The 70,102-nt window shown below is 37.5% G+C and overlaps 7 protein-coding genes across 13 annotated transcripts in view; 2 read left to right on the forward strand and 5 right to left on the reverse strand.

Annotated features, from left to right (window-relative positions):
• Window positions 1-17,584: 17,584 nt before the first annotated feature.
• LOC122047679 lies at window positions 17,585-20,467 on the forward strand. Its single transcript, XM_042609108.1, has 5 exons — window positions 17,585-17,848; window positions 18,969-19,125; window positions 19,442-19,650; window positions 19,751-19,924; window positions 20,295-20,467. The coding sequence occupies exons 1-5, from the start codon at window positions 17,660-17,662 to the stop codon at window positions 20,379-20,381; spliced, it is 816 nt and encodes a 271-aa protein (XP_042465042.1). The 5' UTR covers window positions 17,585-17,659; the 3' UTR covers window positions 20,382-20,467.
• Window positions 20,468-20,479: 12 nt separating this feature from the next.
• Window positions 20,480-23,725, reverse strand: LOC122047678 (CBS domain-containing protein CBSX1, chloroplastic-like). 2 transcript variants are annotated; one of them, XM_042609107.1, is made up of 8 exons: window positions 23,187-23,721; window positions 22,005-22,092; window positions 21,845-21,909; window positions 21,637-21,685; window positions 21,330-21,382; window positions 21,017-21,132; window positions 20,758-20,815; window positions 20,480-20,682 (listed from the first exon to the last, which is right to left on the reverse strand). In XM_042609107.1, the coding sequence occupies exons 1-8, from the start codon at window positions 23,385-23,387 to the stop codon at window positions 20,608-20,610; spliced, it is 705 nt and encodes a 234-aa protein (XP_042465041.1). In that variant the 5' UTR covers window positions 23,388-23,721; the 3' UTR covers window positions 20,480-20,607. The 2 variants fall into 2 exon arrangements, with proteins under 2 accessions (XP_042465041.1, XP_042465040.1); XM_042609106.1 differs by having other exon boundaries at window positions 21,637-21,909; window positions 23,187-23,725.
• A 2,465-nt stretch (window positions 23,726-26,190) lies between these two features.
• LOC122047677 (probable E3 ubiquitin ligase SUD1) lies at window positions 26,191-33,124 on the forward strand. 2 transcript variants are annotated; one of them, XR_006130647.1, is made up of 10 exons: window positions 26,191-26,677; window positions 27,885-28,580; window positions 29,796-30,575; window positions 30,669-30,880; window positions 30,965-31,336; window positions 31,426-31,583; window positions 31,666-31,829; window positions 31,901-32,047; window positions 32,151-32,896; window positions 32,997-33,124. XR_006130647.1 is itself a non-coding variant. In XM_042609104.1 (9 exons), the coding sequence occupies exons 1-9, from the start codon at window positions 26,363-26,365 to the stop codon at window positions 32,652-32,654; spliced, it is 3,348 nt and encodes a 1,115-aa protein (XP_042465038.1). In that variant the 5' UTR covers window positions 26,191-26,362; the 3' UTR covers window positions 32,655-33,124. The 2 variants fall into 2 exon arrangements, 1 of the variants encoding a protein (XP_042465038.1); XM_042609104.1 differs by having other exon boundaries at window positions 32,151-33,124.
• A 513-nt stretch (window positions 33,125-33,637) lies between these two features.
• On the reverse strand, window positions 33,638-43,206 carry LOC122047680. 2 transcript variants are annotated; one of them, XM_042609110.1, is made up of 10 exons: window positions 39,228-43,206; window positions 38,867-39,017; window positions 38,570-38,720; window positions 37,649-37,748; window positions 35,612-35,696; window positions 35,231-35,501; window positions 35,103-35,145; window positions 34,912-35,015; window positions 34,043-34,503; window positions 33,638-33,959 (listed from the first exon to the last, which is right to left on the reverse strand). In XM_042609110.1, the coding sequence occupies exons 1-9, from the start codon at window positions 43,150-43,152 to the stop codon at window positions 34,057-34,059; spliced, it is 5,277 nt and encodes a 1,758-aa protein (XP_042465044.1). In that variant the 5' UTR covers window positions 43,153-43,206; the 3' UTR covers window positions 33,638-33,959; window positions 34,043-34,056. The 2 variants fall into 2 exon arrangements, with proteins under 2 accessions (XP_042465044.1, XP_042465043.1); XM_042609109.1 differs by having other exon boundaries at window positions 33,638-34,503.
• Window positions 43,207-52,362: 9,156 nt separating this feature from the next.
• LOC122047681 (ethylene-responsive transcription factor 3-like) lies at window positions 52,363-53,451 on the reverse strand. The gene has a single exon (XM_042609111.1). It carries the CDS (start codon window positions 53,173-53,175, stop codon window positions 52,552-52,554), a length of 624 nt encoding a protein of 207 aa, XP_042465045.1. The 5' UTR covers window positions 53,176-53,451; the 3' UTR covers window positions 52,363-52,551.
• Window positions 53,452-55,422: 1,971 nt separating this feature from the next.
• Window positions 55,423-58,422, reverse strand: LOC122047682 (plant UBX domain-containing protein 4-like). The gene is made up of 4 exons (XM_042609112.1): window positions 57,834-58,422; window positions 56,546-56,846; window positions 56,016-56,111; window positions 55,423-55,931 (listed from the first exon to the last, which is right to left on the reverse strand). Exons 1-4 carry the CDS (start codon window positions 58,376-58,378, stop codon window positions 55,554-55,556), a joined length of 1,320 nt encoding a protein of 439 aa, XP_042465046.1. The 5' UTR covers window positions 58,379-58,422; the 3' UTR covers window positions 55,423-55,553.
• Window positions 58,423-61,604: 3,182 nt separating this feature from the next.
• Window positions 61,605-70,102, reverse strand: part of LOC122047683 (histone-lysine N-methyltransferase TRX1-like) — a 12,499-nt gene continuing 4,001 nt past the window's right edge. Inside the window, exons 9-25 of one of the 4 annotated variants that reach the window (XM_042609114.1) lie at window positions 69,750-69,847; window positions 69,342-69,503; window positions 67,948-68,073; window positions 67,724-67,771; window positions 67,519-67,636; window positions 67,378-67,443; window positions 67,244-67,305; window positions 67,040-67,096; window positions 66,816-66,884; window positions 66,497-66,692; window positions 66,096-66,377; window positions 65,902-65,963; window positions 65,749-65,826; window positions 64,006-64,101; window positions 63,099-63,202; window positions 62,848-63,020; window positions 61,605-61,912 (exon numbers count right to left, since the gene is read on the reverse strand). In XM_042609114.1, the coding sequence (XP_042465048.1) occupies window positions 62,879-63,020; window positions 63,099-63,202; window positions 64,006-64,101; window positions 65,749-65,826; window positions 65,902-65,963; window positions 66,096-66,377; window positions 66,497-66,692; window positions 66,816-66,884; window positions 67,040-67,096; window positions 67,244-67,305; window positions 67,378-67,443; window positions 67,519-67,636; window positions 67,724-67,771; window positions 67,948-68,073; window positions 69,342-69,503; window positions 69,750-69,847 (1,766 nt within the window). In that variant the 3' untranslated portion in view covers window positions 61,605-61,912; window positions 62,848-62,878. Of the gene's footprint in view, window positions 61,913-62,847; window positions 63,021-63,098; window positions 63,203-63,896; window positions 64,102-64,980; window positions 65,069-65,748; window positions 65,827-65,901; window positions 65,964-66,095; window positions 66,378-66,496; window positions 66,693-66,815; window positions 66,885-67,039; window positions 67,097-67,243; window positions 67,306-67,377; window positions 67,444-67,518; window positions 67,637-67,723; window positions 67,772-67,947; window positions 68,074-69,341; window positions 69,504-69,749; window positions 69,848-70,102 lie in introns of those variants that run through there. The other 3 variants (XR_006130648.1, XR_006130649.1, XM_042609115.1) reach the window with 3 other exon arrangements.

Consider the following 70,102-nt stretch of genomic DNA (forward strand, 5'->3'; position numbering starts at 1 on the left):
AAACCCAAAAGATCTTGCCTTGGACCTTGAAGAATTAAGCTCGGTAAAGGGTTTCATTTAGCACTGTAATGATTGGAGCTTCAATTCAAAACAATGCTAATGAGGACATCATCATCAGTTGGCATAATGCATGTGGGTTGGGGCAAATACAGACTTCACTGATTATAAATCTAGTTGCTGGAAATTGGTTCAGAATTCAACAGGAATTTGAAAAGTTACAGTTCCCAGAATATCAAGGTTTCAGACTTCATATTCAGGTTTCAGCTCAAAGAATTAAGGCTACCAACTTCAGAGAATTAGGTTCTGATCTATTGAAAAACTGTTGTTTTTCATAATTCAACTTCCACCTCAGATTCACAGAAATTTTTGTGGAACACTAAATGTCTGAAGGAACAAAATCTTCTCAGCATTAGTAGATTTCACTTTTGGATGGTCATGCCTCATAAATTCAAAGAATAGAGAGTCAGAATTCATACCAAAGAATTCCAAGAATAATACTGGTTTCTGAATTCTTACTTCCAATTTCATATATAGCAAGGATTGAGTTTCAGCATTTAAAATTCCAAATAATCTTATCTTGAACTATGAAGAATTTAATCATAAAATCAATTTCAAATTGAAACTGCAGATCCGTGTCTGATCTGCAATCAGATTACCTCTTTCTTCCAGCCTTCTAATTCTTGTTTCTCAGCATTATGTATTTACTGATTCTGCTCTACAGAGTTGTCATGATGATACCTTTAGCAACCAGAAAGTTTCTAGGATCCAAATAATTTATGCAATACATGGACTCAACTCTGGATAAAAAAAGCAGGCCAAAAGAAAATTTCATAAATGTAACTAATTTCAGAATCCTAGTTTCCCATATTTCAATTATAGTAATTAGAATCGATTCAGCTTAAATAACGAAAAGCTCAACTTCACCAAGACTCCCATATAGCACTGAATTATTAAGAAATCGAATCATAAACAATGTTGATCAGAGGCAACACTAGCAATCGATACACAAGAAACCAGAACATGTATTTCTGAAACTGCATTATGGTTTCTGATCCTTAGTTTCATAATTCAAAATTCAAGAAAAATTTTGCCTGAATCATGAAAGGTTTAGTCTGGAATGAAATCCCATTTACTATTTAATTGACATGATTGGAATTCAATTCGTATTCTAAACAACAACAGCAAGAGCAGTCGACACAAAACAGGGTTGAGACAAGGCTAATGAAACAACCATAGCAGCTCCTGAAACTCTGAAATTCCAACTATTTCTATAGAATTTTCCAACTTTTGTTTATGGAACTTCTGTACAACGTATTTTGAAGTTGTATGCTTTGAAGAACTAATTCACTGAAGTTACTAACATAGAAACACTGGAATTTCAGTAACTGTGATATCCTATCAAACTCTTTGAGTTGCAACTTCCATACATTTCATCATCTTCTAACATATGCCTAGTTTCATCTTGAAATTCCATATCATTCAGAAAATCATAATTAGGATTTAAGCTATGAGTTCAAATATATCTCTTGGCATGCCACTCAACTTCTGCAATTCTTCACACCCTTTTTTTTTTCTTAGTTCACTAGTCAAAATGATCATTGCAAAACCTCTCCATTCTCCTCTTTATCCTTCAGATGCTTAGAATTACATTGTTGTTCAAATGAAGGAATTTCTGACTGAAAACTAGCTGTTGTAAATTCAGTTTAGAATGCAGCATCCAGTGAGCTATTGGTTTTGCCACTAATCAAAAACTATGTAAACACTTGGCATGCAATTGATACATTTAATTCAGAATCTTCTTTGCAATTCTTGACTCCTGCAATGGTTGCTTAAGGGCAATGTTCAATTTCTGAAATCCTTACCATTAGCACTCTATCATTAGCATTCAACATCAAAGTGCAGAATTGTACAACTTCTAAAATTCTGTAGCTTCCATTACTGCTGCTCTGAATTCTACAGAAATGGAAATTGCTACTGTATTTTGATACACAACAGTTTCCAGCTTCCTTGTTTCTGCACTTCCTTGTTTTTCAGATTTCCTATTCCTTATTCAGGCAAACCAATTCCATTAGTATGCATCCCCTCATTCCTGCAGCTGCATATCACTAGTTACAATGTGGAATAAAGTATCAGATTTGAAGTATTGTATCCAGCCGACATTTCCAAAATTCAGTTCACAACAGAACTCTGCCTTTTAACAATTCAAAAATCAAATTTCAATGAATTTCAGATGCCTAAGGTTTCAAAATTACAAAAATCAGTTTCTTTGGATGTTAGTTTCAGAAATCTGATTTTAAAGCAACTTGGCACACAATGTCTTAAGGTTGATACATCAATTCACAGCTTCATCGAATTAGCCCTGGAACTAGAGTTTCATCAGTTCTGATTTCTTTCTCTGTATTATATAAGTCGACTCCTTGAAGGCAATCAATTATCTCAAATAAGCAATAAGAATTGTTAGAAAGCAGCATACTTTCCAGAATCAGCATACCTTACTTTCGAATTCATTCTTGCTGATTTTTTCATTTCTGATGATTCCTGTAAGTTTCTGTGTATCAGACAGCTTATAAATGCATTCATTTTGCATACACCTAGCTTTGCTTGAGCCTTCCATTGATTCAAGAATTGTAAGGAGAACTTGACACACACTAATCAGCAAATTGCAAAGAACTTAATATACTTGGTTAAAAGCTATCCGAATTTCTTAATATACTGATCATGGTTCCCAGAATTCAGAAACCATATTTACCAGAACCTGAAATTAAGTTGCTGGATTTATTGTTCAGCTTCTCCAAGTTCTGAATTTCTTCTTCTTACTACTAACAACTGTCTTTTGTTCCTTGAATATCTCAAAGGTTTGCAATCTCCTTGTATCACTTATGAACCAAAGCAAAGTTCTGGAACATAAACAGCTCCTTAATTTCTCGATAGTTTATAGCACAACAAACTTCTGAATTTTGCACTTCAAAATTCAGATTCTGCGGCTTCGGTTTCTTGCATGAAAATGGCAAACAACAAAATTAGTTCATTTGTCTAGCATTTCAATCCATATCTCATCACAAGTAATCTGATTTCATAAATCAGGTTCATTGATTTCTAGTTTTGACAAGCATCTCTTGAACAACTGAGGAGTGTATTCACCAAAATGGCACATTAGAAGTTAACACATCCATTCACAGCTTGATTGATTTTGTTTTGACTTTAAGTACAATTGGTTCTTGTCTCTTTGTCTGCAGAAAGTATAGAATTGCAGGAGCTATGTCAATGTTGCATATGATTCTAGCATCATATGAATAAACCACACTTATTGCAAATAACTCTCACAAATCCATAATTCAAAATCCCATTCAGAATATTCAGATTTAAGGATCCCATTCAAAATTCAGCTTCAAATTCAAGCTTGAGAAATCCCTGTATGTCTGAACTTAATAAACAAATTCAACAGAACCCAATAAATTAAGTCCACAGCTCAACTTACAACAGCACAACAAATTCATCCATAGATCAGTTCCAGAAATCTTAATGTATCTCTGCAAATTCAAGCTTCACAACTCAGAATTTTCAGTATTAAGATCCAAGTTTCAGCATTGAGATTCTGAGGTGGCTTCATCTTAAATCAAATAGAATCCAGCTAAGATGAAGGTATCATTTGGCTCTGGAATGTTAGAAGCTCAAATTCAGATTGCTGCTGGTTAGCATGCACTTTTGGCACAAAATCTGTTATTGATTAATCTGTAAGCACAGTTTTTTTCTCTAAAAAGCAATTCCTATCTTTCCAATTTCAGATACTTAAATGCTTCACTTAGACTTTTTTACTATTTAGTAACTTGCAACAAATACTTGGCACAAAAAGTTCAATCTAATGCATTTTCAGCAACACTCTTCAGATTTCAATAAAACTGAAGTAAGAAATGAAATTTTTTTCCAAAACTGTTCAGCATCCTTAAACTTCAAATAATGTATCCATCAAATTGGATTCTCAACTTTAGAATTTCCAAACCATTTGAAGTAAGAAAACTCATGAACCTTAAGCATATACAATTCTCCCCCACACTTAAATCTTTGTCCATCTAATCAATCAACTCATCAAGAATTCAACCAAAAATCCCAATGAAATGAAAATGACAAGCAAAGAGATTCAAGAATTAGAATGCTAGATAAAAATGTTTCAAGAAAATTGTGGAGAAAGAAATGGAAAAATATGATGGAACAAAAATGATAAAATATCCTTTATTTTCTTGCATACATATGCCATTGTAACTTTAAAAAGAAACAAAGCAAGTTCTAGAGTTTCAATTGTTGTAAGTGCATGCCACATAAGAGAAAATAATGAAGTGTAGGCTTAAAGTGGTCCTCTCTAGGTAATTTTTATGCAATCATGCTCAATTGATCAAAATGGAATCCACCACCACACTAACCAATATCATGTAAGTAAAGCATCCAATCATGTCTAATGACCTAAAATTAATGGTCAAATTTAAGAAACTTTTACCATATTAAAAATATTACTAAGCAATTCATGAAGACTTTTATTAAAAATGACATGCTATATACTAAACAAAGTGCAAAGTATGGAAGCAAGATGCAAATATAAAATATAAAACTCAAGAAAATTACCCACAAAGAATTTATTAACAAAGCACAAATTAAAATGCATAAGAAAATGAAATTGGAACTAACTCCCCTTTAATTCCCGTGGTTGAAGAAGATTTAGTAAAAGAATCCACGCCGGTAGTGGTGTAATTGTGGTCCCAATCAAATTCTTCTTATTCATCATTTTTCTTTTCAAAATTCTTTTTGGAGGTCGAAGGCGGTTCAGATCAAGTAACCATTTCAAAATCCTATGGCTACCTGCAAGATCAAAGAAAAATACCTCCCGTACACTCACATGATTAGGAGAAAATGAAATGCAATTAGTGTCTAAACCAAATGGATAAAAATGAGTATCACATGTTATAAAGTCAAAAATAGGTACCTTAAAGAAGTTTCCTGGAAAATCACAAGAAATACTAACCTTATCATGTTGAAAGGTACCTAGAGTGGTGTTTGTTACCTCTTTCTCATCAAGTAATGGCTCAGGTTCTGGTTCTTGAGAACGTACAACCAAAGGTAATGATTCTTGGGTACTTGGCTCCATAGCACAAGTCCCTACACTCTCTTCATCATCATCATCAAATCCAGGTGAATCTTGAGGTAATGCTTCCAATAAGCTTTCCCCTACACTTAAATTATCTTCAATATCAATACCTGCATTATTTCCAACATCTAAAGCAACAAAATTAGTAGAATCAGAAATTTGAACAACTACATCATCATCAAAAATTAAACTAGAGAATTTTGCAAAGTAATGGAAGAAGGGTCAGGCCTGACAGAATCGCTACTATCCATCTCTCCACTGCAGTTTTGTGCTTATAACTGATTGATGGATAATGAAATTTGATCTAATTGACTCTGTATATTCTGTATCCTTGAGAATTGCTGCTCTTGATGTTCACTCATTTGTTGCATAATTTCATTGAATTTCCAAATTGACTCTGCAAATTGTCCCTGTACATTCTCATACTGATATTCAGACTGATAAAACTGAGTCTGAGGCTGATAGTAATAATTCTCTCTCCAATCTCCAAAATATAGATAATATGGATCCATGGTCAAATAGATTTCCTGTTCTTACACTAAAAAAAATAGAAAATAAAATCAGAAGACTCAGGAACATATGAAATCAAATACATGGATATATGAACATGAAAGCAATCAAAACAACAAAATTTTTAAGTTTTCCAAAATAATGAACAATCCTAAAATTATCAAACACCGCTACAAGTTTCCCTGGCAACGATGCTAGTTTTTTATAAGCCCATTTTTGTCGTGTTACGAGATCAAAAGAATTTAATACTGAACCCCTTCTAAGCTAATGTAGCATAGAAATGACTCAGGTCGTCTCCAACGAAAGTAACGATAGGATGATAATCTAGGATTGTATGTTATTCTTATTTTTGGGGTTTTAATATATAAATGAGGGTTTAAGCTTTGAATCTAAATCTAACAAATGAAAAACACAACAATTAAGAAACTAATCTAATGCATAAATGAAACCTAACTAAATGTCAACGATTAATCCACAACGCATTGTCACACTACGCCATGAGTTTCATCATCAACACAACTATACTAAAGAATGAAATAACAAGACACAATTAAATCTAATCTTAAGCATAGAATAAAATAACAAGACATAGGATAAATCTTATCTAAAGCCTCAATTTAAACTCTAACTTAAACTTAACAACCTAACAATTAACCAAGCACAAATTAAACACAAATTAAACTTCAACAAAGAAATGAAATACTAGATTACTTGCTAAAACATAACAAACATCAAAAGAAATATGTTCTGGCTATAAAATCAGTAATAAAAAGAACTAAAAGGATAAACCGTTCCAATCTCACAATCAATCTACCAAACTTCACACTCTTGTCGTCACACAAGAGGTCGGAGACGAGAACGCCCAACTCCGGTCATCAGTAGAGAGTCTCAGCAGCGTATCAGTTCCAGGATTGCTCAGCAACACCGGCGAAACGCCCCCAACGAGCTAGAAACAACCCTAAACCCATAAATGGCCGAAAATCTGGAAATCTGCTAATCAGGAACTCTGAATCAGAATGAGAGCTGTGGGTTACGGATGATCGCCGGATGAAGCTTAGGAACACTGGAGGAACGCTGCCAAATGTCTCTGATGGGAGGAGAGTCGCAGATCTGAGGGAACGCCCAAATCTGGTGAAACAGAGTATCGCCGGAAGTAGAATTCCGCCGGAGGGAACACCTGTCGATGGCTTTAGATGAACGGGGTGAAGATGCCTTGAAGCCCTCTGGATTCTTCTCTGACTTCCACTAGAACCACTGCTTCACCCCCGTATACTAGATGGAACGAGGTTATGTCGGTTGCCTCTCTTGGTGTGGTGTGATGAGCCCATAATACGCTGGGGTTTCATCGGCCCAACTGCCTCCACCGTGGTTGAGCTGAGCTCGTAACCCTCTAAGGATTTTCCTGTTGGTGACTTTCGCCTGGCCGTTACTCTAGAGGTATGCCACTAACATGAAAGCCTGTGTAATGTCATATCCCTCACACCACTCCTTGATTCTCCATCATGTGAACTATCTTTTGTTGTCCGAGACGAGCTGGCGAGGGATGCTGAACCGACATAAGATGTTTTGTCATATAAATTTGATAACCATATGCTCAATTATCTTGGCTAGTGGCTCAGCCTCCACCCATTTTAAGAAATAATTTACTACCATAAGTATAAATCTTTGTTGACCAGTCACCATGGGAAATGGTCCAACGATATCCATGCCCCACAAGTCGAATGAGCAGGACACCGTGGATGCTTTCATCTCCTTGGTGAGTTGGCGTGGGATGTTATGATACTTATGATGTGACAAGTAAGTGGCCACCATCCGAGTGACGTCGTCTTGCAATATGGGCCAAAAGTACCCTGCCAACAGGATCTTTTGGGCCAGTGATCTACCGCCCGAATGGCTACTACAGGAGCCTTGGTAAACCTCTTGCAAGATATAATCAATGTCCTTTGATCTGACACACTTGAGCAGCGAACTTGAGAAAACTCTTTTGTATAACTGGTCTCTAATAAGAGTGAACCGTCCGACCATTTTTTTCAACAAACTAGCTCTCTCCTGATCGGCTGGTGTGACTCCTAATCGGAGAAACTCTATCAGTGGTGTCCTCCAGTCACTCGAAAAGATTATTTCGTCCGTCTTATCGATGTGTACCATCAATGAGACTTGTCTGATAGGATTATCAATGACGATCGATGATAATGAACTGGTTAACTTAGCCAGCTCGTCGGCAGCTTGGTTGTCCGTCCGGAGGATCTTTTGTATAACCACTTCTTAGAAACTTGCCTTTAACTTCTCGAAAGCTTCGATGTATTGCTTGAGCCGGGCGTTACTTATCTCAAATGTACACAATAGCTATTAAGCTTTCAACTGAGAATCCGAATGGATGAGAACTCTTGTGGCTCCTACATGCCGAGCTGCCTGTAGGCCCACTATCAGGGTCTCATATTCGACTTAATTATTTGTAGCTCAATTGTCCAACCGTACAAATAATTGCATCCTGTCTTCTCGCTGTGATATCAACATGATGTTGATTTTGCTACCTTGCTAAGTGGACAAACCATCTACATATTGTTGGAATCCCAATGTTATTTTTGGTGTAATCAACTAAGTTAGGTTATGTCCTGTTATTTTCTGATCCCTGTGTCTAATTGTGAAGGAGCTTAGGAGCACAGGAAGTCGAGCGGAAGACGCGACTAGCGAGAAGGAAGACACGGGAGAGAGCCGAAGGGCTCAGTGCATCCGAGGGACGAGATGCTGCAGAAGAGTACATCGGTGGATGAGAAGAATGTGTGCAACGTTCGAGGGACAAGAAGTCAGAGCAGAAGCCTGCTCGAAGAGAAGGTCAAAATTGGATTTGGGCGAGTCTTATTTTAGTTGACCGAAATAACCTAGGCGATCGGAGCAGTGGAAGGGATAGAGTGGAGCTATGGAGCTGTTAGAGGCGCCTTCAATAGGAGTTGAAGGCGCCTCCGCGACCTTCAGGCAGAAGGCACTTTCAATGACTGAAGATGTTGGTGCGGGAAGCATCCAACAGTCGAACCTGCGTTTTGATTATGTAAAAGGGTCTAAAGTTAAGTTGTTTTGTTATCTAACAAGTTAAATGAGCTTGCAGGAAAGTCCTAAGTGTACTTAGGTAAAAGTTCTAACTGCGGTTAGGTAGGTGGAAAATCCTAGGGGGAGGTAACCCTAGTCCTAGGGGATGGTAACCCTAGGCAGAAAGTCTTGGTGGGTCAAGGGCTTCGGGCAAAAGTCTTAGAGTCGAGGACTCTAGGTGAAAAGTCCTGGTGTCGTGAACTAGGTGAAAGACTGGGTGGGTCATGGAGCGGACGTCCAGTGGAAAGTTTTGGAGCCTCGGGCGTTGAGCAAAAGTTTAGTTGGTCTGGAGGATCAACTGGCAACAGGTAAATTCTCCTGAGAGGAGTAGGTGAGGACGCGTTCCCCGGTCAAGGAACAGTAGGCGTCGGTTCGACCTAGAGTTTCTGGTCGGGAATTCGAAATCAGAACCGGACAGTCTGATGACTGTCAAATACTTTGATTTTACATATTTCTATTATCCTAACTTTATTTTGCATGGTATGTTAGACTAACATATTTTGCAGGAAGTGAACCTGGAGAAACAACCTCGCTGCAAGGCGCGAGGGCGCCCTCATGGAGCTTGAGGGTGTCCTGGACCTTGGTGCGAGGGCGCCCTCATGAAGGTTGAGGATGCCCTCAGGCGGATAAGAGGCGACTTATTCAGATCTCATCCACGTTGTGAAATCGGCGGGATTGAGGGTGCCCTCCAAGATGTTGGAGGCGCCCTCAACGGGCTTTATAAAGCTGTCTCGAGCAGGAGTTGGACACAATGAATTCTAAGTGATCTTTCAGCTGCGCACTACCAACGAGACGTTCCGATGAAGCCAGATCTTGACCCCGACAACCAGAAGCTGTGAATTTGAGATTACATTATTGTCGGTATAATTTATTACTGCACTTATTGTACTTGTTGTAATGTTTCCGAAGCTATAGTGTTTACCCATCGAAAGCACTCTTACGTGCGGGCCGAAGCTATAGTGTTTACCCATCGAAAACACTCTTACGTGCAGGCCTTGGAGTAGGAGTTGCCCAGGCTCCGAACCAAATAAAAAATCCTTGGTGTCCTTTCTGTGTGTTTGTGTTATTATTCCGCTGCGTTTATTCGTTAAGTTTTTCGAAACGAAAGTGAAAGCCACGAGCGCTATTCACCCCCCTCTAGCGCTTTCGATCCAACAATTGTTATCAGAGCGGGGTCGCTTCGAATTGGTGCAACCACCATTCAAGCAATATTTTTCATAGTAATTTTCTGATTTTTCGAAGTCGATCAGAATCGGTATAATTGTCACCTTCTGATCCATTTTTTTTCGTAATCGAAGTTTTTTTGCTCGAAGTTGGTGCAACACCACTCGAGTTCGTATTTATTTTTCTTTATTTCGCACTACTGATCCAAGACTAAGTCTTGGAACAAGTTTTTGTTTTTGTTTCTATGTGCGAGATCTCCCTTTGATATAATGGCCCATCAAGAAGGCTATAACACAGCTCGCCCTCCGCTCTTCACTGGTGAGAACTTCAGCTACTGGAAGGGCTGAATGGAGTCATACCTCCAAACTCAGTTCGAGATGTGGATGATCATCAACACTGGGATCACACTTCCACTCGACGGCTCAGGAAAACTGGTAGCATGCGAGAACTGGGATGCAAGCATAATCAAGAAAGTCGAGGCCAACGCTAAGGCAACCTGCACCCTCTAATGTGGACTTACAAAGGAGGAGATGAACCGAGTCGACCCATTCTCAAGCGCAAAAAAATTGTAGGAGAAACCGATCGAGTTGCACGAGGGCACATCCGACACAAAGGTAAGTAAACGTGACTTACTTTTCAATAAATTGTATAACATCAAAATGCAGGAAGGACAGACAGTTAGCCAACTTCACGCATGAATTCAAGATATATTGAACGGACTTCACATGATCGGACAGAAAGTGGAGAACCGCGATGTTATAAGGTACGCGCTTAATGCCTTTCTGAGGAACACTTTGTGGGCGTCCATGGTCGATGCCTACAAAGTTTCTAAGGATTTGTCTTTAATTAAATTAGATGAGTTATTTTCTGAATTCGAATTACATGAATAAACTAATGCTCGGTTGATCGAAAGAAGTGTTGCATTGTTTGCAGGTACAAGCAAGACAAAGGAAGCAAGGAAGAAGCATCAGATCGAACCCGAGTCCGATAAAGAACCAGACTCGGATAATGATGACGAGGAGATAGAAGCCGAACTCGTCAACCTAGTACACAAGCTCTACAGAAAGAAGAAGGAGCTCATGAAGAAGGATATCAAGAAGGTGGTTCAGTCCAAAAAGGTACAGACAAGTGCAAAGGTAAAATTCGAAGTAACTTGCTACGGGTGCAATCAAAAGGGACACGTCAAGGCCAATTGTCCCAACCTAAAAGAAGCAAAGAAAGAAGAAAGCACTACAAGCCACATGAGACGAGTCATCTTCAGAAGATTTCGACGAAGAGCTCGAGCAGACGAGCTTCCTTGCACTGACAACCTGGGAACACATCGACGAATCGGGGACCGAGAGCAAATCGGAAGCTGAGTCCGAGCGAAGCCACAGATCCGTATCCATTTTCGAAGGGCCTAAACCCACTGTAAGTGCTTGTCAATTAGATAAATTATACAATTTAGTTAATTATTTGTTACGTAAGCTAGCTAAATTGAATGTCTGGGTCAAGTCACTTCAAAAGGAAGTAACATTCCTTAAAGAAGTGACTAACCCTATCTCCTTGATGGATCTTAATCAGACCGGAACCTCAACTCAAGTCCAAAAGTTTGAGGAAGAGAATTATAGCCTAAAAAATCAAGTCAAGAAACTAAAGGACATGTTGGAACGGTTTACTCTGGGTTCCAAGAATCTTGATATGATTCTTGGAAAATAACGAGCCGTTTACAATCGATCTGGATTTGGATTCAAAGCTAAAAGAAAATACAAGTCGTATTTATCTCTGGTAAATAGAAATAATAGCAAATTAGTCCAAGCATGAGTCCCCACGTCGAACTTGATTAATCAAGTTGATCTTGGACAATATTGGGTCCCCAAGTCGAACTTGGCTAAAAGGAGACTGGACTTTTCCTCAACGTCTGAAGCTTCCGGTCTTCATGCTAGACGTTCGCTCCACGACCCATCCAGTCTTCCACCCGGTTCGCGACACCATGATTTCAACCTAGGGTTACCACTCCCTAAGATTTTGCCCCAAGCTCTCGACCTGCCAAGACTTTTCGCCTAGGATTACCACCCCCTAAGACCTAGGGTTACCGCCCCCTAGGGTTTTACCTTTGTCTAACCACAGCTAGGAGTTTTTCTCACCTAGGGTTACCATCCCCTAGGGTTTTTCATCTGCCTAACCGCAACTAGGACTTTCCTGTAATCTCATTCAAACTCGTTAGATAACAAAATAATTTAACTTTGGACCCTTTGACATAATCAAAATACAGGTTCGACTATCGGATGCTTCCCGCACCAATAGTATGTTCTTAGAATGAAGAATTGTAGAGCACAATATGCCTATTTATTTTTTCTTTTCAGCAGTTATATTACAATGACTATATTTCAACAGATGCTTTGTAATAGCTATATTAATTGACCAGAAATTGTATATTAAATGAAAGAAATATAATAATAGAAAATTACATTAATTGAAAAGTACAATAATTGAAAATTACATTAATTGAAAAGTATAATAATTAAAAATTACATTAATTAAAAATTATAATAAATGAAAATTACATATTCTATCTTCCCAAAATCTTTTGACATATATGTTCTTGGATGATAAGTTGCTCCTCTGTCATTTACGAAGTGTCCTTCGAAAGGATTGCATATTCCTTTAGTTGAGATTTAGCTAAAGCAACTTTTACTTTCATCTTCTCAAATTTGAGTTGTTTTTGTTTCATTTCAACTTCAGTCATTTTTATGCTTGTATACTAGTAAATTTTGCAAACATAATGTCCAAATTTATTGTCAAACCTTCAATGTCTCATTTCATTTTGCCTTTTCCCTTTGTTTTTGTTGCTTTCTGACCCAGTGGACGAGTTTCTTCTTCGTTTAGGTTTACATGCAGACTTGTATCTTGGTTAGATGAGGTGTTGCTTGCCCTCGACTCTGAGGTCCTTGCCTTCTTTGTGCTAACTGATGGTTGCGTTCAGCCGGTAAGAGTGGGGTGAATTGCTTGCAAGTTAGAATTTGACACTTCTATTGCTTTTTAGCTTAACAATGAACACATGTTAGCTAATTCAAAAATAATAGCACAAAAAGAAGTAAGAGGCTAATAGAATGTTACTTGGTTTACAACCAGGGAGGTTGCTAATCCAAGATAATGGAAGCTAAAATTCTCCTTTCATCATATACGGAGAAACCTCTTATAACTGTTGAAAGCATGGAAATTAAAGACAAAGTTCGTAATTGAAGTACATAATGTGTTGTATTAAAACTAAGTAAACCAAAGATTTATTTATAGTGCTATGGTCAAGTCTATCCATTGCTGATATGGAGGACTTCGGGCGCCTTAAGTGTGGCAAAGTCTATCTCCACGCAACGGCTTCACAACGATTGAAAGATAAAAAATTTCATGTTCGGGCGCTCAAACTATTGCTGACATGAACCCGAAAAGTGATCCATTGCAACGAGGCGCCTATTCGGCACCCTGGTGGTCCAGGCGCCCAAACTAGGTGGTCCAGCTACACGGATCAGTTAGCCCAGTGCTAACTATCTAGCACCTTCTCCAATAGTTGACTTCTTCTTCGGTCATTTGGGTGATGCTCCGGCCTTCCAGAGTTAAGCTCACCGGAATCCAACTTCACCCTTCTCCTCGAGCAGTCTTTCTCTCTAGCTTCTCGTTCCTCAAAAGCACTGCGTGTGCCCTTCTTACTCTACTGGTGTACTCTCCCGCAGCTTCTCATCTTTCGGATGCATCAAGCCTGCCGACTCGATTCCTGTGTCATCATCCCCATCCATTGCGTCTTCCGCTCGATTTCTTCATTCATAAGTCCCTGTACACTTAGACGCAAGATATCAAATATGCAAAGTCTAACCTGACTTAGTTGATCACATCAAAATCTCGGTTACTTACAATCTCCTCTTTTTTACGTGGATCAACCCAAGTTAAGTTAGAGTTAAACTAAAACAGTACAATAAATAAGTATGTAAGTGCAATTAATAAATATGCAACATTAAATGCTATTAATTGGAAAAAAATATTCCTCCCCCTAGACTTAAACTTATTTCTCCTTTTTGATCACATTAAAAATAATGGTAAACATTGAAAATAAATTTGAAAAAAAAATCCTAAAGGTTACATAAATAATGACTAACACTTAGGTTAATTGTGGGAATTATTTTTTGAATTATGAATTTTATTTAAAAACCAGTTTTTGAATAAATAATTTCAAAATTATTTTTAATTTTTAAAAAATTTTAAAATTTTTTTGTCACTAATAAACATACTTATCCAATGTTGTGATAACATTTTCACAAAATAATAAAATTAATATTAGTGAAAATTAATTATTTTACGTAGAAAGATGTATTTACAAAGAAAAATTACTTTAAAAAATAGATTTTGAGCTAAAAAAATCTTATAACTTGTTCTGAGTATATAAAACAGAAAGTATAAAATTAATTTTTCAAAAATTAACCTTTTGAACATTTTTAATATTAAAAATGAATAGTTTAGCAAACAATCTGTAGAAAATTAATTAATAGACAGAAATTTTCAAAATTATTTATTCTAATAGAAAATTTGTTGTCCTATGATTGTAAAAATTTTGAAAAAAAATAGTAACAGTAAGTTTGTACAAACAAATATTTTTTTAAGTAAAATAATTTCAATCTAGTAAATCAATTAAATCTAAAAGAAATTTAAATTATACATGATTTTGGATCCAATATAGATTTCAATATACTGCTTAATGAGATATTTTTTAGGAATAAATTTTGTGATACCTTTACAATTTGATCATTATGATATCGAAAATAACAATTAAGGTTATCTTGATTTCTAAAATTTGAATTTTGAAAAGAACTTTAATTAAAATATGTATCATTCTTTCTCAACAATTCTATTTATTTATTTTTTTTATTTTCAATTTTGACTTTATCCAATTCTTCCACTGATATAATTTTGCTAAAAAAACATTTAATTTTAAAATTTCCCTTTTTAGTCGTGTATTTTTTCTGTTTCTATCTTACACAAATTTCTATAGAGTAGTTTGACAAAGTTATAGAATTGATCAGGAGGTAGAGTGCGTGCTCTATTTACTGTATCGGTTTTGTTAGTTGATGCCTCTATTCATCAATATTTGTTTCTGAAGTAGTTCTCCCTTCGTCGATATTCTTGATATTTATCTCGGATGAATTTATTTCATCGTTTACTTCTTGATGACTTATTATAATTACAAATCTTACATAAATTTTAATTTCTGATTCTGATGAGAACGATTCATCCCACGTTATTTTTAAATTCTCATGATTTATTTGATTTAATTTTTTATTCTTATCTTCCTCTTTTAATTTTGAGCAATTTAAAATTTTAAAATAAACTCGGTACGTGCGTGCATACCCGCACAAACAACATCTTTTATTTTATTTTTTTATTATTTTTTATAAATAAAGCAATTGAGCACGTTCAATTAACACCAAAAACCAATTATAACACTCATTAAAAACAATCAAGACCTTAGTCGTCGTTGGCTTTGACAAAAAAAATAATATTAATATTAATTAGACTCATTGATTATTTTGAAACATGATGTATTTAATTTTATAAAAATTTTCTATCGATAATTAAGATAAATCAGAAAATATAAATGATGACTAGTCCAGAAGCTCAGTATCTTTTAGTTGCGCCCTCTATTTAAAAAATGATAATTTTAGTTAGCCTCATTGACTATTACGGGAGTAATAGGCCCGGTCTCATAGAAGTTTTCTACCAACTACCATGATTTGGTAAATCATGAAGCGCACGCGACGGCTAGCTCAGAAGCCCAGTAACCTTTGGCTGCACTTCCTATTTAGAGAAAAAAATTCTTATAAATACGTCATCGTTGGATATTGAACCGTGGATACCTAGGTGATAACCTAAATATCTTACCCCAACACCATATCTCAGGAGACATGGTGCCACGATAGGATATGTAGATTGTCACCTAGATACCCAAGATTCGATCCTCAATTTTAATATACTTTCATAAGACCAAATCGGTCACTAAGGATAGTCAATAAAGTTAACTTTGATTATTTATTTTAAATCGTATTGGCTAAAAATTATGAAAAATAGTATCTTCATATATTTTTATTTTAATACTCTACCGTAACTCCCCAGTAAATACTATAATATATTAAAATAAATCAACTTAATTTTTTCAAGTTAACTTATCAAAATTATTATATATATATAATATTATATATTAAAATATATTTTATTATTTTAATCAAAATGATTAAATTTAATTAAAATCATTTAAATTTGATCAAAATTACTTCAATACTAGGGCAAATTTGCATGCAACAATCTCCATTGGTAAACATAACTTTGCATGTACTCCCCATTGAAAAAAATCTTTATTTTCACTCCCTAGTATAATATACTTACCTAATTGCCCCTGATATTTTAAGTATAAAAAATCTAAAAATGAGTATAAATCCTCTTAAATTCAGTACATTAAATTAGAATCTAGTATATTTTCTATCAAATTGAGTACGATTCTTTTTCCATCTCAATTGGATGGAAAATATACTAGATTTTATTTAAATGATAGATAGAAATATATACTAGATTTTCTTTAAATGATACTCAATTGGATGAAAAATATATTAATTTTTTTTTTCAAATTGTACTGAATTTAGGAGAAATTATATTAAATAGGAAAAAAAATCGTACTCAATTTAATAAAAAATATACTCGATTCTAGTTTAAAATAATGAATTTAATATGAATTATACTTATTTTTAAACTATTTATACTTAAAAAATATGACGGATAATTTTAATAGAAAATATACTCGAATATTATTAACTTGTTAAAACTTATTTAAATTTAACTTTTGTCTCAGGCATTATGAGGATGGCGAAAAGAAATATATTTTACACCTCAAAAAAAACTATAATTGAAGATATTATTATTTTTTATACAGAAGTCTAACTATTGATTTACATGAGAAGTAACTAATTAAGTTATTGATAAAATCTAAACATCTATCACTGATCTAATTTGAACATCTCTACTAAATATATTTCAATAGAAAGTGATTGAGTTAAGTAATTTATTATAAAAAATTATTAACTCTAAATATATAGTAATCTAGACAAAGATAAAATTATTTAGTTATGACCATAGCTACTCCAATAGTATTGGAAATAATTTTTTTTAAGAATGAAAAATATAATTAGAGGTTATTTTGATTTTTTTTTAAGTATCTATTTAATTAAAATGATAACGGTGTGCTTTTCACTCTTTTCTCAATTATTGGATGCCTTTAAATATAAAAATTATTTTGTTCAAAATATTTGTTTATTAAAAAATAGTACAAAAATAATTTTAAGTGTTTATACGAAGACAATCTAATTATAAATAAAAGTTAATAATTGTATTTTTTTTCCATTTACTACTAATAATATAGACAATAGACATTTTCAAATTGGAGTCCGAATTCAAATTCTACATTTTATTTGGCTGTTTGTGTAAAAGGAATAAAAAACACATCTCCCGGTTGAACTATACACGAATCAATACCCAGAATTTTAGTGGACAACTCACTGTTTTGGTTGATCAAATCACAAGTTGTTTGGTCTGTCGTCACTCACTTCACTGAATATTTCCCAATTCGCGTTTCTTTACGCCTATAAATACCGATCTCGGCCCGACCATTCCGTGGTGGCGTCTTTACTGCTCAAGAAACCCTTGTTCTCGATCGCCGGCCACCGACGACCTCACTGATCGTTCAAAATGTCTGCGTTCATAGATTGCCGGAAGAGGGGCGCCTCGGTGTTCCTCGATGACGCCTTCTGCGATTCTCCGTCTCTCTCGAAGAGGATCCGCCTCTCCGACACCGCTGCTCTCCTGGCAACGCCGTCTCCGCCGACGCAGAACCCTCTGGATCTTCTTAGGGCTCGGTTTCCCGACCTGGGCATTGAGGCGATTTACTTTCTGCTTTTGCTCTTTTCTTCTTTTTCAAGAAATTAATTTAGTTAGTTTCCTTCTGTCTGTGTGATGCATTCTTAACTTGGTTAAAGGTCGAAAAAATTCTTTTGTGGCTGTTGTCTTTTCTTAGAAATCATAAAGATGTAGAAAGTATGTTTTATGATTAGTGATTCAATGACCAGGGGCATACTCCTCTACTTTACTAATAACAAAGGGGAAAAAAATCAATGAATAAATAAGTTGTAATCAGATTTGTACTTCTTCTTCCACGGTGTAACCGAGTTGGTACTCGGGTGGTAGAGTTGCTTTATTTAGAACGTTCGTATACTGAAATTCCTACATTCTAGTTATTACTTTGGCTTTTATTATATAACCAGTTCCTTTGGCATTCATAGTGTTGATCTACACAAATATATGGTGTCTTACTGGAACTAGTTACAGCAGTGTTAACAATTGTTGTTTCGTACATCCATGATCCACCTTCCTCTCAGTGAAGAAGTGTGTTATCTGTTTTTTTTTTTAATATTAATTCTAACTGCTTCTAACACATGATGGCAAAAAGCGATTCCCTTGTCCCCAGTGCCTCCTTCAGCCTGGCCTAGGTCAACACGGAAGAGGTAAATTATGGGTGACTACTAGACTTGGGCAGTTAAATAACACATGAGGGAGGACAGTCACCTAGTCAGGATTTGATCCTAGATCTCATGGTGGCAACACCACCATGCGCTAGCCAACTGTCCATCCTGAAGGGACTTACTGCTTCTGACGCATGTTTATATGATATGTTTCAACAATGACCTAGTGTGAAATTTTGTTGTTAAAAAAACTCACTTATGCTTCTAAGTTGTTACTTTTAATTGTTAGAAGGAATGCAAATAAAGAGGGGGGAAAGCTTGTGTGTGTGTGTGTGAACTGCATAACCTATAAATCATTTTTCCAGCCGATGTTGTATATTTATGTCTATGCATCAGATTGATTTTTTATTCTCATGTCTTGTTTTTCCCTTGTATTCTCTTGGAAAATCCTTCTTTTACTGATTCCAGAAGGTCTGGAATGGTCAATATTATGGATTACCTTGTAAATTAGAGCTTATAATTTCTTTCCTTCTTTGCAGCTTGTACAAAGAGTATTTGAGACATCTGGTAGTAACTTGGACGCTGCCATCAAGAACTTGATTGAACTTTTATCATCATCACAAGGAAGGAGTCTGGATTCTGCTTTTGTGAACAATTCAGTGCCCATTTCTCCAGATGTTCGTCTACCATCTGAAGGTATTTGACACACATTTCCTGTCATTATGCGGATGTCATTGTACTCTCTGAAGCTGGACAGAAGTGTGTTTTCATTTTTAGTGATTTTTTCTATTGAAAATCAGGTATGGTTTTTTTATCATGCGGCTACAAAGAATGAAGATCGTCATTGCTCCACATTTTTCATTCACAAATGTGCACTTTGTATATTTGAGTTTGCCTAGGAGGGCGTCCAGATAGCAAACTGCTTACCTTTTGTCGGATTTGTTGATTTCACATCTCTTTTTATTGTGTGATCTTGCACGGGTCTCACTCTCATAGATTGGAATCTTGGCAGATAGTATGGCAGGTTCTTCATCAGGAAGGCCAGATGCTACAAGCAATCTCCCAGTCAACCGATCAGGATGCGTGGAACTGCTTTTGAAAGAATTAACATCTGCCGCCGACCTTAATGATGCAAAAACCCATGCATCAAGAATCTTGGAGCTGTTTGAGAAATTTGTCGCTGCCCGAACTAGTCACGAGGCATTCGAGAGTCTCAGCAAGGTAACACAATTTTCACTCTAGTCTCCTGTCTCAGAAACTATTAATTCATGTGTTTGGGGTCTACTACGTATATATCCACTTTTGATATCCTTATTGATAGGAAAACGAAACGTGGAAGCAGCAGGTTGAAGTGCTACTTCACGAGAACAATATCCTGAAGCGAGCTGTCAGCATACAGCACGAATGGCAGAGAACATTCGATGCCCAGAATGAAGAGGTGCAACAGCTGAGGCAGATGCTCTCTCAGTGCAAAGAGCAGATAAGGACACTTGAGGTTAGTACCAAATAGGACGCAGTGCTGTTCTTAAAAATCTCGTGTCTCTCTCTACTATAATCGTGTCTATCTCTACTATAATTTGGATCCTATTCGAATGCATCTCACTTCTTTGTTTGCCAAATGGCCCAGATTTCCTTTACTGCTAAACAGTGTGGTTCATTCTATTAGAAACTCGACAATCTAAGGGAAGGAGCCCCTCTCTCTTTTCATACTTTGATTGAAATTAATTTTTTTAAAAAGGGTTTTGTTCTTTACCTCACTTGCTTCATAATGTGATAAATAAGGTAGTTTCCATGGAGATCTTTGTATTGTATACTATTATATTATCTGTACGACTTATTTTTATTTTATTGGCCTGGCTGTGCAGATGAACAATTATACACTGGGGGTGCACCTCAAAGTGGCTCAGCAGAGCAGCTCGTTTCCTGGACGCCACCACCCAGATGTTTTTTAGCCAATTTATATATTTCACTGTGCAAAACAATGCTATCACGTTCTGCCTTTATTGTTCATCAATTGTGGCAGATAAAGTGTGTTGTATCACGCTCTGACTAGATCATTAATTTTGTGAATAATCAATTATTTAGGAGTTTCTACAACGTATAATCGAATCTCATAAAAAGTGTCAATATATCAAGTCTCATATGAAACTTGGATTGCAGAGTACATATATCCATCCATTAAGTGTTCTTGTTGGTTCTATGCTTGATCCGCAACGCAGCTCTAACTACGGTACCCCTCGTAATAATCCCAACCTTCAATGTTCAAGGCCACCATGATTAAGCAACCAAACTTAGTGCAAAGTAATGGTCGATGGATATTTCACTTACCACTTTGCCATTGCCGTCGACGACTGGAAATCTTCTGTACTTTGTTTCGAGCAATAGCCTGCGATCAGAAAGGATTTCATCTGTTTAGCAATTCGACCAGAAAAAGCGTGTTCCCGATAGGAACTTGAATATGATGAGCATGAGGAAGAAGCGATCTGTTATAATTGATGATCTTTGTTTGTATTTTTATCACTTCTTTGCAGCTTCGTCAATCATCCATTATTTGTTATTTTGATAGATTTTTCTTCACAATGAGAACCTTGCGGCATCTTCGAGGTCGGTTGATTCGCGAACAGCAAGAGGGGTGCGAGTCATCACCTCGCCGACGACTTGACCATTGGTCTTGCTCAATAGTTTCTGGATCTCATTGAATGTCTGCAGCAGTGTGAAAAATGCTTAGTTTAAGCTTACTGAATCAGAATGCTACGAGATGAAGTAGCTGTTTGTTTAGGCATCGAAAATGTATTGCTTGATTCAGGAAACTCTATAAACGAAAAAGATAAAAGGAAAAAAGGGAAAGAATAAATGCAACATGAAATACTATTGCAAGGAAATAAAAGTGAGAAACATACTTTCCATGAACTATCGACCTCAGGAAACATGCTTATCTCGGTCCGTCCACTTCCTGAGAAGGAAAAAGATTTTTACATGTAAATTGCCTTAAGAACTTAAAAGAAATGATATCTTAAGCATTTATTTTAAATTGAAGAAGTCTTTTGTGTTGATTGCATTGAGAGGAAAATTCAGGAGGTCGATTGAACACAAAATATTGCACATATAAAAAATTCTTTGAGAAATTATTTCACGCAAAACACATAGATACCAAGTGAAAAAGAGAGATTGAGAAAGAGGAATAAGCAATGGTTGATGAAGAAGAACCTGAAATGGAGTCCAATGCCAACAAATCATAATCCGAGACCACTCCTACCTGTGACAAAATCAAACAGGCAATATAAGAAGACAAATAATCAAACATATGCCAATAGCAAAGATGAAAAAAAATAGATGCTCTTGCTAGTTTTAAAAACGAACATTTTGTTGGTGAATAAAAAGAGAACAAGAAAAAGGAAGGGACGAATGTATATACCAATTTCCAATCGTCATCGATCACAGGAAAGCCACTGATCCTGTTCTTCACCAACAGTTCCAGTGCTATTGGCATGACAAGATGAATAGGTCAGTTAAGCCTGTACCCACAAGATCTCAACTGAAAACCCACAATGAAGTAAATGATACAGTGACGGAACCTTCATCTACCGAAGTGTAGGGCTTCACTGTGAGAAGATTTTCCTTTCGGGTCATAAAATCGCCAACTGTGTATTCACCATTGCTATTCTGCAAATACTCAGATTGAGCCCAAGTTTAGAAGGAAAAGTGTTCACTTCTATACTGCAGTTAGCTAAATGGACTTCATTCTAATACTTGGAGCATCATTTTCAAATTCAAACCTATCTTCATTAGATTTGTTTCCTATATCTTCACTGATAAATACAAATACAGTTTCACATGAAGAAATATTCCTTCATTGTTGAAGTGAAATGCTTCGTTAACTGGAAGATATATACATCAAGATAGCATGCATTTAAACAGTAATCTTCAGTCAAAAACAACTTGGTGTCAATTCTAAAATTTTGAAATGAGTAAAAGTGTACAAAAAGAGGGGAGAAACATAAGAACAAACCTATGAAATACTTGGGCCTTCTTTATTCTAAATGAATATCAAAGTAGAATCCTAAGTAGATCAATAGATTCATAGAAGAGTTAGAATTGACTAAAGTGGAAGGCATGTAAAGGATAGCGGGAGAGAAAACAACACCTTAGTCAATTAATAAAATAACTCAAATGATTTGCATAAAGCTCAATGGAGGGATTAAATTATCATAGACGACATAATATTGTTAGGACTTTGATGAAGACGATAAAAGAATAAAACTACTGATCTAACACAGCTTTGATTAGACATAGAGTTAGGTTTGGTTAGAAAAATATAGATAGATAAAAATAACCAACAATCTTTGTCATGGAAATCTTAAACACTTAGAAAGTGACCAACTGTTGATGCTACGCTTGGTGAAGAGTTAGACCACTTGAATCGATCTAGATCCATGAGATTCAAAGTTGAGCCTGGTGAAGATTGAAAACGACTTCAACAGTAATCTTAATGGAAAAAAGTGATGAGCTATGTATTTCCAAGGGCGATAAAGCAAACTGAATCCCGCAAACTTAGGGTTCCACCTAGGAATCGGTTATCCAATGGATCGAGGAAGAAACAACAGATATTGGGCGAAGGGAGAAGCTAAAACCCTAATAGGCAAGAAATCATTTTGAAAAGTTCCACTTTTTTTTTTTAAAAATAATAATAAAAAAAAAATCCTCTCCGACAATGAATCGCAAACGAAATTGGGCGACGGGAGAGCAGAGAAACTCACCGGCAAGGATTTCGCTGCCAAGGCCCCGTTCGACGCCACTGTGACCGAGGCGGGCAGACGGAGGAGACGCACCGGCGGCCGCCAACAACGGCCGAGGACACTGCCGTGGTGGTGGCGGTGGCGGGGAGGAACCACAACGAGCGGCTTGAGAACCAGAGAATCCATCGACGGCGAACTTCCCTTTCCAACTCGCACCGCCATCGATCTCTTATAGACTTTTCCGATGTGAATTCGCTGGGGACTTTTTCAAAGAAGCTTAGACAAAGAGTAAGAAGAAAAAGATAATTTTGATTGTTCGATAAAAAAAAGTGAAGAAAAAGAAAATCAATATTTGTCAGGCGCTTTTCTCTGCCGTGATTTGCTCGTCCTTTTTAGAAAGAAAGTTCTTCGAATCTGGTAGTAGATTCCAAATTGAGTACGTTTAACTTGCACGTTTCTTCGAGTAGGAAAAAAAACTGATATAAAAAATTTCTCCCTAGTTGACCAGTTCTGATCTTCCCTTGTTCCTGATTTCCTCCTCATCTCTTAACGTTTTTTTTGGATGTCTTTGATTTATTAATGAAATCATTCGAAAAAATTATCACCTAAATTACCTAATTCTGTTACCTGTGTTCACGGGACATGAACGTATATTAAAAAGTGACTTTTTTACCATGATAAATAAAATAAAATTTAATTTATAAATAACATATATATTAAATATATAAATAAATTTAAAATAAATATATTACATTAATAAAAAAATTAATAAATATTTAAAATAATTATATAAACATTACTCGTCTAGTTATTTTTAAAGATAAAAACATTTATCATATTTACATAATTCAATTGTCGAACTCTTTCTTTCTCAATCGATAATATTGGTAGTCCATTTAGTATATCCTATAATACTGAGACCAATGTGATGATCACAGGCAGTAATAAGGTGACAAGTAGTAATCACCATGCAATTAGGTCGCAGTTCACACAAGCGACTAAGGTAATGTACGACAGCCCCATGCTACACAATTAAGTCACGCAAGCAAAGACCAACCGACAGCTTGCGTCGAGTGAGATAGCCCCTGTGAGAATCGATACGATTATGTCACACAAACGATCCTTGTTGCATGATTAAGTTACAATTAGTGTCATGTGTTGCAAGACGAAAAAGATGGTTAAATAAGAAGATTATGATTACCTCTTGTTCCGTGGATTCGTGCCTTAGTAGAAAGAATGCCGAAGAAGAAATCGCGTACAAAAAAGAGCAACATCGGAGATGAAATTGTATGCAAAGAAGAGTCATGCGTCAGTGTGTACCTCGGAGCCGTGAGAATAGATTTAACGGCCATTTAAGATCCATATCTCTCATTTTTTTAATATAATTAAAAAAATAAGTCTTTCATTGGGCTGGACCTTGAGATGGTTATGTCTCTAGCCTCATGAAAGTTACGGCTCTAAATTCTGTTCATAAACTATAATTTTTATATTTTTTAACTTTATCAAGATATTTAATTGAATTTTTTATCAAATAAAACCAATTAAATACATTAATAAGATAAAAAAATATTTAAAAATTATAATTTATCCACTACATGAAAGACATCTTGACTAAAAATTAATAAAAATAACGGTTATTCATATAATGTCATAGGAATGTCAATTTAGGCAGTTCTGGATTCTAATCTAACTTAAAGGACTTTTTTTATTATTTATTATAAACAAATTTTATAAAATATATATTTTTTTTAAAAAAATCATATTTATTACACATTGATTCTTTTATATAAAAATGGTTTTTTATTCAGTCATCCCTTCCCCACTCAAAGCCTAGCCCATCTCTTTTTTTTTTTTTGGATAAGTTCCTCTCCATTATAATTTCTTTTATAGTTTTAGAGAAGTTTTTTTTACAATGCATATTTGAATGGAGCATACGAGGATTTGTTTATAGTCTAAAATATTACTATCTATCCAAGATTTCAACTTTGCAATGTCATTTCTGTCTAAATTATAGAGTAAATTGTGGTAAAAAGTGAATATGCTCGTCTTCAGCGCCCCCGTCAGTCTGTCCCAGAATAACATGGAGGAGATAAATCACGATGAGTATTTCAATTACTATTCTTTGACGTCTTTGGCTTGTGAGACCGTTGTAGGGAACTTAGTCACGGTGAGTAAAGGCGAAGCGGGAAAAATCTAGCTTCGTCGTAGCGAGGGTCGAAGTCGAGAGAGACTGGAAAATAAAAAATTACAAGGGCTCCCACGAGGAGAATGATGAGAAGAAAAGTTGATTTTATGATAATAAAAAAGAAAAAACGAATATCACGAATGAGAAAAAGTTAAATTAAAAAAAAAAACAAAAAATGTGACACGAACCTGTCACGAGAGACAATATGTAGCGCTCCACAATAAATATATCTTACATGTAATATAATACATGAATATATATAAATTATATAAAATAAATATTTATTGTCAAATAATTAAATAATATTATTAAATGCTAGTTTGATTTTTTCTATAAAAATTTTAATACGAAATTAAAGTAAAAATTAAATTATTAATTATACCTCTAGTTGAAATAGATGGATTGATATAAGTCTTGAAATTATTTATGGTGTGGAAAAGAAAATAACGTATAACTAAATTTTAGATTTAACTAAGTCAATTAAGAGTTTATTATTAAAGGTCCTTACTATTTTTAATTAAATAATAAGATATATAAAGTTAGTTCGAAAAGCAGAGAGTATAATTTGATTAAATTGCTTAATTTTAGGGTAGTTTTGACTAGCTTGCTATTGATATATTATTCCAAAAAGCATGGCAATCTGACCAAAATTGTATATCCAGCCCGGTTAGGCCCAAACCGGCCCATTTAATTTAATCCAACAACAAATCGGCTTAAGCTTAGTATTCTTTGTAAATACGTAAACATAACTGTAGTTGATCGTAAAATAGGCACACTTGTTGCCTTGTCGGTGACATTTATAAAAAGGACACCTCCAAGTTTTATAATATCAATCCACTTCTCATTCTTTTCCTTTGAAGCCCCTCGTATCCTGAACCTTCGCATCTCTTTCGTCGGTCCTTTTTCCTTCGCTGGAGGGGGACGCGAAAGGGAAACCAACCAAATCCAACCATTCCCCGGCGGGCTGTGGTCGGAGGCGATCGCTGGCGAGATATAACTAGAACGGCGGGCCATGGAAGACACCTCCGATCACCCCCTCCTTTCCCTTTCCGGCGACAGGCAGACCGCCGTGGACCGTCCTTCGTCTTCCGCTGCGGATTCGCCGCCGCGGCCACCACCTCCTCCTCCTACTAGTACTACCACGGCCTCAGGAGCCTCCAGGTATGACGACGACGACGACGAGGGGGACGTGTGCCGGATCTGCCGCAACCCGGGGGACTCCGACAACCCCCTTCGGTACCCTTGCGCGTGCAGTGGGAGCATAAAGTTCGTGCACCAGGACTGCCTCCTCCAGTGGCTTAACCACAGCAACGCGCGTCAATGCGAGGTAGGGCGGTTTCCGTGTCCTGATTTTATGGATATCTCGTGTTAGGGTTTCTTTGACTCGTGGGGGCTGTGTCCGCTTCGTGTCCACCATATTTTATGGTCATTTCTCTCTGACCATTCGCAATTTTTCTCGTTGTTTTCAATCAACGATAAAAAAATACTGAATTAGAGAGTAAATGATCAGAAGATATGTTAGGACTTGAAGGGACTCGTCTTTGTGTTTATATTGTGCTTGCCGGTTGGTGATGACGACAAAGCCATACACATGGAATAGTAAATTTAAATCGTAATATAGTTTTAGTTTAGTTAAAGGAAATTTAGTACGTTTTTAGATGTTCTATTTTCTTCTGGTCCACGGAAAACTCTGAGAAAAATATCAAGTTATTAGAGAGAAAAGACCAGAAGATATGGCGGGTCTTGAAAATACTTATCTTGTGATTGTATTGAGTTCTGGATGTTGAGACTTCTTGCTAGAATGTCCATGAAGATAAAGTCATACGTATGATCATGAGGAATAATAAAGTTAATCCATGATATAGTTTTGTTTTAGCTGAAAGAAAATTAGTGGGAATTCTTTTAGCTTTTGGTTGATGGAAAACAGGAGAATACAGCTGGACAAAAATGACTAGGAGATATGGTGGGACTTGAAGAGACTTAATTTGTGACTATATTGAGCTCTGAATGCTATGCAACTTGCTTGCTGGAATCTTGATGGATAATGAAATTAAATTGTGATATAATTCCATTTTAGTTAAAAGGGGGAAAAAAAACTCATTATGATTAGCACCTAAAAGTTGGTATTTTTCTTCTATGTTTTGTTAGTTCATTTATGCTGTTTTACATTTACCAACTTTTGTCTTAGCTTTGGTGTGAATCTTTACCAGTCATGAAAGATGTCCATGTTTTGTGGTGTTTGTCATCTTTTTGAAAATCAATTCCTCCTGGGCCTAGCAATGCATCCCAGCAATAATGAAGAAAATAGTTTAGTGATTTTTCATGTTTGGAATGCATTGATAGAAGGGTCCAACTTTTTTTTTTCCGTTTGCACCTCAATTTATTGCTTACGCAGTGGATGGTTCACTTTTTCGAAGCATATATTACGACAGGTGCTTCAAACATTTTACAAGTGAATCATTCTAATGTGTGGCACTTTTGATGGCTGATGTCTTTCTTTGCCTGCTGATCATATTGATTCATCATGTTTGCAGGTCTGTAAACACACGTTTTCTTTCTCTCCCGTGTATGCTGAGAATGCTCCTGCAAGGCTTCCTCTTCAGGAATTTGTTGTTGGAATGGCAATGAAAGCATGCCATGTTATGCAATTCTTCATGCGGCTTGCTTTTGTTCTTTCTGTTTGGCTCCTTATGATACCATTTATCACATTTTGGATTTGGCGCCTGACCTTTGTGAGGAGTCTTGGTGAAGCTCAAAGGCTATTTTTGAGCCATTTATCTGCACCTGTAATACTCACAGATTGTCTGCATGGTTTTCTACTTTCTGCTAGCATTGTGTTCATTTTTCTCGGGGCAACCTCCTTGAGAGATTATTTTAGACATTTACGTGAACTTGGCGGACATGATGCTGAGAGAGATGATGAAGGTCAGGAAAGGAATGGTGCTCGTGCTGTTAGGAGGCTTCCTGGTCCAGTTAATAGGAATGCTGCTGGTGATAGAAATGCTGAAGATGATGGTGGAGCTCAAGGAATTGCTGGGGCTGGCCAATTAATTAGAAGAAATGCAGAGAATGTTGCTGCTCGACTGGAAATGCAGGCTGCTCGTCTTGAAGCCCAAGTTGAACAGATGTTTGATGGACTAGATGATGCTGATGGTGCTGAAGATGTGCCATTTGATGAGCTTGTAGGAATGCAAGGGCCTGTGTTTCATTTGGTCGAAAATGCTATCACGGTAAGTAGCGCTCTCTTGGATTGTTTATACTTAATACTAAAACATATTTTCATGTTGATTAATTTTTATTGCTTTTTTGTGGTTTTGATAGTGCTCAAAATATCCTTAAGTCATTTGCAATAGTGAAATATACTGTGTTCAACTCTTCTTTTTTTATACTTGCTCAATGCATCTCATGAGTAAAAACTAAATATCACATCTTAGTATTAATTTAATTTGATGAACCAAACTTCAGGTTAGTTGAAGTGGATGTTCATAGACATAGACATGAATAAAGTGTGCAATTTTGCCTAAAATAAAAGGAAGATACAAGTGTCAGTTTGCAATGTTTTCAAATTGGGTAAAGCAAGGAGTAGTCAAACATCTGCCTTTGCTGTCAATCCTGATGGATTAGAGGAAATTTTGCAAGAGCACCTAATATGCTTGTTTTTGTAGGATAGAGGTTTGATGTACAAAAAACATTTGCTCAAATGTAGTTTATAATATAACTTGACATGCAGTTATCTGCAATGCTATCTAGTCAAAGTTATTTGGTCATTCAATGCACTATTGTGGTGGAGGAGGTAAACTTTCTAGAACAGATTAGCACACAGAGCGGTTGTGCTGAGTTCAGTCAATAGCTGATTAGGTTCTTTTAAGCTAGTAGTTTGTTCTATGGTCATGCTGTTGGCAGGTCAAGTGACAGCTAAAATGCTCCAGGTGATAATAACCTTGTAGGTACTAGTTCAGGCTTCAAGATCTGTTCTGACACACAAGCTTATGCCTGACACATGCAACATGGCAATGGGCCTGACGCATGCATCATGGCAATGGGCCTGATGCATGGAACTCCCAGAACATTACCAAAGGACTACTAAGACCTGAGTCTTAGTTAGGCCAATGCTGATGTAGCCATTTGCTCGACAGTCCCTTCATCTCTGTTGAATATTTTGTATATTCAGTGTCATCGTGTATTTTTTCTGAATCATAAGATGATAAGAGTGTACTTTTCAAAAGTTTAATTTGTTGCAGTGGAAGCCAAATGATTCACTTAGCTTCTTATATGTTTCTATGCTGGCAAGTTTTTTTCCCCTTGCTTCTTTGGTTGCCCATTACACTAAATAGTCTTTCTGGAATTTCTGCATGGATTGCAAAAATATTTCTTTTTGATAATAAAGTTTTTTTGTATGGCTTCACTCTTCCAAATCCTTTTTTCTTCTTTTTGACACTTTGTAGGTGCTGGCAAGCAATGCTATCTTCCTGGGTGTTGTCATTTTTGTTCCTTTCTCATTAGGGAGGATCTTTCTCTATTACATCACGTGGTTCTTTTCATCAGTTTCTAGCCCATTGGTGACGAAAAGGTTGCCCATTTCAGAATCAGCTCTCTCAGTAGCCAATAATACATTGAAGAACGGGCTGATTGCTATGAAGAACTTGTCGACCGAGAACCATACTGATGGTATCTTGAACCGGATGGTTGCAGCGGTTAACGGATCCCAAATAATGAATGTCACTGGAACAAATGAGGTCTCTAATACTGTTGCCAGGTCCATTGCCACGGATCTGCTCAAGGGAACAATTGCTGGATCCTCCCATCTTTCTGATGTGACTACGCTTGCAGTCGGCTATATTTTCTTATTCTGCTTTGTTTTCTTTTATCTCGGGCTTGTTGCTTTGATACGATATAGTAGAGGTGACCGCATTATATTTGGGAGGCTATATGGTCTACTTGCAGCAGCAGAAGCAATTCCTTCTCTCCTTAGACAATTTCTTGCAGCAATGAGACATCTAATGACGATGTTTAAGGTTGCATTTTTGTTGATTATCGAATTGGGAGTCTTTCCGTTGCTGTGTGGGTGGTGGCTTGATGTGTGCACCTTGAAGATGCTGGGGACAACAATTACTCAAAGAATTGAATTCTTTTCGGCCTCACCATTAGCTAGCTCCTCAATCCACTGGCTTGTTGGCATAGTTTACATGCTCCAAATCAGCATTTTTGTCAGTCTTCTCAGAGGGGTAAAGTTGCTGATTTTTATTTTCATGCTTAATTATATTATACATAGTACCTTGTTAAACCTAGCGTAACAATTAATGTTTCTGTTTCTGTAGGTACTGAGGAATGGAGTTCTATATTTCCTGCGGGATCCAGCAGATCCAAACTATAATCCATTCCGTGACCTCATTGATGACCCAGTGCATAAACACGCACGGCGTGTTTTACTCTCTGTTGCTGTTTATGGCAGTCTGATAGTGATGCTTGTCTTCTTACCTGTGAAGCTCTCTATGCGCCTTCTGCCTTCCATATTCCCTCTGGACATAACGTTGGTTGACTTCTAGGTTAATTCATTCAACAGTTGAATCCTTGGTTTACCTGCTTAACTAACCTAACATCTCTCATTATGCAGTATTTCTGATCCATTCACGGAAATTCCTACGGATGTTCTACTGTTCCAAATTTGCATACCATTTGCTATCGAGCATTTTAAGTTACGGACAACAATAAAATCTCTTTTGCGCCATTGGTTTACTGCAGTTGGTTGGGCGCTTGGTCTGTCTGATTACTTGTTACCACGGGCGGAGGTTAATGGAACTCAAGATGCTGGCAACATTGAACCAGTTAGACGAGAGAGATTACATGATGCTCATCTAGGTGGACCTCGTCAGAATGATCTACGTATGGTGCCAAGAATTGCTGATGGTGATCAAGGTAGGGGTGATATCATTGGAAACACAGATGTGGCTGAAGAATCTGATGCAGACGATCACGCAGATTCTGAGTAAGACCCCTTAACATTTCAATTCTTTGCACCTACATGATTTATATATCGATACACAATCCAGTATGCTAACTGTTTAACTTTCGCAGGTATGGTTTTGTACTCCGCATTGTCTTCTTGCTGGTATTGGCATGGATGACTCTTTTGATTTTCAACTGCGCAATGATCATCCTTCCTGTCTCCCTCGGTCGTGCACTATTTAATGCCATTCCTAGGCTTCCAATTACTCATGGCTTCAAGTGCAATGGTAATGTTTACAATCCTTTTCCCATTGTAAATTAGTAGTATTTCTTCCAAACTATGGAGATTGACACAGATGCTTCTGTCAGATCTCTTTGCTTTCAGTATTGGCTGTTACATCATCTGTACTGTAGCTGTTGGAGTAAGGTATTCTGTCGATTACATCAAAACCCGCAGAGTACATGTTTTGCTTTTGCAGATATGGAAGTGGTGCGAAATTATAGTGAAGAGCTCTGCCCTTTTGTCGATATGGGTGAGTGACACTATCCTGATAGTGTGAAGTCATTTTAAATATTTCTGTTACTGACTGTTTCTTGTCCACAGATATTTATCATTCCAGTACTAATTGGCCTCTTGTTCGAGCTTCTGGTGATCGTTCCTCTGAGGGTTCCTGTGGATGAAAGCCCAGTATTTCTCCTCTACCAAGACTGGGCTTTAGGGCTCATCTTCCTGAAGATCTGGACTCGCTTGGTATAACCACATTTTTTCTCTTGTGTTTGTATGCTGCTTAGTTGTTTTGTAGTGATAACTGATGTTCATTCCTTGAAATTGACTGATATCAATTTCGTAACAGGTGATCTTAGATCAGATGGCGCCATTAGTTGACGAAAATTGGCGTCGCAAATTCGAAAGAGTAAGAGAGGATGGCTTCTCACGGCTGAGGGGTCTGTGGGTGCTACGTGAGATTATGATTCCGATCATCTCAAAGCTTCTGACGGCGCTCTGCATTCCCTATGTCTTTGCAAAAGGCATCTTCCCCGTCTTTGGTTATCCGCTGATAGTGAATTCTGCCGTGTACCGTTTCGCATGGCTGGGATGCCTCCTGTTCAGTTTGTTCTGCTTTTGTGCGAAGAGGTTCCATATCTGGTTCACCAACCTTCACAATTCCATCAGGGACGACAGGTATCTTATCGGGCGAAGGTTGCATAACTTTGGTGAAGCAATTACAGGCGATCAAGAGTCGAGACCCAATGGTCAGGAGACGAACTCCACAAATGCTGGTTTAATTCTTCATGAACAAGAGGTTGACATGGGGTTGAGGCTTAGACGAGCTAATCAGCGCCAGCATGTGAGGTAGGGTTTTGAGCTGGAAGATACATTAGGCCATCGCCTTTGCTGATAATTTGTGTTTAAGTTGCTAGTTCGTTATACACCACATCCCGTGAACGTTGAAGGTTGTAATACGATGGACTTAATGAAGTAGTTACTTGCCGTGATACATCTCAATCTGGTGGCCCTTCCTCCCTGATATTGATGACTCTCAGTTGGTCCATGGTTTTCACTATCGAATACCAATTTGTGTGAGCGTCTGGTGCGGTTGTAAGTAGAGTTTCATAAGATTTTTTGGTAGAAGTCGTGCAGTTTTCAACACAATATGTAATTCTCATTAAAGGAATTTCAATTGTTTTGTGTTTGCCAGGAGACGAATTCTGTAGATCAACGCATAGCTCCTTAGGAATGTGATCTATCTTAATCCGTTGCCTCCTTCAGTGGGCATCGATTGGATGATGAAATGGAATAATGTTGTGTATATATGTTTTTGGTTTATGCTTTGTAGAGTGGAATAAGATATGCAATATTTTTTTAATATTTGATTTATAGAAATATGATAAATAGTAAAAAAGAATAATTTTAACAATGAGAATTATATGATCTAAAATACTCATTTTATTCATCTTATTTATTTGAATAAGTTGTACATTTCAATGTGACCAAATCTACCTTGGCTTAGATGGTTCACTCAGCTCAGCATTTGGCCTTCCAATTTGATTGTTCCATTGATTTTTTTTTTTTTTTTTGTTTTTGTTTTTGATAATAAGTAGACAGTCTTTTCTTTGATTCCTCTGCTGAGTAAATTTGAAACACAATTCCATTCAAAAATTGACATCTAAAATATTGATCCCTAATGAGATTTAGTTTTACTACTGCACTGCACCGACGCATTGAATCTTTTTTCATCGGACAAGAGCACGCCATCCACCAATCCACCAGAATCAAATTGAGAAGATGGAGATGAACAGCAGTAAGAGGCAAAACCACCAGTAAAATATAAACCAAATGTTTCCACAAGAGTATGATTTTTTCATTGCATTAATAACATCCTTTACATCACTATTTTCCCCTCAAACGGTATATTTCGATACAGATTCTCTGGTTTTAGGTTGCCTATAGAAAAACCAAGGCCATTTGTGTTTGCGACTAGTTTGATGTGCTATTATCAGATCTTCAATACAGTAGGTTTTGAAACCATCTCGCGGCTCGCCGTGATGCTGAGAGCTGATGGATGATATATCAGATCAGATCAATATTTGCTTACCTGGATCTCCAGCCAACTTCAGCCACAGCCAAATGCTACAGAGAAGGAAGCAGGAATCCATCCAACCTGAAAAGGAGTCAGTATAAAAAGGGAAGAAGAATATGATATGGAAGAATGGATTTGGTTAGCTGGGAAAAGAGATGAATCACTAGTGATCATCACTTTACGAGCCATTTGTGAAGGATGGCAGTGGTGGATAATCCTTTCTCATGATCCGAATCGGCTTGATTGAAGCATCAGGGTCATCATTCTGCAAAGCACCGTCACCTGATCCAAAGCGGGATGGATGTGCAGCATCCTCAGAGTCCATGAAATATGCTTCGCGGTCATTTTCATAGGGGGTGAGGGCAATGAACTCGGCAAACCAACCATTCTCGAATAGATCATTGGCCTTCTCGACTCTTGCATCTGATGAAACTAGTAATGACTCGCTGATCTCACTGGCACCAGAACCAAAGTAACGCCCCCAGGTGTTGCCTTGTACCATGATGTCGTTCCTCTCCTTCCGCTTGTTCTTGGTTTTGGGGTGATGGAGCTTGCACTTGGTTCCTTGTAGGCACTTGCCTGATGCTCGATACATCGGGCACATGTAACTGTGTTTCTTACAGCACTGGTAGTTGATAGACACAGAATTAAGATTCTCATTAATTGATAGGGGACTCAAGGAAATATTTACCTCTTGTAAATAAATAGATAAAACACTGAAACAGTTTTAGATTCCATCCAAAGATCACATCTGAAAATCCATCGCCTAGGTCAGAATTTAGTAAGTATTTCCTTGATAGAATGATAATGATTATATTCAATGCTCCACTCCAGATTATTAAAAATATGGTGTTGTTTCTAGTCTCGATGTAATGAACATGTAGTTATTTGTAATGTAACAAAAACATGAGCCAAAGTCAGAGCCAGAGCCAGAGCCAGAGCCAATTGAGAAAAAAATATGACGGCGAAAAGGAACCATAAATCTAGAAATAAAAATGTTTAAAAGAATGACAGAATTGGAGATAGTTTATACCTCATCACCATCGGCGCAGTAGCCCTTGATAAAGCCTTCACAGGCAGCAGCATTAGGGTTGACATTTACGTGCCTGTATGGGCAACTTGTATTGGTGCATAAACCTGCACGCCTAAATAAGTTATCGAACAGAATTTTTGCAAGAAAAAATCAAACAAGATGAACAAAATAAGTTATGGAACAGGGGGCACCTTGTAGAAAATAAGAGCAATCGGGCATTCTTTCTGGAATGATCTGTTGAGTATTGTTTGCGTCAATTAGGAATAGGAGAGATTGCGAACAAGTAAATAACAGAAGTATATATAATGGCATCTTTCACCTTGTGAGTAAGCTTGCAATCTGAATTTGAACATGAATCGTTAAGAAATTTGGTGCAAATGGCTACTTTAGACGGGTCATGAATGTATGGACACTTCCCTCCCTTTCTATTGCACTTGCCGAATCGAGTAAAAAACTGACAGTATTGCTTCTTCTTTGCCAAGCGCGATCTGGCCATGTGCAAACTCCATCTAACCTTTTCACTGGCTAAAATGCGAGTAAGTATCTTGGGGTCTCTCACCAGTTGGTTACCGTTACCTATCCGAACGTATCTGTTGGAAAAGATGAAACCAAAAATCATGAAAGACAAAAATGCAAGAAATCCAAGTGATTTTTCAGATGTATGGAACTTGAAAGGAATAAGCACACGTGATAATCATACTCATTGTTGCCTCCCAATAATTTTACTTTAGCCGAAGATATATTGTCATTTCCAATTCCCGCATTACCAGCACGTGACTGCTCATCTGCACATTGATCCAGAACTATGTATTGCGACAAACAGCATTGTGAACCAGGACTAAATCCATATTACAGAAAATCGTGGTAGGCTTAACCAAGAACCTAGAGTTGAAAATGAAAAGCGATAGAAGAAGAAAGGAAGAGATACTCATGTTCTATCTATTGTATTTTGATAACTTGGAAATTGTCAATCCATAATTAGAATTAATTTAGAAGATAAAGGATATTAATAGTGATGTAACATTGTATGGAATTTAAAAACAGATAAAAATCATACAACCGATCCCAAATAGTTGAGCTTATACATCTTTGTTGATGTTGATGAGTCAATTTATCCTATTTTCCTTTACATGAATCTTCAAAGTGCTTTGTGGCCCAAATAACCATTTCCCTTTGCTATCATATTAGCATATACTACTAATACTACACAAAATGATGGTAATATTCCCTTATGCTTTTGTTCCATATGGAATCACACTTGTATCCATAGTGCAGTAAGAAAGGTGATCCACAAGATTGTTCTCAATTAAATACTAGATAGAAAATAAATGAATTCATAACCTCAACCTGGACAGGGCAAGGAAGTAGAGATTGAACCGTAAAACTTTGCTAGGTCGTCCTATTGTTTATCTAACACCCACCAACAAGAATATTACAGAAGCTATTTCTGTGCTGTAAATTAATAGGATGGACTGCAATGATATGGAGCAGATAAGCGAGTTTGGCAGTAATTTGAGCCACTTCAAGAGAAAAGGTTGGCTTCTCAGCCAGGCCTGTCAATAAAATAAGATTGGACAAGGTTATACTAGCTTCCTAAACTTCTTATATAACCCTAGGTTTCACCCAGGAGAGCAATTTAGAATGTTAAGTTTCATTATGCATGTTACTTGGACTCCGGAAGGGGTATCTATCAAGGGGACCTAAGTACTGGCACAAGTCTGCAACTAGGAGCACTGGGGTCTAACATAATGAGTATCTGAAGAGCAAATAGAGTCATTTCTTTGCTTCTCTCATAGTATAACCCTCGTCTCAATGAACACCCATTTCCTTGGTCCATAAAGACAATTTAGAACTCTCTTCCGAACTTTGAGGAAATTCTCATTGCAGAGATCAATTTAACAGTCACCACTTTGTCCTTTCAGTTCCATAAGCAGACTGCAATCAGCTTTGTCAGCCTCCTTTCTAACCCCAAAACCTTTCAGTTTTGGAGGATGCTCAAAGGAAATATCATGGTTTCATTCTCTCTTTCATTTCCACAAGTACAATCAGTGTAAGTCAATGTAAACATACATCAAAACTAGAAGTCATTGTTAACATGCTGAAGAGTGATTTATTTCTTGAAAGGATAGCTATGCTTGGATTTAAATAATCAAAAAGTAATGTAAATTTGATAGACAAATGCAAATAAGAAACTTGTGCTTTTCTCCATAAATAAACCCACCACAATACTTAAATAGGCAAGCACCAAACAAGTTCCTACTGTTAAGGATCAAGGTATGTTGCAGACCAACACTAGGACAATCAACAGAACAAAGTGCGCCACCAATCAATAACCCTTCAATCCTTTCAATATATCAAAGCTCAGCATAAAAAGCACCCAAATAGACTAATAAGGTTGTAGATGAACCAGTTACACTTGGAGTTAAACAATAGTCCTTTGTTCAGGGGTGTGCTTATCCCTCAGGCTCGTTTATCAAACATGGTAGAGCATTTAAAAAAATTATGCATCATATAATCTTTGATCAGTGATATAGTAGATTAAGAAACATGTGGAACTTGCACACCAAGAATCTAACTACTAAGATAGACAAAAGCCATTGGCTAAGATCATAAAAATGTTCATAACACCATTTTATGATGATGGGAAATTGCTAATTTTTTGTAAATTATATGTAAGAAAAATATCAAAATCTACAAAATCAAATCATTTTGAATGATATAAAAAAAATTAACTTACTGAGCGCAGAATTTATATTATGTTTAAGGCCAGAAACAGAGGGAAGATTGTTTTGTCCTTTATTCTTCCTCTCAACTTCAGCAACTGCCAATTCAGCCTCCTGTAATAAAGATGGATCAATTGAAAACTAAGACTGCGATCATCAGCAGTTTCAGAGTGGTCAAAGAATTTGACTCGGCAGAAACAGAAAGTGAGTTATGAGAATGTAACTAACAATAAGCATAAAATCATCTATTCCCAGCACTTCGTTTCGGGATTTTAGCCAATCTGCTGAAACAGAAGGTCACCAATATCCTGAAGTTAGATTCTACACACCCCATTTATAAAATTAAAGGTCCTCAAAAGTTTGATTAGCCACAAAAGTATCAACCTCCCCTAACCATCCATTAAAATCTACAAGCTCTAGTAGCTTATCTATTGTAAGCCATCATATTTGCAAACACCATAACATTCCTCCATAATTCAACAGTTCCATTATGCAGTTCAGCAAATGTCGTATACAGACAAATAAATAATGAAACTAAGAGACTTTTTTTTAAAAAAAAAAAAAAGCAACTAAGCAAACATTATTTTCTGTGATGAAAGAAAATGAAATAGATTATGACCCATGCAAAGTCTCAAATTGAATATATAATCCTAAATTCTTGTAGAATCACCGTAAGGTGAAAAAACAACTCAAAACTTACAATTCAGAGAATGAAAATTGCATGTACATCTCAGTCATTCTCTAATCTCATATACCACTTCTTTAACGAAAAGGTTTGGTAAAGGATAGTAAAGTTAGATTATAATTTAATTCATGTGTAGGTTTAACATTCACATGAGTCTACACTATCAGTTTTAGAAAATTCACACAAAAAATAGTTAATCCCATACATTCAGAAAACACAAATCCACAAGGAGGTTCTGTTCTCCACCCACCTTATTAACTACTTTTGAACGTCTTTGCATGGACCTTGACCATTTCAAACTAGATTTACTAAGCCGTGACACCCCACGCTTCTTCAGAGAAAACCCATCAGTCGATAATGTGTAGAGTGTATCCTTTTTCCTTGCAAGTTGCAATTTGCGGCTGTATGAACCATGGAAAATAATTCTCCATCAGTTGGTTTCAACACAATATGGTGAAGAAACAAATGGGCAAAATAACTAATGATTATAAGTACATGAAAATGAAATAGTTGAATCAAGGATCTCATTCTTCACATAATAGATTACCTTGGTAGCAATGTAGCTCTCTTCCATGGAAATAAGTAAGGAAGAACTTCCATATGAGATAATGATGAGACACCTTTTTTAGATGGTTGTTTTCCACACAATGTCCAAACATGAGAAAATAAACTGGAGTATTTGTGTTGTTTGTGTTGAGCTGCATAAACAAGCAGGGAAAAGGATAATCTTTATCTCTCATGCTGAGTATGTAACTGTAGGATACTCATCTAACATTTAAGAGTTGCAAAACGACATTCTAAAAACTGATTGATTGGAAATAGCAAGGATAGTAATTGTTAAGGCACAATAACACATCTATATTGGTAACAACATAGGGAGAATAAGTGAAATAATTTGCTGTACAGACCTTTGTTTGATTTTTTCTTGAGTACACTAGAAGCAACACCATTAGCAGTAGATATAGAAACCTTCTGCTCACCCATGCTTCCATTTCCAGGAAGCATGTCACTACTTTGCCCTTCTGAAGAATAGACATTCCTTACAAGTTGATGCTTATTTTTCTTATAGTAAAAGTCAGATGAAGCTGAGGAAGCTAATGCTGGAATCTTATCCAAATAAGGATTAACTGAATCCTTGATTTTGTGGGGTGAAGCAGCAACCAACTGATTGGATCTGTGTTTCACATATATCATTCTCTTACCCAAAGGTTCACATATTTTATCCCTTGTGACATTTTGATTATCAACAGAAGGCAGAACAAGTGGTGTATCCTGAACATCAGTCCTAGCTTCAGGAACAGAATTCTCTGACAAGGCATGAGGAACATCAGATGAAAGATCTACGGTGGAATTTGATAACTTGGCAACAAGAGGCAAAGGAGGTGTCTTCAGTCTCTCAAAATAAGGATTAGAACAGTTGAGAATATTGTTTCCAGAACTGCTTTTCTCTATGATATCTTTGTTGAATTTATTTGTATATCCCAGTGACTGTGATGGCTGAGTAGGCTCTGTAGATAGTTTACTCTCGAAAGGAGGACTAGGACAGGTACGCATATTGTTTGTACTATCACTACTTCCAAAAACAATGCTTTTCTCTGTGATATCTTTACTCAATTTTCTTGAGCTTCCTAGAGAATGTGATGGCTGAAGAGTTCCTGTAGATGGTTTCCTAACAAGACTGTTACCTTTACGAACATAAGAATTTTGAATCTTTCCAAGCTTCCTTGGAGATAGCTTTGATAATGAACCACCTTTATGAGATTGCAAAATCCCCTGAAAAGTTGAAGAGGGAACATCCTTTCGATGCCAAGTCTTGTGTCTCAAACTCTGGCGTGAACGGGCTGCTTCCTTGGATGAATTAACTGAGTTATCTCGAATTGGAGTATCTTTTGGAAGTCCAACAGTTCGCATTGTCTTCTTGCTCAATTGCTTTTGTCCATTCATATCTTTTGATTCCAGGGGTTTTTGCTTCACAGCATCATCTGATAATAAGCTAACTTCTTTATCAAACATAGGCTTACAACCAATGTTCTGAGCTGATGTAACACCTTCAACTTTTGCTGCCAAGGATCCTCTGAAAGCCAATGAATACTTGTCTTCTATGATTACTTTCTGATCTTGGTTACTACCATCTTTAATCAAACCATCTTCACTGCAACCATATCTATCAGGCAGTCCTGAATGAGGCTGTTCAGAATCTATACAAGGTGAAACATCTTGAACTTCAGACACAAAAAAGGATGAAGCTACTAAATCTTCCTTCCTAGGTTTTGAGCTATCAGATTGACGTGATTCAACATTGGCATGTGAGGCAAGGCTGTTGCCTTTCTCATCTATGGTAATCTCTGGAAGGTATCCACCTGAAACTGCATCCATTAACTGTGGAGCCAAGTCGACTGAAAGATTCTGTGTTTCCATGCACAAATAACCCTTACCAGTCATCAAGTTACGCCCATTAATTTCCTTTAGCTCTTTTGCATGAGCATTGATCTCTACATGCTGCTTTCCAACAGTATGTTGTTCCATTTTTAAGTTGTCATCTATAATGCTATAGCTGGTTAAAGAGGAGGTAATATGACCAACTGACATGACTAACTGCTCACTATTTCTCAGTGTTGACGAAGAATACTTGCTGGAAAATGCAGCAAAACCTTTGTCAAGATCTCCAGAATTCTGACCATCATTTGACCCATCAAAATTTTGGTTATTGTGATTCTCATCCATGGCGTTTTGAGCCTGGAGAACTGATGGCAACTGCCCAGTTTCCTCATCTACTTTACCCTCAACATTGACATGATTAATGGGACTTGAACTGCCATTGCTTACAACTCCAATATCCACTATTGCATTGGTGCAGTTTTGATTGACAGTTTGTCCAAGTTCAACAAATTGTTTTCCCTTTTCCTCCTCAGCATACCTAGCAGGATCAGTTGAAACACTTTTCTTTTCTGCAGTCTCTGTGTCTATGAATTCTGAAGAACAAGGATCTAAATTAGCAGAAATAGCAAGTTCGACTTCCTGTTTTTCTATAATACAGTTCGTTCCTTTGATCTTTCCACCACCAACAGAATGGAAAATTTCTTTTTCTTCCCCTATGTTCTCATCTATTGACATGGTGCTAGCAGCCCTCCTTGATGAATTCTGAAGGCTAGCATTATTTACATCTTTCATGGAGGAACTTCCCTGTTTATCTGACACTTCTTGATCATCTATCTTTTTCTGATTGTTCAGCATGAGCATCTTAGAGATTCCATCATTCTCTTCGGGAACCACTGATACAGAAACAACAGGAGTAGCAAATTCCTCCCCCTTCCTCACTAACTTCTTCTTTTTCACTACCTTTTTGGGTGTCGACGTCTCACGACCTTTTCCATCAGAAACCAGTAAGGCTGATCTTGGAGAAGACACTTGACCAACAAGACTACTTGATTTGAGTGAGAGATCAGGTGTGCGTGATTCTGATTGATGCTTAATAAAAGTAGTGGGTTGAGAAACTGATTCAGGAGGTGGAGTGCCAACCAATGTTTTCTCCTGTAGCCTGCTCCAAACAGATACCCCAGATTGTATCCTAGAAAGAGCACTGGGCCTCTTTGCAGGTTGTTTCCCTGGTGAAGATATCATAATTTGGTCATTCCCCTTATTAAAGAGCTTAGCGCTGGGACTCTTTGCAGATTGTTTCCCTGATGATCGAATTATAATTTGATCACTCTCCCTGTTGGAAAGCTTTCTTTTACCTCTATTATCACCCAAGTAATTCTCCTTATAGGAATAAACTGTGCCTGTGGTGGGCTCATTATATACATCTGAACTGGTTCCAAAATCCTCATTTGTATTGGAATAAAGATCGCCTGGAGATCGCATTGTGGGATATGGTGTTCTAATATGCCGCTCCAGAACAGGATCAAGTTCTCTCACATCCTCTCTATCTCTACCTATTTCCCTATTCCTATCTGAAAAAAAAGGCAACTGTGGTGGTCTTTCTCCTCTCCTAACTTCTCTATGTTTATCAGAATAAGACTTCATCGGTGGCAGCAAATACTGCCATTCAGCAACAGAAGCAGCTTCCCTCTTCACATCCATGGCAGCAAAGTGGCGTGGAGCCCTAGGAGACGAAGCATGAACTGGAATTACAGAAGGACCAGGAAGCAAGACATGGTGTGCATGGTCGATCTCTTTGTCCCAAACCCTAAGATGGCTCTTGCTTGCGCCTCCCAAATGCTCCTGCAGCTCAGTGTCTTCCGTCCATCGCAGTCTCTTTCTTCTCGTCAAATCTCCATCAAAATCCTCTCCATAAACATTATCACGGGAATAAGCCAGAGAGCGCCGCTTTTCCTCATCCCCCCACCTCAATCGAAGCAACTCTTGGCTCTCCTCGACAACCCTAAACCTATCGGCGTCAATAGCACGACTTTCCAGAGAATCATGGACGAAACGCTCGCCGGGTCCCATGAGATGCGGCCGGGGCGAAGGGTAGCCGTCGTCGAGAAGGGGCGAGCGGTCGGGGACTCTAAGGGGTGGCTGCGGGAACGGACCTTGCGGGTAAGGGACGCGAAGGCGGCCTCCGTCTTCGACGGGAAGGCGGCGGAGGGATCGGGCAAGGTGGCCCGAAAACAGCGGCGCGGGCGAAGGGAACGAAACATGGTGGTGGCGATGGGATTGGCGAGAGTAATAATCGGAATTTACCAAGTGGTGAGGCGGCGGAGGGTGCGGATCGTACCTGGATCCGGCGGCGAGGCGAGGTGAATCCAGAGGACCCATCGGCGATGCTCGATCGAAGCCCTGCTGCGGAGGAAGACGAGGAGGAGAAGCGGGGCGAGGAATTGGGAAAGGCATTCGACGATTGGATGACGACAGCGACGCCTCGTGGGAGTGATCTAGACGTCGGGCGGCGGCGGCGGCGGCCTAATAATTTAACTAACTTTCAAAGAAATGGAATTTTTTTCATTCTCGCCCCGCCTTTTATTGTTTTCCAAAATTGCTACCGCACTACCACAGATTCAAAACTACAAACACTAGAGCACAATTTTTGCTACGTTTGTTTAATAAATAAAAAATAATATATGAAAATAAAGAAAGTCGATAAAGCTTGTGGCGATCGGAGTTCTGTTCTTCATCGTCGGGAAGATGGTGATTGAATTGTAATACACAAGAACCCTAAACAAGAAAAGAGATCAAGAGATCTCGATAAGATTCCTCGAGCAATATGTTGTTAGTACAGATCAAAATCTCGAATAGAGGGTCTCTCCTCCATTTTACAAACATTTGGATATCATAGTAATCCATCTCGGAAATAAGGCATTATTTTCATGAAGTTGTTGTGATGGTTATACTCCATCAATCAGTCGTATTTTCAATTATGATCTTCGAGTGCTCAAGTCATTTGTGTTTGCAAGAGAGTGACATTATTTGTTTCTAAGCCAGGAGATGAAGATGTCATGTCTCTTTAGATCGAATAGACAATTGTGTTAAAGAAAATTGCCCTCGGGCGTATCTCAGTTGTCATTGATACAATGATTTCCTTTAGTCCCTATGTATCTTGTGGATCGATAGTCATATTAAATTGTCAGTCAAAATCCTATGGATGATATTAACCCGAACACAGATATCTACCCTAGCTTAGCCCTAGGTCTCAACCTCATCTCTCAGTCTCAATTCTCGATCTTAACATCTATCCTAACTTAGCCCTAGATCTTAGCACTATCTCTCAATCTTGACTCCATATCTCGACATCTACCCTAGCTTAGCCTTAGGTATCAGCACCATCTCTGAATCTCAGCTGACATCATCTCTCAGTGTCGATCTCAATCACTGGCGTTATATCTTTCTCTGCCTCAGTCTCCGACACCCTCTCTCAGACATCATCCTCTTATTCTCAAGGTCACTACACCTCGATGTTACTTTTTTTTTTTTGACTCTCAAGACTGTTGGGACACTTCGGAACTAGAGGGGAGGGGTGAATAGTTTGTCGCTTCGCTTCGATGTGTAACGGAATAAACTCGAAGCAAGCCCCTCCAATACTAACAATAGGATTTACTTGGTATCCACCTCAAGAAGAGGTGACTAATCTAATGATCCACACTCGAGCATACTCTCCACTATGTAAACACTTCTTCTCGGAAACAATCCAGAGGTGGAGAAACTTCGTACAAGCTCTCAATACAACAAGAAGAAAAGAGAAGCAAATACAAATGAAATCTTACCAGATTTACAATAATGAAACTCTAACTTTCTCTCTTCTTGTTTAGAGACACCTCTTGATACTTGAAAAATGCAGCAACACTTTTGCTCCAAGAGCTTTCAAGAATCGCCAGTAGTCAGCTTGAGAGGAATCGGGAGAGTTGTGTTGAACAATGTTGCTGAAACCCTTTTAACAGACGCACAACAGCTATATTTTCAACTTTAAGCGATTACTCTAATCGCTTAAGTGTTCTTAATCAATTAGTCGAGTCGATTAAGAACCTTTCTGTTTGCGCAAGAATCAGCCGTAGGCGATTAAGCTTCCCTGTTTAATCGCCTACCGTAGCTACTGTTTCCTCGCAGAAAACCTTAATCGCTTAGGCTAAGCGATTAAGTCATGCTAAATAGTTTAGGCTAAGCAATTCAGCTAGCTTCTGTTTCCTCGTGTCAAACGGCTCTTAAGCAATCACCTTAATCGATTGCAGTCTTGGTAATTGATTATCAACCCTAACTTCTTCCATCCAAGTATAGGATTCACGTCCAACATTTGATCAACCGTGATCTATTGAAACTCCTCAATGCCTAACATCTAGTCAACCTTGACCTGCAAGGATTTCGTCACTAAGTGTCCGATCAATCTTTTGACCTACTTAGACTTTTCTCCTCATGTCAAGTATTCAATCAATCCTTTGACCTACTTAGACTTTTCTCCTCATGTCAAGTATTCAATCAATCCTTTGACCTACTTGGACTTTTAATCACCAAGTGTCCGATCAACTTTGACCCACTTAGACTTACCATCTCGTGTCAAGTGTTACTGTCAGTCTTGACCCACTTGGATTTACGAATCACCAAGTATTCGGTCAACCATTGACCCACCTAGATTTCTACATGTCTGGCTTCACTTACTAGGACTTTTACACTATCTATCTTCACTCACTAGGGCTTTCACCTGACTTCACTTATCAGGATTTTCCTTCTGCCTAATTTCACTCACTAAAGCTTTTCACTTGGCGTCACTCACCAGGATTTTCCAACTGCCTGGCTTGACTCACCAAGACTTCTCATCTGTCTAGCTTCATTCACTAGGGCTTTTCACGGCCTGGCTTCACTCACCAAGATTTCCAACTGTCTAACTTCACTCACTGGGACTTTTCATTTACCTAGATTCACTCACTAGGGGTTTTCACCTGGCTTCATTCACCAGAATTTTCCAACTGCCTAGCTTCAATCACTAGGACTTTTCATCTGTCTACCTTCACTCACTAGAGATTTTCACTTGGTTTCACTCATCAAGACTTTCCACACCAAGTGTCCGGTCAACACTGACCCACTTGGATTATCTTCTTCTGCCAATTTTCTCATTGGACTTGCCCTTGCCTAACTTCCAATTATGACTTCCCAATCAATCATCCGGTCAACCTTGACATACTTGACTCTTCTTCACATCAAACTGATTAAACCTTGATCAATCTTCTCATAACAGGCAATTACACTTGCAATCTCCATATATTATCAAACATCAAAACTCAAACATCAAGACTCAAACTTGAGCCAACTTAAGCTTAGTCAAACTGATCAACTTTGACTTAGGAAAATTGCACCAACAAAGACAGACCTATGCCCTACACGGCCTCACAAACAAGGGCTGCGAATATTCCAGGACACATAATAACCTAAGAACGAAGGAACGATTACAAGATTGTCAAATTTGGTCTCCTAGATGCTCCATACTAACACATGACGCTAAATAAAAGGGGAGACAACCAATGACTGTTGGATCTGGTCTCCTCACCTGCTCCTATTATGATGATATTTTGGTCTACGTGGAGATGCTCTCCTGACAACTATATAGACACTCATACAGGTAACGACAGGGGGATTCTGGATTTCCCCTTCAACACCATCAAATTCGGTCCTTCGCCATCTTCATTCTTCAACATACTACTTCAAGTAAACCCTGACTTGAGTGTAGGGATGGCCCAAGGATAACGTGGTTTTAAAAACTTTTTCTTTTTCTTTTAAAAAGAAAATAAGTATGGGCAACGGAAAAAGGGAAAATAGGAAAGTACAAGAATACAAACGGTTTGACTTAGTTCGGAGCCTTCAACAACTCCTACTCCAAGATCTAGGGCTCGCAGATAAATCGATGGGTAATCCACTAATAATCTCTTTCGAAACTATCAGAAGAAGGGATCGAGTACAAAAGAAAGAATAAGAAAAGTGTAACAAATTACACTTTCCTCTATGTAAATTTAAGTACAGAAATCAAACTTCCTTACCCAATATTCTTGGTAGACAGTCAGCTCGAGTTCGGCATTAAACGACTCGTCAGTAATAGTCAGGTGTAGCAGAGTCATAGTAGAACAACAACACGAAGTTAGAGTAGTTGGAACGTTAAATGAAGGTATAAAAACTTTGTAATTGAAGTGTATATTAGTTGTCCTCAAGCCTGGGTCAACACACCCTTTTAAAGAGGGTTGAAGGCACCTTCCATCGTACCGAAAGCGCCTTCCATAGACAAAAACTTATCCCATAAAGTCAGTACCTTATTATCACCAAGGTCTTCTAAGTTATCCGACTAAAGGCACCTTCCAAAAAAGAGTCACGATTTATTACCTTTTTCTTCAAGATTATTAAACTGAGTGATCAGGTCTTTGATCTTTGCATAGAGTTGAGGTACCTTTTCTCCCTTGTTCATCCGGAGGTTCGTCAATTGGCTTCAGAGGATGCCCCGCTTTACTAATTTGACTTTCGAAGTACCTTCGTGAAGCTCCGGGAATTTTTTTCCTAGAGATCTTTGGCAGAGTCATAGATTCCAATCCGGTTGACCTCATGGAGCAGAAAAAACACTAAGCAGATGAAATTCTACTTTTCCTTTAGTCACAAAGTCAACTTGTTCCTTTTTCGTCCATGTGTAATCTTCTTTCTCGACTCAGTGTTGAGCCTTAGGTGTTTCAAAATCATATTTTATATTAATAAAATTTCAAAATCATATTTTATATTAATAAAATTTCAAAATCAGTCTTGGAGAATACCTCCATACGTTTTTTCCACGTAACGAAATCACCCTCAAATTTTGACAAGTAGATGTTGGATCCGACCATTTCTTTTGATTTGGATAATGGTTAGCCCTTTTGAAGCGAGTCTGACCCTGATACCATTTGTTAGGACTCATGCGGTCGGTAAGAGGAGGGGAGGGTGAATTGCCTGTAAATTAAAAATGGATCTTTCTCGATCTTTCAAATAAAATTAGTAACACAATTAAACTAAAGCAATTTAACAACTAATAAAATAAAGAGACAAAGAAAGTTAGTTGGTTATAACGTAGGTGGTTGCTAATCCAAGGCAAAAATAAGCACTAAAAATCTCCTTCGATGAAGGCGGAGAAGACTCTTACACTCGTTGAACGCTCAAAAAGTTACTAGGAAATGAATACTTGAGTTGTTGAATATTTCGTAGATCTAGTGATCTTTTTATAACCCGTGAAAAATCTTATCCGAGTCTAGAAGGCGCCTCCAGTGAGGCAAGCGAAGATAAAATTTTATTTTCGCTAACGATTAATTTTGCCCAGTTGAAGGCGCCTTCCATGGGTGGTTGAAGGCACTGTCCCACAGAAAGAAGCAGAGGCGCCTCCAACCACATTGAGAGCGCCTCCAGCAATTCCACAACTCCCCGTTGGCTCTTTCGTTGCGTTGATCGCCTAAGTGATTTCGCTCATCCGGAATTGGGCTCGCCCAGACCCATCTTTCGGCCTTCTCCTCGAGGAAGCTTCCACTCCGACTTCTCGTCTTTCGAAAACGTCGCGTACTCTCTTCTTGTCCGGCAGCGTACTCTTCCGCAACACCTCATCCTTCGGACGCACTGAACCCGTCGATTCTCTTCCTTGCCGTCCTTTTAGTTAGTTGCGTCTTTCGCTCGACTTTCTGTGCTCTTAAGTTCCTACGCACTTAGACACAAGGCATCAAATACACACAGAACTTAACTTAACTCAGTTGATCACATCAAAACTACCTCGGTACTAATAATATCCAAATACACCGGTTCTGATTTATAGTCAACCAACAATGGCAGAGCTGATAGATCATCTAGTTAGGGCGTCGACCACATATATAGTTGAGGCGACTTGATGAAGATGAAACGGAACTTCCGCCCTTTATGCAAAGAGGGATACTTTCTAAGAAGTTACACCATGTCTTAGTCGTGAAGTAAAAGACCCCAAGCTCAATCTACCTGAGGTAAAAAAAGATAATGAAAGATGGTCAAAAAGGAATTTGGTACAGCAAAAAAATGATGATGACACTGCTAATCAAATGTTAAAAGTTGACCACTCGTTAGGATAAAGAAAGTTGAAAATAATGGATCAGTTCTTTGAGAAAGGAATGGAGAGGAAACCTAAGTCCACCAGCTAACTAACCAAAGAAGCATGTAATATATCCCATAAGTGATTCGTGGGCAGTGCTTCGACAACAAAATCCTAATCTCATGGTCAGAAGGGATATAGAAGGTTTCCCAGAATTGTTAGGCGACACCTTGGTTATATATGGTCTGCTAAGATTCATACCACTTATACTTGAAGGTCCAAAAGATTTTAAATATCTCCATAATAGTATGATATTGTCTACTTTGGACTTAAGCCTCATGATTTTGCTCTTGGACTTTACCTAAAAAACCTACTAATGGAAATATCATTTTCTTATAAATTCATGATTTTTCTTATGTGTTTTCAATATGAGACTATGTTTATAATCTTGCAACTCCAACAACCCCCTCAAACAAAAGACCACCATATCCCCTTCAATTATCGGGTCACTCTTATCATGCTCAGGGTCTCCCCTCGAACATCGAGTCACTCATAACCTGCTCAGGACCACCCCTACTTCGTTCAAGATTTCACCCACATGGTTCGATCTTGGATCATGACTTTGACTCATGCTTCTTCCAGTGATTAGTCTAGTAAAAACCAACCTCACTCTGATACTAATTGAAAGTCCAAAAGATTTCAAATATCTTCACAATGATATGATATTATCCACTTTGAACCTAAGCTCTCATGATTTTACTTTTGAACTATATCCAAAAGACCTCATATCAATAAAAATATCTTTTTCTTATAAACCAATAATCTTTCATATATGTTTTCAATATGAAACTATGTTTACGATCTTACAACCCTAGTAGTACTATGTTGCTAAATACAGAGGAGACGACGAAAGCAAAGACATTGAAGGCAAAAATGAAGTGGATGAATACATCACTTTCGGGTAACCTAATATACTTTGACGACGACACAATAAAATTGCCGCATCAATTCGTCGAATCATTGGATGGCGAGATCTCTTCCCCACCATTGGATTGCTCGGCTAGATGATCATGATCACAACCTAATTTTCACCATAAAAGCACCATAGTACTAGATTACAAAGCACCATAGTACTAGGTTACAAGGCAACACCTTAATCTTCGAGATAGTCCAAACACGATCATATGCAACAATTAAATAAGCACTAACACACCCCCACCATTAGATCTAGGATTGCATCAACAATAACATCTACACACATCATTGCATTTAATATGATAAGGTGCTCCCGCGGCCTGAGACAAATATCACACGCTACCCAATAATGCAACAAAATAAGATGCCAATCATCAACATGATACATGATCTCGCATATCACAACCATTGAATGCAAAAAAATTTCTCCTCGATGACCAAAGCTTAGCCAGCTATCTTAGTCAAATGCGAACACCTCAATTTGACGTTCTAGAAAGTTTAAAGACGATAAATAGATGACAACTCAACACAATCCAATCAATCGGACTACGCCTCCTTCAATTAAATTTGAAAGAGACGCTTGTGATACAACAATTTCCTTCAACTCCTATGTGTCTCGTGGGTAGATAGTCATACTGAATTGTTAGTCAAAATCAAGATGTGTCAAATATGTGTCAAATATGACCTAAAGATGGGATAGAGCTCATGCGAGACTCAGATCCAATCAGATCTACTCGGACATCTACCCTAGCTTTACCTCAAGTCTCAGGTTCCGACCTCAACATCTATCAAGACACCATCTCTCATCACCATAGCCACCTTGCTCAAGAGAAGAATCATCATCTGACGAGATTGGTGATGAAAATCTTGGCATCGATCGTCTGAATATAAGGAATAGCTAGTTAGTGTACCTTTGAAGTAAACTGTTTAGACGATGAAGTTGAGTTTTACAGTATGAAGAATGCCAGACTACACCAGTAGAGCATGTTAACGATTGCTCTAAACTTGATGAAAGGCTTGGTAATAACAAAACAGAAACGAAATTTAGTTTTGGTGCCTTTCAAGTATTTCTATCCAAGTACGGTAGAAAGAAGACTTCCATCCACTATTTTCCAACCAATCATTTCTCTCCTCATGAGTAAACAAGAAGCTTGAAAGTTTAGCCATGGAGACTCGAAAAGCAAACTGAATGCAACAATGGTTGGAGATTGCTTGCTCTTACTGGAAGTTAAAAAAGAAAGTAAATACACAAAAGTCAAGCTTAGCTTTCGAATCGAAAATACTTAGATTCCACGAGCAAAGTATTGAGAAATCTTAACCAATACATAGCGACCAAATGTTGAGTGAATCGACTACAACAAAGAGTACGACAGAAACTACAACGAAACAGCAAAAACACATTAAAGTAACCAAAATTTGCGGTTGAGTCGATCGTCTTTATCCAAGCTGATATTACAAAAAGAAAAGTTTGCAAGTTCATTTGAGAATCAAAGTCAAAAACTAGAAGGACGATTAGTTGAATGAGTAAATGAAAAGACGCATTTCTGAATCACGAAAAACAGAAACTAAATGAATTACAAACTTCATAAGAAAAATGAGGGAAGGAAAATTACAAGCAAGAATTTGCTGCAGCTTAGTAAGTAAATGCAATATTTTGAGAACCTTATTGAGATACAGAAACTTGTGTTGCATTAGCAAATTTTTTACATTGCAAAAGAAATGAAACTGTTGGAGAAACATCATCAACATAAAATTTTCTCCACCAATTTTAGGGAAAAGGAAAGTAATAAATAAAACAATATTTTGAAAGCATCTACTAAATAACTTCTGCAATGAGTGAATTTGGAAACTAATAACACAGCAGGTTTTTATCAAATAAAAACACCAGGAAGGAAGCATGGAAGCAGGAGTTCAAATACCTGCTGCTCCAGTAGCATGTTTAAGAGCAGAATGCTATTAATTTAAAAGCCTCGAGTGAGGAAGAATCCACAAAACAGTGAGCAGAAATTTGGTGAAGAAGAGCAGAGGAGAAAGAAAAAACCTGCAGATAATTAATTTCCAAGTATTTCAACAAATATAGGATCAGACAACACCAACATTAGCATTAAGATAACCCAAGACATCAAGATCTAAGCACCACAATTAGTGAATAACAAGTGAAACTCAACTATTAAATTGAACAACTGTAGAAACATTTTGAGCATGACAACCGCAAGAGATATTCCATAGTAAGTTGAGAGAACTCTTTTACCATTTAATGTGCTAATGCAAACGAAGAACAGGAAGAAAAGAAGCAGTCAGAATCCAAATACCCACCTGGATCAGTTTAGAGATCTGAGAAGGTAATCATACTTTCTCTCGGCTGCGAGTTCTAAAATCTTACTTTCGAAAAAATATTTCTCTGGGGCTTCTAATGGCATGATCACCAGAGGCTGTTAATGAAATCACAAACAGGGGGGTAAATCTTGGTCTGTTGGAAGACAAAGGGAAATTTTACATTCATATTGGTTTTTGTTTTCCTCTAGTTTTAATGAATTGGAGGGAATTGTTTCTACAAAAGATAAGACCAGATTAAACGCAACCTCAGATTTGGTTTCATATCACCCCATTCATATATTCTAGACCAAGCTTTTAAACTGCAAATACAACCCCATAGATGTAGATCTAAGTATGCAGTGACAAAGATCGATCGATTTTGAGAGAGAAGAAACGCAATCGATAAAGAGGGAAAAAAACATTTCTTGAAACTATTTTGTCTTCTAGGCCGATAACGAAGATCAGAGGCGGAGGATGGTGTCTCGGAAATCATCATCAGGATACGGCGGGAGGTTGAGATCAAACGGCAGTGGATGCCGCCAAAAAGATACGATATCGTCGTCGTTATCAACAACGGAGGAGGAGGATCCGCAGTCGCTATGGCAGTCATCGCCGCCGATCAGAACACGCGGGGCCGGAGGTGGTTTGGCATGCTGCCGCACGCGTATCGGCACCGACGAAGACAGTGGCCTCGGGCCGCTGAAGGACTCCACGGTGCTGCTGTGACTGCTGGAGGCTGGGCGTTGAGCAGGCATCGGCGGACGGTGATGCTGGCCATTAAAGGGGAAAAGGCCAGCCGCTGTTACGGCTCGAGGAAGGGGAATCGGAAAGCCGGACGCCGACGAGGGGAAGTTAGTTCTGGCCTTAGGACCCCGTAGAGCTACAGCCGCCGCGTCGTAGGCTCGGGCGGCGTCCTCAGCGGAGTCAAAGGTGCCGAGCCAGACCCGCGTCTTCTTCCCCGGGTCGCGGATCTCCGCCGCGAACCTACCCCAGGGCCGCTTCCGAACGCCGCGGAACCGCTTCTCCGACGCCGGCGACGCAGAGGCGTCAGCAACCGCCTGCGCACGGCTCTTCCTCATCGCCATCGATCCCGACTCCCTTAATAAAAATCCGTCCACCGCCCTCTAAGCTGTGAGCAACTTAGGATCAGAACCCCGACGCCCGGAGGAAGCTAGGAACGAGAAGACGCTTAGAAGGCGGATCTCGCAAGATTCATCTCCATCATCGCGCTTGTTGTCTTCACGATTTGATCTCCCGCTCGCGATCTGGATCTCCACCACCGCCTCCGCTTCGTCGCCTCTTCCCTCTCCGACGGGCAATTTATTTTATGCGCCGCGGTGGTATATTTGTGGGTACGAATTGACCATAATGGCCAAAATTCTTTTAATATTTAATTAATGAAAATTAATTGCAACTCTGGGAACGCGGAGGTGAGCTGCGGTGGGATAACGTTATTACTCAGTACCACACACATAAAACGTACCAGATCAGTCATTGGATATTTCTCTGGGGCCTTGTACGTCTAGTGGCAGTCAATATGGGCAACCGAGAGAGGTGGTCGAACAAAACCCGTGAAACCTGCAGCTGCGGATCGGGTTTGAATCGAATCCGTGAATCCTGTAAACCAATTTGGATAACATTGATTAAAAAAAAATTAAAATATGTATTTATATTAAGAATAGAGACATTATTTGGATTTTGTAAATTGCACTTGAGTTGGATAAAGCATTTCTTATCATTTATTTTATATTAAAAATAGAGTATTTTGATAAGGTGCAGTTAATTTTAAAATGTAACTAGCATGATATTATGAGCTGTGCCGGTGTCTGTGCCTGTGCGTGCATTTAATTCGTCCACGTGGGTTCGCGTCCGGTGCCATAGGGAACGGGAAATCTACCCAACTAGGCCGGAAAACTGGTCAATCCGCCGCCGCCCCGGAACTTTGAGCGGTGACGTGGCCAGCAATGGCTTGGCTTGCAAGTTAGCACTTGCAACGGCGCTTGCATTACATGAACGTGAAGGTAATTGGAAAAAAGACACGTGGCCAAGTGACCTCCTTTATCGTAAACCGAGGCCGACACTGACCCGTCGAACCCGCTGCTGGACCGCGGCCAGACCGGACCGGTCAAAGGCGTGCAGGCCTGTCTTCTGAACAATAATAATTCTCAAATCGACTTTTTTTTTCTCTCTTTAATTTCTTTATCAAAAACATTTAATAAAGAGAAGGAATTCTCGTGAATCGAGATGGAGAGAGAAAGAGTCTCTGAAATCGACAGGTAACGGAGGGCAATGGGTTCCGTTCATCGCCTGAGGTTCGTGGAGGTGGACCCGGTTCGGTTGAATCAAATCGATTCAATTCACTTGGCGGTAAGATTGTTCGACAGAAAAATTAGCAACAGCTGGTTTTTTCTAGAACCCTACTCAAATCGGGGCGCAGCCAGCGGGCCCACCGCTCCGGGCCGCCACCGGCACCTCCGCCGCGTCGTCTTCTTCGGCCCGTCTCGTCCTCGTCAGGCCCGTGATCGCGCGAATTTTTGCTTGTCCTCCGGGGAAATAGAAAAAGGGCGCCAATTCTCATTTCTCGATCGGTTTCTCGAAGTGGCCGTTGCAGCCTCTTTGACCGCCGTGCTGCGCTCCTCGGGATGGGAGCCCCGCCGCGGGGCTCTGCTCTGGCGACGTTCTGCCACCGCGTGCGACGTCGGGGTCGTCGGTGGTACTGGCGGACGGGGGTGGCTGTGGCAGGCGGAGGCGTGTCCCTGGCGTCAGAGGTGGGACCCACCCGTCTTCTTTACTTGAACAGGTCGATTCGCAGCCGAGTTGATCACGGAAAATAAACCGCAGGTTTAATCTTTAATCGAGTGGGTAGTTAATTGATTAGAAGCAAAATAAGTCAGGTTGCGATTCAGACAACCGGTTCGGCTTAATCACCACAGATAAGCCGCGGATTTAATACGATTGAAGAGAATTTAATGTCGTTTCCAATTCATTGAATACCCAATTCAAAATTCTCAGCCGTTGAATTATCTCTATCAATATTTGCCTAAATAACAAATGATAATTTGCATCAAAATTAGAATTATCAATGAGCTAACAGAATCAAACTTTACATTTTTTAAATTATTCAATAAAATAATTAAGATAAGTCAAATCGAATCTAAAATTATTTAAGCTGCTAAATTTGACCAAGCTCAGTTTGAACTTGGTTCTTTTGAATATTATAGTCTTTTAATTTAAGCCTTTTCTATTGCTTGAAGCTTTTAAATCTTTAAGATTATTTGATTTCTTTATTTATTCATTCTTATTTATGCCATGGTACCTAAAGAACACTCGAATGACACCGAGAAGATTTGATTGATATTTTCTATCAGTTAAGGATCAGAAGCAATTCCCTAAGGTTTTTTCAGATAGTTTCAGCAGTTGCGATGCGACTACCTAGTCCAATAGCAATGCAAATAAAGGAAAACTAGCCTTTTTGAATGATGACCGAGTTCGCAAGGCCTGCTTCATCGATCGTCTTGTCGAGATCATTCAGTTGCTTGGGCGGAAAACCAACTGTCTGCAACTGGTAAGTCCTAGACGAACCAGGCCTCGATGCGTCAATGAATGCTCTGATGTGGCCTACAGTATGACGCAGGTTGAAGCTTGCCACCATGCGCGTGCCATCTGCTAACCTTAGCTGAATTGAAGTGGACGGCGAGAGGGCATCGACCGAAAGGCCTGATAATGATGGAGCAACAGCATTGGATGCAGCAGCTGTAGCCTCAGTGGCTGACTTATCACACAATCCACCTCCGAGAGTCCTTCCTACACCTTGAAATGCAGGAGTTCGTCTCACAGGTTCCTGTCGAAGAGAGGAAATCTAGACCATGAGAGCTCAGCCTATAAGAAAATGCAGAAGCAGTAGCTAGTTTCCGAGGAAACATACAGAATAATCTTCTTGCCGGCGTATGAGATTCACATGTACTGCAGTTCTCCGATCTGCTGGTTCAAGCTCTTTGGGGCATTCGGACTTTGTAATGCTCTACGAAAGAACCACCACGATACATTGAAAGATAAAAGCAATAAAACAGTGACTATGCAAATTTTGGATGAAAGCCGTCAAAAAATAAAATGGAAACAAATTAAAGGGTGTTATAGTTATAGATAGCACTCTAGTGATTTCTTTCAATATATACCCACACTAAAAAAATGTCCAGACAAGTTAACAAACCTAAATGGCATAAGGATGCTATTGGTGTTTACTCAAACAGAATTTAGTAGCGCTATTATTCGACCTCTTACATGCGCCGCAAATGATAGTCTGTTATTTGCTGCTGAGACAATAAAAAGAAGAATAAAATTGATCGCGAGGAAAGATGAGTGGTCAAATATTGATAGTTGAAGATCATAATTAGTAGCAAAGATCATAATTAGTTGAATACTTCTCGATGGATGAAAATAGTAGAAGCTACTTACCGCCAGAAAGGCAGCGTTCTCAGGATCATCAAACCTCCTTAATGGACCATCATTCACAGTAAATCCATTCCTCCAGAAATCAATGTTGTGCATGATATTTTCTGGTCGATCAGGAGCAGGAGCAGTACGAGCAGGCGGTACTGATTCACTAGACAAAAGCCTACCAGTTCCAGTAAAACTTCTTGAACTAGAGGATTGTGAAGGCTCAAAAGGCCCTTGGCCAGCGCCCATTCTCTGGGCTTGTTCAAATATCGCATCTACATTATTGCCACCTTTTGAAGGATCTTGAACAAGCATGCCGCTGCATGGTAATTATATAAACAACATAAAAATCATTAATACTTCACCATGTCAATAAGAGGTTTGGTTATCTTATAAAAGTTTGGAGTCGTTTAGGAATGCATTAAGTGATATCAAGCTCAAACACAAGAAGGTTAGCCAAATTACAGGTTAAGGTCATTAGTAATGTTTGGCTAGAAGTGGCGTTATATAAGTTTAATTGAGATGTGTCGATTTCATATGAAAGTCTTCCTTCCCTCAAATCTTGATGCAAGTATGATTCGGTCACAGACCTAAAAATTCAATCATGACTAATATCAGAACAAATCATACCCGGCAAAGTTTAATGGCACAGATTCGGCATTGTCACCAGAAAATATTGTCTAATTCATTCAAATCCAATAACTACATAACATAATAAGAATCAAATGTTAGGTCAAACCTAATGCATACAACAAAAATGTGATTTAAATTTTGCTATTTTACATGCTTTAATTAGATAAAATTATAATGGTAGCTAGGTCTCAAAATCACATTTTGAGGTACCAATACTCTAATCCTCCTCATGTTAAGCATTCAAGAACATACTAAAACCAGTAGAGAAGAAACAGATTCAACTTACTAATCCTCCTCATGTTAAGCATTCAAGAACATACTAAAACCAGTAAAGGAGAAGATACAGATTCAACTTACTAATCCTCCACATGTTAAGCATTCAAGAACATACTAAAACCAGTAAAGGAGAAGATACAGATTCAACTTACTAATCCTCCTCATGTTAAGCATTCAAGAACATACTAAAACCAGTAAAGGAGAAGATACAGATTCAACTTACTAATCCTCCACATGTTAAGCATTCAAGAACATACTAAAACCAGTAAAGGAGAAGATACAGATTCAACTTACTAATCCTCCTCATGTTAAGCATTCAAGAACATACTAAAACCAGTAAAGGAGAAGAAACAGATTCAACTTATTGAGATCAAGAATTTCATCGTTAAAACAATACCTTTTCTCGCCACCGGTGTAGTACTCCTGCGGCCCATCCTCGTCGCTGTCAATGTCCGGATCTGCTCTCCTGTTGAAATCCGCAAGGGTACGGATGGTCGACCGGCTTCCCGAGGGCATGGATGCCTTCTGATCCCCTCTTGAAAAGGGTGTCGCTGCCGACCGAGTCGCTCGGGGTAGCGACGCAGCGGCAGCAGCCGTCGAACGCGTCACGCGCAGCGGTGGCGCAGCGGAAAGGGATTCCTCCGTTGGGAGGTAGTCTTCGTCCTCGTCGTCCTGGCCTCGGTGGAGGGGCGATCGGTGGCCCTGGGGATCGTCCTGGTGGTCGAAGAAGGAGACGATAGCGGACTCCAGATTCCAGTCTCGTAGGTGGTCCTGAGAATCGGCCTGGTGGTCGTAGAAGGAGACGATGGCGGAGTCCAGATTCCAGCCGTGGCTCTCGAGGAAGAAGAGGGCTCCTTCCTGAGTGGCAGGGGCGATGCCAACGAAGGTCTCCACAAGCCTCTTCTTCTCCCCCTCCTCCAAACTACCGCCACCAGCCTCCATCTTCGCTACCCTTTCTCTTCTTCACGTTCGATTTTTAATATCTAGCAAGAGTTTTCGAATTGGGCTGTGTAATTGGGCTTATTTACGTCGCATTGACTGCGTTGAGTCGTCATGTATGGTAAACAATAGTTGGCTAATATCTTATTGTTGATGTTGATCGATAATTTTTTTTTTTATTTAGATGGATATCAGTTTTTAGAATTATGCTGATGGTAAGTTTACATAAGGTACAATAAAACACTAGATTTTATTAGCATCCTAGAGCCAGATAACCTAGGCTCAAGTAAAATCCGGGACGATTCAAACTATAACCAACAGGCTAACTTAATATTTAATACAATAACAACAATAACAAAATCTTTTACCCATTAGATGGGGTCGGCTGTATAAATCTTTTTACGTCATTGAACTCTATTTCCTATTATATTATCATCAATATTTAAATAAATTTTATCTTGTTTTATTTTTACTAACCAAGTCTTTTTTTGTCTTCCTCTTCCTCATATGATATGTATATTTATCATAGTTTCACATCGTCTAACTGAAGCATTTATTGGTCGTCTAAGTACATATTCGTACCATCTTAAACATGTCTCTCGGAGTTTTTCCTCAATATATGCAACTCCGACTTTCTCTCTAATGCTCTCATTTCTTATTTTGTCCATCTTCGTATGTCCACACATCCACCATAATATCCTCATCTCTGCAACTCTCATCTTCTGCTCATGTGTTTGAGTCATAACCCAACATTCAGCTCCATATAACATAGAAGATCTAACTACGATTTTATAGAACTTACCTTTAAGTTTAAGAGGTATTTTACGGTCACATAAAACACTCGACGCTCCCCTCCATTTCACCCATCATGCTTGTATTCTATATAAGACATCTCTCTCAATCCCTCCATCATTTTGTAAAAATAATCCTAAATATTTAAATCTTTCGGTTCTGGACAACTCATCCTCTTCTATCTTAACAATTGTTTCATTATTTTTAATATTGCTAAACTTAAATTCCATATATTCTATCTTTAATCTACTAAGCTTAAAATCTTTCTCTTCTAGTGTTTCCCTTCTAGTGTTTATTAGACTTAATATCTAATAAATTTTTAAAAAAATTAAAGAAACATAGAAAGTGTTTTAGCAACTTAAAAATGTTAGGACATTTTGGGAGTCAAAGTTAATGGAGAAGTGATTAGCTCAAATTATTTCATTGATGATGATTTGTAGAGTAAGACTTGAATCAATATTAACACTTTGATTTTATTTGATATTTATTTTTTGAGATGACTAATCCAAAGATCCACTCTCTTCACTTACAGTACAATATAAAAACCTCCTTCTAAGGGGCAAAGAAATCTCGTACAAGTAAATACGAGAAATACAACATGAAATGCAGTAAAAACAAGAAAATAAATACAACAATGAACGATCTGTGCTCTTGATCTCTTGTTGTTGTGGATTACCTCTTGATAACTTGGAAAGTGCAAGAACACTTATTTCCAAAAAGCTTCAAAAGAACTCGCGATGAAGAGTGGAGAAGAAGAGTTGTTGATTTGAATCCTTCGAACACCTTATATCCCGTGATTAGGATTCTCAATCGATTGATCTTACTCTCAATCAATTACCACGTCATATCCAAGCAAATTCAACCGTCCAAACCTAGCAATGCCTCTTTTCTTCTTCTCTCAATCGATTACGCGGCTTTAATCGATCACCTGATCAATTAAGAAATCCATTATTTGTCACGAGTTTCTCCTCCCAAACAATTATCTAATTAATTGGGGAACTCATTTTTTATCGTGAAGAAACACTCTCAATCGATCACATGATCAATTGGCAGTTTCAATTGATCACCTAATCAATTCAGAAATTCATTATTCGCTCATAAACTCTCTCAATCAATTACCCAATCAATTGGAGAAATTTTGATCGATTACCCAATCGATTAAGACACTTTTGTACTATATTTCGTCAACCAATCGATTACCTAATCAATTGGCAAGTAGTAAATTGTGTAGAGCTCTAAACGAGCTTCATTTCGCACCCAAGATCACCTCATTATGATATTCAAGTCAAAAGTTATGTCCTTCGAAAGTTTGAACTTTCTCATTTCATGTCAACTCCTTGTTAGACTTACGACCGTCAAGTGTCCGATTTCTCTTTGTCAACTTCTCGTTAGAGTTCCGATCACCAAATGCGGTCCTCCTTGATCCACCTGGATATTCCTCTTGCCTAGCCTTAGTTAGAACTTTCCCTTACCAATGTACGATCCTCCCTGACCTACTTGAACTTTCCTTTATCAACGTATAATCTTCCTTAACACACTTAGATTTTCCTTTGCCTAACCGCAATTAGCGTGCGATCTTTCTTGACCCACTTGGACTTTGCATTGTCTAACCATAGTTAAGACTTCTCTTTGCCAACGTATAATTCTCCTTGACCCACTTAGACTTTATTTTACCTAACCACAGTTAAAACTTCCCTTTGCAAATATACAATCTTCCTTGACCCACTTGGACTTTGCTTTGTCAAACCTTCGAGTTAGGACATTGTTTTACATAACCTCCAATTAGAACTTTCGTAATCAAATATCTGGTCCTCCATGACTTACTTGACTTCTATCCAATCAACTTTGACCTACTTAACCGTTTCTTACATATTATCCAAAAACATATTGTCTAAACATTAAAACTCAAACTCAAATTCACTCGAACTTAGTCAACTAATCAACCTTAACCCAAGAACTAAGGATGCAAATGAACCAAGTTACTCTTGAACCACTCACAAACGACTCGGTCAAAACTCAATTCAAGCTCAAAGTTGACTGAGCTCAAATCAACTTGATTAAAAATCAAGCCAAACTTAAACCTAATTATTATTGACTCAATGGCTCGTTGAACCAAACAAACCAATAATAATATACGTTTTATAATATATAATATATTAATTTATTTATTAAAAAAACATCAAGCTCTCCCAAATATAGAACTCAGACTCAACTCTACAGGCACGAGCAAGTTAGAGTCGAGCCAATAAATTGAGTCAAGCTTAACTCGAGCCAAGCTCGAGCTAAAGCCGAGCTCAAGCCTAGGCTTGATCAAGCGCGGCTCATTTACAGCCTACCAAGGACAATTGCACCCATAATTTTCCAATGGAAAATACCAAAGGACATTTAAGCAACAGAATGCTCGCCAAAATAACCGCAGCAAGTTAGCTTTCCAAAGTGGAACCAGAACAAGAAGACGCACTTGTCATATAAATAATTGAACAAGATAACAGATACAGATGCCGTTCAATATCTCTTGGTTCGAACTATGTACACAGGCTTTTCTTTCGCCCTCCGGAGGTAATCAAGATTAAAAAAATAAAATGCATGGAGCAATCACATGCAACTAAAGAAATCGACGACATAAGTATTGGTGAGAAAAAAAAACATCTCATTTAGGATAATCGAATCATACTCATCGATCTGACTATTTGTCAGAAGCATAAGTAACAAGGCCGAAACAATTGATGAATGAGACGATGAAATCTGCAGCAATAAGAGGATAACAAATTAGTGATTGGAATTGTAGACGAATGAGAGAAGATGTTCAGTAGCTGTCAGATGTTATAAATCTATTGCTTTTCCAAGTAGACTGTCTGCATAGTATTGATCTATGTAAACTGCAAGACCAGCCATAATATTCATTTCTGGAATATAGAAGAAAACCACATGTTATGAGGATTACCACGAAGAGAAAAATTGGCATCATGATTATAGCAATAAGCATAGCATCTCATGAAAGGTCAAATAAAGTCACAGGTTAACTCCTAGAATACAAAAATACTTTGTCAAGTAATTCGTCAACTGATTTCACATTCAAGGCTAAACAAAATAATGACACCTTGGTATTGCTTAACCACAAAATCCTGCTTGAACATACTTGATCAAAGAGTACGATTCTAGCATGAAGTTGATACTGACTAAACCAATTGGCAATAATGCAGTGGATAGACTCAAAAATGGGATTGTAATAAGAAACACTATTGACTGACATGCTCTAAAATATTGTTGGACGAAAAAATTTCATTTCACATTTTTATTTGGAAAACTTAGTTCAACTGGCCAAATGGTCAGGGCATTAGACTATTTTTCTTTGAAGCAATAAAACCAAGTGAAATAGGAATTATCATAAAATGATCCAAATAGTTTACAAGACTATCAAAATAGCATCTAGATAACAGATATAAGATAAATCACCACTTAGCTATTGATTTTTAGGGACCTTCCAATCTCCTAAAGCTCAAACGAACAACTAAACGTTTTTGATGTTTGGAAACTCCTAAAGCTATATATCATGGCACTACAAGGTGTTGGATATTCACTTCAAGCATAAAATTTTGCATATGCTTTTAAACAAAGAATACAAACATAAAAAACATAGTGCGATTCTCAAATAAGATGATTATCAATCGAATACCCACCCTAGGCTCAAATGCTTGACCAAACTAAGCCTCATTCACCTTTCAACTGAGTTATTTCACTTAGAGGTACATGGATTTTGGCAACCTGTTCTTCTGCTTCAGTGTCATTGACAATCCCTCGACATCTTGGAAAGCCACAATAACAAGCAAGTCGTTCGTCGCTTGAGAAAAATCTGATTCATTGTTTACAAGTAAGAATATACATCATGAGGGAAAAAAAAATAGACACAGGAACATGTTTCGAGCAGTACCTATAGTCATATGTCAATTCCTCCCACTGGTTAATATCACGCTTTGCAAATATAATTATATGCTCGTCACCATTAACACTTATGACCCTCGAATAACAATTGGGCTGCAAAAGTGAGCATATTAAGAATTTTAAATTAGCTGGTAAGGAAATGGAAATATATATAAACACTAATATTGCAGAAAAAAAAATCCAGATCAGAATGAATTGGTCATATTGAGCTCCAGAAATAGAAAACATATCAGAAAACCACATTTCAAATATCAATGCAAAAAAACAGTTTGTCATAATGACAGATGCATACAAGATACACCAACAGGTTGATGCAACAAACTTTTCAGCATAAAAATGGGAAAAATATATGCAAGTAAAAGCAGCCTGCAAAGGATCGCCATTTGGTACTAGTGCTTCACTGGAATTTATATGTTTTGGTTTAAGATTGGAGCGAACAAGCAAAAGATGTATTTAAAAGATTCAGCATTTTGGAAGAGTTCAAGATAGTTTCAGATTGCCTACAAAAAACAGTACTTTGTGCTAATAAACTAGGAAGATGACAAGAATATAATTTTCAGAATTACCTTAATATCTAATCACCATAAATAATGGAGAGCATGGATCCAGAGAAATGTAAAATGTACAATATATACTATCATGATTAACTAATAGAAGATGGTCATTATCAACTCATTTCAGTATAAAGAATGGAAAACGGAAGGCTACTAAACTTGTTGTATGTATAGTTCAAGTACAAGCAAAAAATGAAATGCAACTGGAACAATTAACAGAAATTAGATAGTACATCAATGATAGAGAGGAAGGCATTTGCTTTCTTTTGAGATGGAGATAAATATGTTTTTTGCAAATTTCCACAACAGAATTTTAATCAAATTCAAGATGACATATTTTACTTCACAAGAATGATTAATCAAATGAGCTATGCTTCCTGCCCTTGTTGCATCAATTACACGCTCATCATCTATACGGAACATGTATGTCCCAGCACCCTGCAAACAAGCACAGGTAATTAAGTGTTTGTAGTTGTGTTTCTCTTTTGCAACAAACAAATGGGTATATTATGTCATTTATTTCCCAAGCAATATCTTGCAGAAATGTAAACAATCTGTAGATAGTAGCAAACTAATTAGAGAAGTTTTATAACTAAGCCATAAGCCTTCACAACATTAAGTTATTGTGATAACAAGAAAACAATGAATTAAGGTTGCTCAGATTCTTGTATGACCGATAAGCAAATCAATCTTAGCATTTCCTAGAACAAAATTAAGAACTTAAATACTCCAAGAGATGCAAGTTCAAAGTAGCAAATAACTACATAAAAATTGCAAAGAAATGCAAATGTTGCAAATGACATTTGCAATTATCTTGTTTGGTTGACAGCAAATATAGAACAATTCTACATAAAACTAAATCTATTAAAAATATTAAGATGTATGATGAGGGACATGTTTTCACTATTTATACTCATTATTTGCTAATTTTAATACCAAATAAAATGACATGATGATAGAGAGTAAAAAATTGGTTGAACATAAGTACCAGAACAGAGTTCCTAAACAGTTATTATGATGAATTTTAGAAAAGAAACGATCGTCTAACAAGGATATCGATATGATAAAAGATGATAATGCAGTAACTGATTGGATGTATTTATTGTAGTTACTGGGTTACTCAAATGTCAAAAGTTCTTAATTATTACATTAATATTAAATGAACTTGCGAGTCTTATGCTAATTAGTGAACTGTAGAGAAAAACTTTAGAAATCATATGTTTAAATTGAGTAGAAGTATAAATCTGAACAAGGGAATGTAGTTTCAATAATACAAAAAGGGAGTCCTGGAGGGGCCCCCGGGGTGAGGGTTATCACCTTTGCTGCAATCATAGAAGGGAATAGCTGAGGTGGATGTATATGAAATTGCCGTATGAATTATAGATGTAGTGGATCTATCATTCATCTAGGAGTTAACAATGAAGGAAACATTAATAGGATAAAAAGTTGGTTGCAATAAAGATGAGGTTTTAGAGAATGTGAGACCATTGTGTACCTCATGGCCAAAAGAAAATTTTACAAAACCATAACACAACCTATTATAGTTTATGGATCATAAGCAGTTACAAAACAATACATATAAAAGTTAATGAAACAAAAATGAAAATGGTAAAATGAATTACTAAAAATGAAAAATATTAATATACAAGAATATCTAGCCGCACCTTCAACAGATCTAAATGAGAGAATTAATATTACATGGACATGTTCAAAAAAAATATTCAATGGAGTCTACGGTTATGCAAGTTGAATCAATAAATTGAAAGTGAAAGAAATACAAAGAGATGAGATGAAAGGACTCCAATTGACATAACAAATAATGATTTAAGAGATCTACATATTAATGGATCTATAGCTTTGCATAGAGTCAATGAATAAACAAAACCTGCAATCCTTAAATTATGTTATTTTCCATTGAATATAGGATTTAATCCTCTATACTGACATATGGTAAGGTGATTTATAATATAAACTTTCCATTGAAAATACATTTGGAAGACAAAAACCAAATATACTCAAAACTCCATTTTATCTTTAGAACAATGTAGTTCAGAATAAAGAAACAATAAGAGAAGGAACACTTACAACTAACGAATTATAAATGAAGCGCTCTCTTATATCTGCTATTGTTGGCCGAACAAGTTCGCCTATATACTCAATTACCTGCATCAAAACAATACTTATTTTGATGAGATAAACTATCCAACAAAATCCCGAGAATCAATCACTGATGCATACCATGTCCCCAGCCTTGTGCAAAAGTTTTGCAAAAACACCAAACCCATGAATTTTCGATTTTCCTATCAGAGAAAACACACATGTTTAATGATACAAATATATAAAGCTACTGGATTACAACCATTGAATGGTGAAAACAATACAATGTCAAGGTATTGGACTACGAGTAACTTAGTTGAAAATACTGAACTGACCAAATGCAAGACGCTTTCTGAATGTTGTCTTCATGTTTCTGTACTTTTCAGCCATTGAACAAACACTAGCATGCTTCTCAGACTCAGAAGCACTCTGATTAGAATCATCCATAATGCACTGAACTTGTGAAGAAATACTGCTTGATAAACCACAATCATTTCCATTTTGACAATAACCTGTGACCAGATATGGCTGATTCTCTATATACAATCGTTTTCGAGATGCAGTGTCAAGAACCTGAGGTTGTTTCTGACCTCGTCTCCCAGAGAAATTATATGGCTCTATTCATTAAAAACAAAAATGTTCAATGTTCAAAAGAAGCAAGTCTGATGACATTTATTACGTAATTGAACAATAACATAATGCAAATTGTGTTAGAACATATAGCACACATGTTTACCACTCCTTGCACAGCCAGAAGCATTGGGTGCAGGAACAAAACTTGCATCTAGCTCTGAGGGTAAACTTAAGCTGTTATCTGTAGCCGGCCTTTCCTTTGATGGCTGTCTATGTTTCTTGCAGAAAGAAAGTAAGCGGATGCATTGATCATCATCCTCGTCGAGTGACATGAGATGAACTTTTTCTTCATCCTCTAACTTTATACAAAAAGATAAACAATGCAATACATATCAAATAGTGCAACCCAGAAGTATGAACAAGGATATCAAAAAAAAAAAAAAAGGATCCAGAATAAAGGGATTCCTGACGATAACAAATACCTCAACACAAAGGCCAGCAGCACGTGCACAGAGAGGATGATATGCCACTCGACAAGTATTGTTAGAGCACTGTTAAGATATAATTGTATCAAGTTAACATGTTTACTGATGAAACCAGATGGCTTGCATGCATACACAGTTGATAGGCATTGATTAAATAGGAAAAGAAATGGTTCGATGAAATTTGACTATCGGTAAAGACAATAAATTTTACAGATTAAAACCTGTATGCAGGCTCCATAAGCTACCCCACAGATGCTGCACAAGAGTTTCCACCTATCCTGGTATATCATTTCAAAGAAAATAATATCAATACTGAAAATTTACATTGAGGAGAGCAGAATTGGTAAAGTTATAGTTCCAGAATACCAAAAAATTACAAAACAAAATGTATCCAATAACTTGTCCATAAAAAATGAAATATGTACTTTGTGAATTCTGCATATTCCATCAATGGGCTCCATTCTCTTCACATTTACAAGGCATGTTTCTGTGGAAAACTTATTAAGTTAATCACAATCAGTTCATCAATTATCACTCAAATTTATAGGTTGTCAAATACCAGGTATCCACATTGCACAGGTGAGGTGAGCCCAACGACCATTTGTTGTAGGTTTAATTGCACCACCTATTAGAATTACAGTTTTAGGTTTAATCGATAACATCAATGCCAAAGATCTCTAAGATAACTATACAACTTTACCAAGAACAGGACAGAGACAGCATTTTGGAGGACTCTTTGGTGCCCCAGGCCGACATAGGTTGCAGAGCCAAATAGCTTCATCCACTGGTTCCAATTCACCATAGCACTTGGCATGAACCTTGAAAAAAGAGCAGGTATTAAAAAATTATGAATTGGACCTATATGCAATTGGATACAAAGTAACATTAAACTTGAAAAGGTGTACCATAATTCGGCATTTGTCACACTGCAGGAATAAATTGTCCTCATACTCCTGCATAATAGATCAACTGTTTTCATAAAAGACTCATAAGAAAAGAGATCCATTCAGACACAAGTGATTTTAATCAATAGCAATATATATATATATAAAGAAAGAAGCATGCAACCAACATTTGTAGCCATAAACTAATGTGAAGGAAATTCCACACTAGGGCAAAAACACTATACCTCATCCATGTCGCAAACACCACATCTGTCAAGATCTTTCCAGTCAACGCGAACAGCTCTGTATCCCATGGACGAATCGCTACTGTTTTCATAATACTTTGAGCACAATCTAGAATTTGGAAGTTCCTAATGATTTAGAAATTCATCATGAAACCAGATTAATACAGAATAATCACACTTAATTAGACATGCACAATTGTTAGCCTATAAAGCTTTGTAAGTTAGTATCTATAAAAGACAGCAATGCCATAAGTTAATATATATTAACTTCAACTTTCATTGTGAAACTAAACTAGGATGTCACAAATTGTGTTCTCCCTATATCATCCAGCTATAATGGATGAACCTTGCAACATACATCTATATGGATGAACTTTCCAGAAAAACTAATAGGAATAATAATTAGAGTTCCACTACATGTGCTAATTTGAATTCAAAATTATCAAGATGATGCGATGGTTTCATTACATTAGCTGATTCCCCCTTTGAGTTTTATATTTCTTTTCAATACCTAAAACAATCATTACAAACTTTTTTGCTCCATACCTTATTGGATCTTCAGCATTGAATAGAGCCTAAAATTTTAATTTCCTCCTTCACTGGTTACATATAAATAATGTGACATGCCTTTGGTCCTTATCTTTTAAAAAATAAAACATGTTGAAAGATCAGGTTGTTTGCTAGCAATGGATAGCAAATAAAGTAGGTGAAATTGCCATCTGCAATCAGATTTCCGCATGCTTAAAGGACAGAAGGAATCATTTAAGTTGCCTTGTCATGTTGGTTGTTTCTCAGTGCTGTGGTATAATGACATGAGTTAGATACGAACCTTTCATCAGCATGAATGCTATTAGCAAGAATATATCCCTCTTAAATATGGCTTATTACTCTTATGGACAGAAGAATCCCCAGAAGAACTTAGATAAACTATGCTATCATCCAATTACCGGTAAAGGTGTTGAATTATGTAGATCTTGTCCTAGTAGACACTAGCTAAGCACCATGCTAATAAGAGAATATATGTAAGACTGACTGACCAAAAAATCATAGTATGAGAGAGTCAAAAATTAACAGAGCCAATAACAAAATTCCAAAATAAACCAAATTTAAGAAAGAAGCAAGTTCTTAAACGGCAGCGAAACACATATCACGGAAAAAGAAAAGGTATGGTAAACAAAATACACCAGTCATGAAGATGGTATGGAAAATCTCAGACTAAAATGAGTAAAATCTAGAAATAGATAAATAACCTAGAAATCATAACAGAAGTTTTTTGAGAAAAAAATACTATACATAAGATTTTCATAAACTAAGCTAAAGGGATTCACATAGTGATATGATTCAAAGAAAATGTAGCAACAAAGAATGTGGCATTAAATGAATATTTGACAAACCTGGATCAGTTGGGCTATCTGTGAGTTGGAGAATCCAAACATGCAAGACCCAGATTTATGAAGATCACTTCCCTCAGATTCCACTTGAATCCCATTGCATTGCTTATTCTTTATTCTGTTAAAGATTTCCTTCCAACAAGCACTTGGAGTTGATCCATCAATCTGGCATTCAGATGTAGTCAAGGATGATGGAGATAACACAAAAACTGAAATCGTATAACACAAAATTCCTAATATACAAGATAATGTTAAACAAACCTAAAAATTCTAAAGTGTGTTCGTTTAGCATGCTAAAATTCCCTCTTAAATGATAAGTTCATGGAATGCAAGTTTAAGATCTATTCTTGCCCAGTTGTATGCTTTATACATATAAAATGGCATTTTATTTGAAAAACAAAAGAATCAAACCTGCTCCCCATCTTCTGTAGTGACTCTAAACAAAGGCCGAGTTTTTATTTTAGGGTTCCTCAAAATTTCCATCTTATACAACATGACTAGACTAGGATCTGCAGCACAAGTATATGAAAATAAATTAGTGGAGTCAAGTTCAAAAGCAAGGCCTAGATATTAATATTATTAAAGATTCATCAAATTATCAAAAGAATTTTTTTCTTTCAGGAAAAGGAAGGTGAAAATAAACTAGTGGAGTCAAGTTCAAAAGAAAGGCCTAGATATTATTATTATTATTATTATTATTATTATTGTTATTAAAGATTCATCAACTTATCAAAAGAATTTTTTCTTCAGGAAAAGGAAGGTGA

Source organism: Zingiber officinale, chromosome 2B (assembly GCF_018446385.1).
Source record: "Zingiber officinale cultivar Zhangliang chromosome 2B, Zo_v1.1, whole genome shotgun sequence".
Taxonomy (NCBI): Eukaryota; Viridiplantae; Streptophyta; class Magnoliopsida; order Zingiberales; family Zingiberaceae; genus Zingiber; species Zingiber officinale.

Excerpts from the sequence above, each read along its gene's own strand:
- LOC122047679 (XM_042609108.1), top strand. The coding sequence starts at position 17,660 with ATGTCTGCGTTCATAGATTGCCGGAAGAGGGGCGCCTCGGTGTTCCTC. Across the intron at positions 19,126-19,441 it reads TGTTCGTCTACCATCTGAAG|ATAGTATGGCAGGTTCTTCA; the intron begins GTATTTGACACA and ends GAATCTTGGCAG. Across the intron at positions 19,651-19,750 it reads CATTCGAGAGTCTCAGCAAG|GAAAACGAAACGTGGAAGCA; the intron begins GTAACACAATTT and ends CCTTATTGATAG.
- LOC122047678 (XM_042609106.1), bottom strand. The coding sequence starts at position 23,387 with ATGGCGGTGCGAGTTGGAAAGGGAAGTTCGCCGTCGATGGATTCTCTG. Across the intron at positions 22,093-23,186 it reads TGGCAGCGAAATCCTTGCCG|AATAGCAATGGTGAATACAC; the intron begins GTGAGTTTCTCT and ends GAGTATTTGCAG. Across the intron at positions 21,910-22,004 it reads CTACACTTCGGTAGATGAAG|CACTGGAACTGTTGGTGAAG; the intron begins GTTCCGTCACTG and ends TCATGCCAATAG.
- LOC122047677 (XM_042609104.1), top strand. The coding sequence starts at position 26,363 with ATGGAAGACACCTCCGATCACCCCCTCCTTTCCCTTTCCGGCGACAGG. Across the intron at positions 28,581-29,795 it reads TGGTCGAAAATGCTATCACG|GTGCTGGCAAGCAATGCTAT; the intron begins GTAAGTAGCGCT and ends GACACTTTGTAG. Across the intron at positions 31,830-31,900 it reads CTGCCCTTTTGTCGATATGG|ATATTTATCATTCCAGTACT; the intron begins GTGAGTGACACT and ends TCTTGTCCACAG.
- LOC122047680 (XM_042609110.1), bottom strand. The coding sequence starts at position 43,152 with ATGCCTTTCCCAATTCCTCGCCCCGCTTCTCCTCCTCGTCTTCCTCCG. Across the intron at positions 39,018-39,227 it reads CAAGAAAAAATCAAACAAAG|CTCAACACAAACAACACAAA; the intron begins GTCTGTACAGCA and ends TTGTTTATGCAG. Across the intron at positions 35,146-35,230 it reads ATTGCAAGCTTACTCACAAG|ATCATTCCAGAAAGAATGCC; the intron begins GTGAAAGATGCC and ends AATACTCAACAG.
- LOC122047681 (XM_042609111.1), bottom strand. The coding sequence starts at position 53,175 with ATGGCGATGAGGAAGAGCCGTGCGCAGGCGGTTGCTGACGCCTCTGCG.
- LOC122047682 (XM_042609112.1), bottom strand. The coding sequence starts at position 58,378 with ATGGAGGCTGGTGGCGGTAGTTTGGAGGAGGGGGAGAAGAAGAGGCTT. Across the intron at positions 56,847-57,833 it reads TACACCGGTGGCGAGAAAAG|CGGCATGCTTGTTCAAGATC; the intron begins GTATTGTTTTAA and ends ATTACCATGCAG. Across the intron at positions 56,112-56,545 it reads AGAACGCTGCCTTTCTGGCG|AGCATTACAAAGTCCGAATG; the intron begins GTAAGTAGCTTC and ends GTTCTTTCGTAG.